The 57,451-nt window shown below is 45.0% G+C and overlaps 1 protein-coding gene across 1 annotated transcript; it reads right to left on the bottom strand.

Annotated features, from left to right (window-relative positions):
- Window positions 1-5,494: 5,494 nt before the first annotated feature.
- Window positions 5,495-56,997, bottom strand: TTC1 (tetratricopeptide repeat domain 1). Its single transcript, XM_040986713.1, has 8 exons — window positions 56,923-56,997; window positions 55,648-55,992; window positions 27,676-27,736; window positions 25,702-25,814; window positions 21,917-21,953; window positions 18,623-18,771; window positions 15,204-15,258; window positions 5,495-6,378 (listed from the first exon to the last, which is right to left on the bottom strand). Exons 2-8 carry the CDS (start codon window positions 55,957-55,959, stop codon window positions 6,245-6,247), a joined length of 861 nt encoding a protein of 286 aa, XP_040842647.1. The 5' UTR covers window positions 55,960-55,992; window positions 56,923-56,997; the 3' UTR covers window positions 5,495-6,244.
- Between the last annotated feature and the right edge of the window lie 454 nt (window positions 56,998-57,451).

Genomic DNA, 57,451 nt, shown 5'->3' on the forward strand with positions numbered 1-57,451 from the left:
AAGCAGCAACTTATCAGCTATGCCCAACATCCCTTGTACTTGCCATTTTAAAGGAGATCCAGGTGATGGAAGGAGTACAGAATAGCTTGGCTGAAGAGGATCAGGGTCTTCAAACAAGAGGACTTCCAGGAGATCCTACTGGGGCTGTGTGGGTGTGAAGTGCACAGCGTATAGATACAAGTATTAGAGGCTAAGAGTCCAGTACCTATAAAGGAAGGCAGTATGAACAGCAGGTGAAGGAGCTGACCCCAGAAAGTGACAAAAACAAAAAATCAGCCTGGGCTTGGGTTGGCAGCAGATGTGTGATGCAGTATCCAGATAAGGGTAGCTCCACTGAGCACGCACAGCTCTGGCCAGCTTAAGGGCACAGAAAGAAGGGGCAGGCCCCGGGCCAGTCCTTGGCATTCTATGCGCATCTCAGTTTCTACAGTGGTGGGGCGTAACTGGACTTTTAAGGAGACCAAGCCTGCTATTAACTCGCGTAGCTGTCACCACAGCACTCTCGCCTCCTAGCATAGCCTTCCTCTCGGGTTGTAAAAGGCAGGATTGGCAGGCCTGTTTTACTCTTTTGCTTAGAGAATGTTGAAAAATAGGAGTGCTCATCAGAAGCTGGATGGGAGGTGGGATTAAGTCATAAGTTTATTTTGGAGCAAAAATTCTGAAGTCATGCGTACGAGGGAACTTTTCATAATACATTTTATATGAACTTTTGGGTTTCAACCATTTTGTACACCAAAATAAACTCACCTTTCCATTCTATTTTCAACAACAAAATGTTTTTCAACAGAAGTCCCCTTGTACATGTTCCAGTCAGGTTTATACCTGACTGCAAGCTCTGCATCCTCTCTCTAGCCAGTAAAACCCTTCTAGAAAGTCTGGTCTGAATCTGTTGGGTTCTAGTGTGAAATGTCATGGTAGACTTGGAGGCCAGCTCTGGCCTTACAAAGCAACAGCAAGGATCACCAAAGCCAGCATCGTTTCTCAAAGCAGCCCTCCTTTGCTTCAGCTCTACAGAATGTGACAGGAACTAGAGCTCTTCATTTATGTTAAATACACAAGTTTTTGTCCTACCTGAGCAACAGGCATGGAGTGCAAACATTTCAGTGAAGCTCCGATGCAGGATCACGGTCACAGGGTCACAACATCCCTAAAGCTACTAACCACGGAGGCTCAGCCACTCCCCAACCTGCGAGTCCACACATGGTGTGATGGTCTCTACTCTGCATGGGCAGTTACTGGTAAAGTGAGAGGTGGCACTGTGGTCAAAGTGGAGTAAGGAGCAGAAGTCGGACACAATGTCAACACAAGCTCCCAAGCTGGGCGCAGTGCTCGCACTGGCAGAGAGGTGCATGTGGAAACTCAGAACAGTGACCAGAACGGCAGCGGGTCCATGGTATGCAAAGAATGAACTCATCCACTCTGCACAGAAATTGGCACGAGTATGGATGAGTTCATGTCATAGCCCCAGTTTCCTGTGGAAACCCCTCCCAGTGAGGCTGCAGTGTGGGGCATACATACCGCAGACGGGACTCCTGGAAATAGCAGCCAGACGAGGCATGGAGACTGCAACTGAAGGACAAGGTGGCGACTGCAGAGCTTCAAGCAGCCCTTGAACTGTCCTAAGAGGCAATCTCAAAAGGAGTCAGATGCTTACAGGCCAGGCTGAGTGCTCCGGATCTCCGAACACTGAGCCTGGCTGCACGGTGATCCCTTTAGAGCACCTCTGTGCTGCACGGGTACAGATCCAGAACTCGCTGTTGAGAAGCCCTGGCTGTGCCGGCCCAATTCACCAGCAGTGTACCATTCCCTGAATAAACACCACTGCAAAAAGCTTGAGCAACCAGGCTCATGGATCCCAGGTTGGTGGGACAATACACAGGGGACTCCCAGATGACCTCACTAACCTTAATCATGCAGATCCACTGCGTCTCATGCGTTTCAGGGACCATAATCATGAAAACCCTCTAGGCTAACATGAATTGCTTTCTGTGTCTTAAAAATTTCATTGAAATGATTAGTTTCTTAAATCTTAACGAGCTGGGGCCTAGCAGAGGAGGTATTTGAAAAAAACAGGCATTAAAGGGCACCAAAGCTGAAGACTGCATAGTGACTGGCAATGCTTCACACTAAAGCCCTTCACCCATGCCGGAATGCGTTTTTAGTGGAATGGTGGGTACTGATGCTATTAAAAGTATAGGTTACAGGCCTGGTGCAATGGTTCAATTGGCTAATCTTCCCCCTGCAAGCACTGGGGTCCCATGTGGGTGCTGGTTCATGTCCCAGTTGCTCCACTTCCCATCCAGCTCCCAGTTTGTGGCCTGGGAAAGCAGCAGATGGCCAGAAGCCTTGGGACCCTGCACCCACATGATGGACCTGGAGGAGGTTCCTGGTTTCTGGCTTCAGATCAACCTAGTTCCAGCAGTTGTGGCCATTTGGGGAAATGAACCAAATGGAAGATGGAAGATATTTCTGTCTCTCCTTCTCCCTCTGTAAATCTGCCTTTCTGATAGGAAAAAAAAAATTTTTCAAATAAGAGTATAGGCACAGTTACTTGAAAAAAAGTTCATGGAGAATACACATTATTTAGGGAATTTTGATCTGCCTGTTCATTTCCCCAATGCCCCTAGTGTTTATAACTGTGCGGTTAAAGCTGAGCTCTGGAAATTTAATCCAGGTCTCCCAGACTCAATCACTTCAATCATTATTGCTGCTTCCTAGGATCTATACTCCTAGAGTTGGCACTGAACCAGGCCCTCTGATGTAGATATTTTAACAGGAAGACCAAATGCTGCCTCCTATATTATCATCACCATCAAGATTTATACCTTAGGGGCAAACATTGTGGCACAGGAGGTTAAGCTGCCACCTACAGTGCTTGTAAACCACATGGGCAATGTTTGGAATTCTGGCTGCTTCCAATCCAGCTCCCTGCTAATGCTGCTGGGAAAGCAGCGGCAGATGGCCTAAGGGCTCAGGCCCTTGCGTCCCTTGGGAGACCCTGATGCAGTTCCAAGCTCCTGGTGTTAGCCTGCCCAACCCTGGCTGTTGGAGGCATTTGTGAAGTGACCCAGCAGATGGAAGATCTGTCACTCTGCCTTCAATAAAGAAGCCTTTTTCAAAAGCAAAAAATGTTTGTCGGTCAAGGCAATTCTAACAAAAGACTGGCAATTATCTAAATACCCTTTAATGTTTGAATGTATGTAATGTGGGCAGGCATTCGGCATGCTGTTAAGACGTTACTTGGGGTGCCTGGGTTCAAGGGCAGAAGCTGCTCCTGACCCCAGCTTGCTGCTAATGAGCGCCTGGGGAGGCCGCGGGTGATGGATGGCTCAGGTGCTTGGCTTTCTGCCACCCACATGGGAGGCTTGGATTGAGTTCTTCAATCCTGGCTATTCATATTCTTTGAAAAGTAAACCAGTCATGGAAGTGCTCTTTTTTCCTGTCTTAAAAGTTTTTGAAGAATACATACAGTACAATTAACTTACAAGCAAACTATTATACTTTTGGGGGGTAGTGGTGATGGATTGCATGATAGAACCTTAAGTTGTACATTTTAGAAAAGGGGTGTGATAAAGCAGGATAAGCCACTGCTTGGGATGCCAGTATGCATACTGCAGTGCTGCTTACAGCTCGGTCTTCTGCTTACTGTCCGGCTTACTGTCCGCCCTCAGGGAGAAAGGCCACTCTCTTCACACACACGGCTCACTTTTGCAGCCTGTCAGGATTCTTCCTTTTTAATATTCAATTTAATTAGTTTAATATTTTTAAAGTTTTAATTCTTCCATGTGAAAGGCAGAGATCCAAACAGGGAAAAACATCTTCCATCTGCTGGTTCAGTATCTGAAATGTCTGCATCAACCAGGGCTGAGCCAGGCTCAAGCCAGGAACTCCACCTGCAGCTCTCTGGGTGGCAGGGACCCAAGTACCCGAGCCTGCCAAGGTGCGCAGCTCACAGGAAACTGAATCCAAAGTGGACTGAGGCGAGCCTTGGAGCAAACACTCCGTTATGGGAACCAGGTGCCCCAAGTGGTGCCTGAACTGCTGTGCCCAATGCTTACCCCCTTTCACGAACAGAATCTGTATTTTATTCCACAGTTTGGAACCAGAGAATTCACAATATTAGATAAAAACAACTTGGTTTGAGCAAACTCACGTGTGCAGAGGTCGCTTTTCTGTCCTTTCCAGATGCAAGGCTGCACTTGTTCGATATCCTGAAAGGTTAAGGAGGTGGTGGAGGACAGGGACAGAGACGACACGGGGGCAGGCGTAGTGGAAGAGGGATGTCCCAGCCCACAGTGGAGTGCCGAGGACTGAATCCCGCCCCTGCTCCTGCTCCGACCTCCTGCTATGACATGCCCTGGGACACAGCCACCCGAACTCTCCGATACTCATGAGGGGAACCAGGACAGAGGTCCTGGCTACTGGCTTCAGCAGATGTAACACCTGCTGCTCTTTCAAATGAACAAAACTAACTAAAAAAAAAAAAAGAGAGAGAAGTCTAAGAAGCAAAATCTCTACATCCTGTATCAATAGTAGGTTCTAGCACCTTTTATCTGTTGTAAGCAAAGACATTCATTTTCTGTTTGTTCCGTGAAGGCACCATGTAGTCCTTCAGGAGTCTCAACCACTGAGCTGTAATCTGATAACTAGCTCTCAACATGTAGGCCAGAGCTCCCCAAGGTTTCCAGACTCAGCTATCCGTGAGGCCCAAGCTGTTTTCACAGTGCCAGGCTCCCTGGCTAGTTTTCACTTTCACTTTGTTGTGAACTTTCCCACGCTGTAACATGCGAAGGACTGAGTCTCCAACAGAAGCCTGCTGTTTCCTATCAAAGCCACGCAGCCAGACTTTCACAAAAAGGTAAAATACTGCCGCTCTTGTGACCAAACTGTGTCTTTGCTTTGGGAAGATAATTTTTTCATTATGATATTAACATAAGATGTTTGCTATTTTAAAAGAGATTACCCATTTGAAACATTCCAGTGTTAATTTTCTAACATGGTAGATCCTGTGGAAGTGCCGTTTTTTCTAAGGGTCTTAGGCTCACGTCTGGACAGGTGCTGCTCGCGCGGGAAGCTGTCAGCAGAACACACCTACACACCATCAGCTTACACACAAGGTTCCTTACACAGCCAATGGGATTTTTCACATGCATTTTTGAGCAAACGGGACACCACATTCAATGCAAAGATAGCAAAAATTTGCCACCCTTCTTTTGCCCACGTGTTTCAGAATGGGAGTCCGGTTTAGCAAATTGTACAGTTGAACATTAGGCCTCATCCCCTTGCCGGCTCCATTCAGGATGCTGGGGAATGGATCGCAAGAGCAGCACCATTCTTGACACTGGAGTGTGACTGCTGCGTGCCACACAGAGCTCACTCCCCAAACACACCTTGCACATCACTTCAAGACGGAGCAGAATGACAGACAGCTTTCACTAGCATCAATCACTGAGGCTCTGAAACCCAGAGGCTCCTGCAGTCTAAAAGAAAACGGCTTCGCTCGGCGCTCGCATCCCGCCAGTCCTGAACACAGCTGATTGAAGGCTGGAGTTGAGACTGATGGTTGGTGAGCTACACTGATCTACCGATCGTCTGCACAAACCTGCAGGGGCCAAGGCAGCTCGTGGGGCGGAATTTCCAGACCTGAGTGCACAGGAAGGTGGCAACCTCAGGATGCCAGGTAAAACGCCGGGCTGGTCTGTGGAATCCAGTCACTAACTGCTAAAGACCAATACTGCTAACAGAGTCAGAGATGTCTTCAATCTTCAACATGATGGGGACAAAACTCACAACCCAGCCCAGACCAGCAGAGAAAGCTTTTATTACCACAGAGGAAATCGGGAGATGCTGGAGATTACACACGCAGAGCAGCTTTGATGACAGCGTGTGTGATGGGCAAGGGGCTGGCCAGGAGGGGCCTGTCAGCATGTCTGGGGAGTCTCCCACCTGTCAGGAAAGGGGTGTGTGTGGAGGGGTGAATGCAGACTTTCCTAGACAAAGGACAGCCAGTGCCAGGATCAACAGTCGCACACAGAACCTTAAAACCGAAATCAAATTAGGCTCACTAAATTAGGCAGTGCATTTACCTCGACGGCGACATGAGGAGGAGGGAGCACTAGGCTGCACTGTGTAGCCTTTCCTTCAGAGAAGAGGCTTTAAGTTAAATACTGGCAGGCCTCGCCCCCTGCTAACAGTAAGCAGCACACAATTTCCAAGGCAGCTCTTAACACTACTGGTATCTTTGTTATCTGTTATTATTTGGATTTTGAACAAAATTGATAGAGTAGGAGCCAGTGGAAGAATCCTGTTTGATCTGGAAATTTTCGGTGGAGAGCCCAAAAGGTCGGAGAACCAAGTTCCCAAGATCTTTAAGTTTACCTGCAATGTAAAAGCAAAAACTAAAATGAATACAAGAATAAGCAGAAGCCAAAAGACACCAACTGACCCTGCTTCAGGCTGACCATTCTGGAAGTCTCAGCTGAGCTGGGTGAATGAGTAGTTTCAATCATTTCTAAACCGTATTTTCTTTCTTCTTGCAGGATGGCTTCCAGTGGAGATCAGAATGAGGGTAGACAGACAGAGAACTCGCTAGCACATGGAGGGACAGATGCCGTCCCCCACCACGCCTGTTCGCAGCTTTTCTCCCTCGCACGCCTCTCACCTACAGTGAAGCTCAGCTCAAGAGAAAGAGGCATGCCCTTTAAACTTTTTAAAGGGGTCTCCCTCTTAAAGCGTGGGGAGAACTTGTGGTCTTGGTTTTAAGAACTAACCCCCAGACATGCACTGCGTTCAAAGAAAGGCTTGCTGTTCTTGGAGGAAACATTAACAGATGAAGGTTCCAGAACTTGGAATGACTGTTCTCCAGGCACTCCTCCCAAACCTCCCTGGCATCACTGTGCCCAGGGCACTGCTCGGGAAGGACAAGAGCAGAGTGTGGGCACCCAGCAACAGCAGAGGCTCGGACCCCAGCCCCAATGGATAGTCTAGGTGGGGGTCTCAATGAGCAAAGGCAACGCAGGACATCCTCAGGAAGACTGAGTGGTTGACTCTGACCTAGAACTTGGGCAGTGTGCCTCTGAGTTCAAGAAGAGCACAGGAAGGAAAAACCCATTTTACAGATGCCCACCTGTATGTCACTGCTGGGATACTCTTGGCTCTTGTGACGTGGAGTGGGGAGGCAGAGTCGGGGCAGCTGCCTGCTAGAGCAGCCTGTCCCAGGCTCCCCGCGCCCCTGGACAGAAGTAAGCCCAACCCAGAGAAGCACCTTGATGAACAAGCTACATCTTCACTTGGCATCAATTCTGGGAGGCACTGATAGCCAAGGAGAAAAAGTAGATGTCAGCCTTTGAAATTTCCACAGGATAGTGCGGACACAGCTGCAAGAGGCCAAATGAGGCCTCTTCTACCCTGCCCAGGCACCAGGCAGCCTTTCTCGGAGTGGTGACACCCTGCTCTGACCTGCAGACCAGCAGGCAGCCTGAGATGCAAGAGCCTTCTGTGACTTGAGGCCGCTCCGCAGTGTGTGAAGTCGTCTAGTATCAGATGACAGAGTGCAAAGGGGGGAAGTCCTCCTTCACAGACCCGCACCTTGCCTACTGCCTGAAGGACCTGTCTGCCATGTAAAGCCTTGAGGATTAACCCTACAAAACTGTATTTCTCCAAACTCAGGGGACAGAGCTGCTGCACCCTGGAGCCCATCAGCACATCAGTACTAACGCCACCAGCATCACCACAGCTGTCCCTACCCAAAGTCCTGGGCCAGGATTTCTCTGATGAGCAACCATGGCTCTGCACTGGCTCCCTAGCACGCACCACGCTACAGTGGACAACTACTGCTTCCCACCATCCCTTAGCCCCGCCACAGGGTTCAGAGTACTGGGCCAGTCCCAGGTTCCCTTGTAGCCATTTCTCCAATAAACAGCTGGTATTCTAATTCCATCTTGGCCCTCCTTTTCTCATAAAACCCAACCTAAAACACAGTATTTGTTTTTCTTTCTACTCCAGTAATTCTACCTTTATTCATCCCACAGTTGTACCAATTATTATTATTTTTTAAAAGATTTATTTATTTTTCAAAGATGGACTCCCAAAGAAACTTAACTATATCTCAACAATAGGATGTTGGACTCTTTGCCATTGTCCATTCCCACACTGATGGACATATGACTGTTTATGAAGAACTATACTATAGTAATAATACAGAGGAACTCAGTGGGAGGTGGGGGAACTTGGGGAGGGGATAAGGAAAATCCCAGGGCCTATGGAACTGTATCATAAAAAGATAATAACAATTTTAAAAAGTAAAAAAGAAAAAAATTAAAAAGATTTATTTAGTTTTATTGGGAAGGCAGCTATATAGACAGAAGCAGGCAGAGAGGAAGATTTACCATTCACTGGTTCACTTCCAAAGTGGCTGCAATGGTCGGAGCTGAGCCAATCCCAACCCAGAACCCAGGAACTTCTTCCAGGTCTTTCATGCAAGTGCAGGGTGCCAAGGCTTTGGGCCATCTTCTGCTGTTTTCCCAGGCCACCACATGGGATCCCAGGTGTGCAAGGTGAGGACTAGCCACTAGGCCACCATGCCAAGCCCAGTTTCACCAATTACTACTTTCAGAATAACAGAACATAAAATGGGAAACTGTACTCAGCGAAGCCACACTGGAGAGTGATTCAAAAAGTTTGTGGAAAGTGGGAATAACGATGTTTTTTCTGATGCAGAAACATTTTGAAAACCCAAGCTTATTTTTTTCATAATAGTTTTTAATGAAAATTTAAATCTCTTTGTATAGATTTCAAATTTCATTTATCTTTTAATTTCATTTTTATAAACTTTTGAAGTATGCCTGTACATATGGTACCTCCCAGGCAGCAGACACTAACAGGCCACGAGTAAAGAGTTCTCCACATCAGAGGAAACCTGAGATCACCTAATTCATCCATTATGTACTAGGGCCACACATGCGGACCGTTTGTGTGGTGGGAATAAAAATCTGTGACATGTTCTATACACAATTAAACTCTGACAGGAAGGGAACTCACAGAAAAAGCAGTTCCCATGCAGCTGACCTGTAACTCTAAAGAGGATCTATGAGAGGAAAATTCTTGCTGGTTCAGGCAGGAAGGAGACTTGGCCCAATCTGTATAAAGTTTGCATCCGAGGGGCAAGTGCTATGGCGTAGCAGCTCTGCTTTCACCTGCAGTGCTAGAGGGCCATACGCGTGCTGGTTCTAGTCCCAGCTGCTCAATTTCCAAGAGAGATCCCTGCTTATGTCCTGGGAAAGCAATGGAAGAGGGCTCAAGTGCTTCCTCTAACGCGGAAGCCCCGAAAGCAGCTTCTGGCTTCAGCCTGGCCCATCCCCTGGCCATTGCAGCCATCTGGGGAGTGAATCAGCTCAGAGTTAAGAAAACCTCTAAGGCCCCTGCATAGTGGCTCAGCGCCTAGATCTTCACCTTTCCATGCGCTATGATCCCATATGGGCGCCAGTTTGTCTTGGCTGCCCCACTTCCCATCCAGCTCCCTGCTTGTGACCTGGGAAAGCAGTAAGGGATGGCTCAAAACCTTTGGACTCTGCAAACTCACAGGAGACCAGGAAGAAGCTCCTGACTTCAGACAGACTCAGCTCCAGCCATCGTGGCCTTTTGGGGAGTGAACCTTCTCCCTGTATATCTGCCTTTCATTTCCAATAAAATAAATCTTGAGAAAAAAATCTCTTCCAAATAAGTGAAATCTTACACACACACACCCAACACACACACAAAAAAACAGTTTGCAACCAAACCACATAATGAAGGACTGTGATTAATCCAAGATGAATAAGGAGGTCCGTGCCGGCTAAACAAGCCTGAGCAAGTGTGCTGGGGAGGCCGGCAGGTATGCAGAGCCACGTGCCCAAGGTGCAGGCAAACACAACTCCTCCCACCAGGTTCTCCAAGCCAGGCCCCATAACCTCAGTTCATGTGCCCTAGGAGGACACTGGGGTCCTACAACTGAGCTTTGAGGGTTACTAATCCTGTGCTCAAGTAGGAAAGGAACCAGAAGGGAAGAGCCTACACGTGGTTTTGGCAGTTACAAAGTCAGTGCAGCTTTATGGGAAGCAGGCTATTCAGTCTCTGAACAAACATCTGAATAGCTATGGTGCTTGGTATAGTGGTTGAAACCAGAGGTTGGCCAGGGGGGAACAAAACGCAACAAAGCAAAACAATACGGTAGGACCAGCTTGTATTCTGACGCCTGAGTGTCACATTTTTTTTTTCAAAGATTTATTCAATTTTATAGGAAAGGTTTACAGAGAGGAGGAGAGATAGGAAGCTATTCCATCCACTGGTTCACTCCCCAAGTGGCCACAATGGCTGGAGTTTAGCCAATCTGAAGTCTGGAGTTTCTCCTGGGTTTCTCACATGGGTGCAGGGTCCCAAGGCTTTGGGCTGTCCTCCACTGGCAATGAGTTGGATGGGGAGTGGAACAGTCTGGACAGAAACTGGTGCCCATATGGGACCCCAGTGTTTGGAGGGGGAGAATTAGCTACCTGAGCCATCACGCTGGACCCTGTTTGCTGCTTGTTAATGGCAGCAGAGGGGTAACAGCATTTGGTGGAGACCACAACCTGAAATATACACAACCACACACTTGTGTCTGTCTGGAATCAAGCTGGTTGTGCAGACACGACAGAAGCCTCCCTGTACCAGAATAGGATCACTTGCTATGTGCTTGCCACACTTCCCACTGGCCACCTAATTCCATGCCTGCGCCATTTAAGTAGTTGTCAGTTAAGTCACCTTGATTCTACTTACAGCAAATCTAGTACCTTCGCTTAGTCTGAACAGGTGAACATGGTACTAACTGGTAGAATCTCCCTATCAGACCAGAACCCACGGCAGAGTTGAATCACAAAGTACCTGTATTCTTGAGGCTGGAGATTAATGGCTCCCATTAGATCTGGGGTTCTGATATTTACCTGCCTCCAGCATAATGATACTACAGCAACAGCTGGTTCACTGTGCATGTGTCCTTTGGGTGTACAATGCCTTCAGCCCTTAGGGTCACTGAGGCCTGGGTACAACGGAACAGCTCATTTGGGACTTTGCCCTCTGTTTAGAAGGAATGAATTGCATACAACTGAATCTTATTGTTGCATTTCCTCATTTGTGACAAGAAACCAAACCATGCAGCGAATCCGTGCTTTCCTCTGATCAAAAGGCAAATCAAGAGAGCCCAGCACAGAGAAGACAAAGTTCATACCCAATTCAAAAAAGCATACTCGCTTTTTGACTTGATGCTGAAATAACTTGCCAAACTCTGCAGAAGTAGTAGGAATTACTCTTCTGGGAAGAGAAGTGTAATTCACAATAGTTAAGACATGGAACCAACTCAGATGCTTATCAACTGATAACCAGATAAAGAACATGTGGTAGATAAACACTATGGAATACTATTCAGCCATAACAAGGAATGAAATTTGACTTTTGCAACAAAATGGTTCCAGCTGGAAACCATGAAGTTTAGTGGAACATGCTAGCCCTAAAATGACACATATCCTATGTTCTCTAACAATAAATAGAGTGCACGCACACACACACGTAATCTCTATCAGTGAGATTAGCATGCTGGAAATTAACTGCTGTTCACAGCCTCTGTCTATTCTCCCGAATAACACGATATTCACTTTTTTCTTTTTCTTCTATTTGCTGTCATGGTACCTTTACATACTGGAACATTAAGCCTATTACTGTGAAGCAAATGAATATGCCACTGTACTAACTTGGGGAATAAAAACAAGGGGGCTGAGAGACACGGAAAAGGAGGGGAGGAGTTGCAGGGGGACCCGGCGGCGTGGCCTAGTTGCTAAAGTCCTTGCCTTGAACATGCCAGGATCCCATATGGGCGCCGCTTCTAATCCTGGCAGCTCCACTTCCCATCCAGCTCCCTGCTTGTGGCCCGGGAAAGCAGTCGAGGACGGCCCAAAGCCTTGGGACCCTGTACCCACATGGGAGACCCAGAAGAAGTTCCTGGTTCCTGGCTTCGGATCGGCACAGCACCGGCCGTTGCGCTCACTTGGGGAGTGAATCATCGGACGGAAGATCTTCCCCTCTATCTCTCTCCTCTCTGTATATCTGACTTTGTAATAAAAATAAATAAATCTTAAAAAAAAAATCTATATCATGGAAAACATGAAATCTATAATTAAATATAAACAAACACATTTTATAAAGAGTATTATGATTCCTTATGAAGGACTACACCATTGTAGTAAAATGGGGAAAATCTGTCGGGGGTGGGAGTTTGGGGGGGAAATCCCAGTCTAAACAAAATTGTAGCACATAATTCAAAATTTCACTAAAAGAGATGAGGACACAGTATTAAGAAAAAAAGTTCATATATAAAAGCTATGTGAATATAGTATCTGCTTATATCTGAAACTTTCTACTTAAGATTTTCATACCGAGCTAAGTAAAACTGAGGAATACAAAACCACAGATAAGAGGGACTATTACGTTTCCATTCCTACTTGTGTAAAAATATCACTTTATGCCTATGTTGTTTTACATTTACGATTGTCTTAAAAAAAAAAACACTAAAGTAAAAAACCATTAGCTTCAGCAAACACAAATAACAGGGCCAGTATCGACAGCTGTTCCAAAAGGCTTCTAGTCAGCCTCCAGGGGTGCACTGCACAGGACATCTGCTGCCCCCGCACCACGGCCCTGACCATCCCCCCAGTCCTTTTAAGCTCATCTTCCCTGGTTACTGTGGCTGAGGGGGCCATCCCAGACACACAGGTGCTCACTGTCCTCGGAGGAGCACTGGAAGCTCTCATGGTCCTTTCTCTGGTTAGGGCTGCGCCACCATGGCCAATGTCTACCCTGGGTTTCCAGTCTAATCTTGCTACTCATAAATGACAAGCTAGGAAAGGAATAACAAATGTTATCCTGACTGTAATAACTGTTTCGGACATCACCCAGAAGGAGTGGGGCCCATAGCACCTACAGGAAAAAGGAAGTTGAGGCACAGCCCATCGAAAGGCAAAAGCAAGTCAATGAATACTGAACAATCTAAATAACCTCACAGTATTCTACACTAATGACACTCTGCAAATGCCAACTACACAGTGCTGCTTTTCATGTCTTACATCTTTAACTGCTAATACTTCAGCAGAAGCCATCGATTTCACAGCAACGAGTTAGCAGTAAAAGCCAGACAGTTCACTATAAAAAAGCCTGCCTCAGAAAGTAACAGCAATTTATGCTCAGCACGAGTGCCCACTAGAGATCTCTGTGCATGGGCCAGTTACCGCACCTGCAACAAGGAGGAAGACCAAAGTGCCCTTGGGAGGGGATGGGCTGAGACTTCTAGAGTTCGTTCCCCCTTCCTCATTATCTGTGGTGGGGCAACAGGCAGGGCACTTTTTTATTCATGATCCTTACAGTCATTAAGAAATAAAGAAGTCTAGTCACTTGAGCTAAATATACATTATTTAGCAAGCAACTGCAGCTGTCTGATGGGAGATGACTAGATTATAGAAGCGACTGAGGGAAACGACACAGCTGGAATACTGCAAATGAAGCGAAGGACAGAAGTAAAACCCAAAGCCATGCCAAATCATTAGAGCAACAAGGACGGAGGCTCTGATTTCATTTGGCATCACAACGGGCTTAAGACTTGGTCTGCACTAGTCCCTTCATGGTTTTGGACTGGCTCAAAACAAAAAATAAAAACAAGAACAAAAACAAAAACAAAAGACACACACCCAGAAACCAATTGCCCAAGAGAAGCCTCCTCAATCCACTAAGGACCATTTACATGCCATCTCTTTCAGCATGAAACTCAGCTCAGCTAAAACAAACCAGGCCCAGGATGATAGCCTTGTGGCTAAAGTGGTGACTTTGCACACGCTGGGATCCCATATGGGCACTGGTTCTAATCCTGACAGCCCTGCTTTCCATCCAGCTCCTTGCTTGCAGCTGGGGAAAGCAGTTGAGGACGGCCCAAAGCCTTGGGATCCTGCACCCATGTGGGAGACCCAGAAGAGGCTCCTGGCACCTAGCTTCAGACCAGCTCAGCTCCAACCCTTGCGGCCACTTGGGAAGTGACTCAGCAGATGGAAGGATCTTCCTCTCTGTCTCTCCAACTCTTCAAAAATAAATAAATAAATAAAAATTTTAAAAGGTAAAATTTCTTCTAATATTGTTAGTAGAATCAGGGAGAGAATGCTCTTTTTCCTTTGTCTTGGAACAAAGACGCTTCAGAGTAATTTTTTTGCTTTAATACACACAGCGTCAAGCTTAATTTATACACAAATTATTAGGGAAACGGCCTTGTTTAGAAAAACTAGGGAAAGCTCCAGAAATATCCTAAGCCTGAACGAAGCAGCTTTCCTTAGAGCCTGCTCTCCTCCACGGGGTCAAAAGGCCTTTGACAGTCCAGGTTCATGGTCTCCTCATTCAACTGCTACTGCCAAGATCCTCTGGGAAATTTCTCATTCTCTGCACACTGATGTCTGAAAGCCACAAACGGCCAGACCCAATTTATTTTTAACTATTCTCTTCGGAGCACACATGACTACAATATATCAAGTTCAAATAACAGATTTAGAAACTATTAGTGTAGAACACAGAGCAGATCTACAGCACGGAAGTGTCAGATTGGCCACCGACAGAATATTCTAGGTCTCTTACAACTGATCTTGTGATGTTCTCTGATTTCAAGTACAACAAAAAGTCACACATAAATCAAAACTTCCTCCCCCATTCTTCCTCCCCCTGTGCATTCTTAATTCCTTACCTTCTTGTGTTCTTGAACACCAAAGGGATCCTCAGTGCCATTTTCAAAACAGGTACGTCCTTGCTTCTGACACGACCTTGGCTATAGTGACTGCAACCTAATGAGCTGAGGGCCTTTTGGGTTGACTAGTAAGTGCAGTAACCCAACTGTTTGAAAGAAATTACTTTATGAAACAGGTCAGTGGCGGCCCACCTGACAGCTGATTCATGTTTGCGCCCTTGCAGTTTTGGTTTCTGAAAAACCCGACAGCATCTCTAACTATGCTGTTCCTTTTGGCTGGAAAGCCACTGGCCCCATACAGCCACTATCTGGAGCACAGCAGGGACCCCAAAGCTATTCCCAGCTCTGAATTCTCCTAGAGTGAATCACTCTCCAGCTCCAGCCTTCTACGTGTTTGTGGCCAAGAGAAGAGAAGCAAACTTACCCAACATCTCTGCTTTCAGTCTTTCATTACGTTCTTCAATTTGCTTAGGTAATCTCTGAAGGGAAAATAGGAAACTGGAGTTAGTGAAAAAAATCGTTAATTTGAGAAGTGTTCAAATTCTAACACGGTGCTCTGTTCAACAGCACAAACGCCATGCAACAAAAGACAAATGTGAACACAGGGTCATACATGCATGCTTTTCCTGATCTTATCAAATAAGGAAAAAGCTACTTATCTGTAGGTAAGTTATACAAAGAGGAATCTTGCTTGATTTGCTGGTGTGATTTTTTTGAGTACTCTCAATGCTGAGATCAAAGGAGGACCACAAAAGAGCTGGTAGAAAACCCCCCGACCTGTCTGAAAGGACACACACCAGATACTTGCTAGCAGAGCATTCCGCTGGTGGGATTGCAGATATGTATGATTTGAATTTCTTTTTCTTTTTTTTTCTGCTCATGATGTTTTCTAACTTGAAGTGCCTGGTTTATACAACCTGACTTACTGAGAATGGTCAGATCAACTTTGGATATTGTTCAATGATCAAGCTCAAGGTTCCCCAACCCTGAGACTGACACATGTGCCGTGTACCATAGGATGTTCAATGCCATCCTTCGTCTGTGTCCACCTGATGGCAGTTTTGATATCTGCAGATATGGCCAAATGGAACCCAAACCTACGCAGTGGAGAGGTGTGGACTGGGTGCTGGGATGCTGGTTTCAGTCTACTCCAAACTGACGGCTGCAGCCACTTGGGGAGGCAGCCAGCAGATGAAACATCTCTTACTTTCTTCAATTCCAACAAAATGAGAAATTATTAAAAAAAAAAAAAAACTTCAAAAATACAGTATGTCCAACATATTACATGCAGCATAAAGAGCTTCCTTTTATATAAAGGGCTTAAAACTGAGCCCAGCACTGTGGCATGCTGGGTAAAGCTGCTGCTTGCCTGCTTTAGCCTTGCTTATTGTGGCATTGGGGCGATGTGCCAGCAGAGGGAAGCTGTCTGTCACTCCCTCTCCTCTCTCTGCAACTTCGCCTTTCAAACACGTTTTTTTTTTGTTTGAAGATTTATTTTATTGTAAACTCAGGTTTACAGAAAGGAGACTGAGAGAAAGATCTTCGATCCACTGGTTCACTCTCCTAGTGGCCATAACGGCCAGATCTGAGCCAATCTGAACCCAGGAGCCAGGAACTTTTTCTAGGTCTCCTATGTAGGGAGGGGTAGGGTCCCAAGGCTTTGGGCCATTCTCTTCGGCTTTCCCAGACCAAGAACAGAGCTGGATGGGAAGTGGAGCATCCGGGAAACAAACCGGCACCCATGTGAGATTCTGGCAGATGCAAAGCAAGGATTTAGCCACTACGCCATTGCACCAGGCCCAAATAAAAAAAATTTTTCTTTAAATTGGAAAATTTGATTTACCGTGAGAAGACAAGACAAGAGAACACTAAGCCAGGAGCTTCTTCTGGGTTCCCCAGGTGGGTGTGGGTCTCAAGATTTTAAGAACCTTATTTCCTCTCTTCATGTCAAACTGAAATTAATCTTACCACCACTCAGGCTATGAATGCTGTATACATATATATACATTTTAATGATCTAAGCTAGTTTCTCATTACTTCATTTCCAGATAACATTTGTAATTAATTAATTCTTCTGAAGAGGTAAAAACAATCATATCAGATATTAATAAGAAGAGATCAGCCAACACGGCTCAGGTTTGCTTTGAGGGAAGCTAGTTCTGTGAAATGAGACCCTGTCAACAGGGATTCAAGCGCTCCCAGGAGCCAGACAGACAGGGAGTGAAGCTGAGTAAAGGAGTTGATGCAGGGCAACAGGGAGTGGTGAGGTCAGCGGTGCGACGGGGCAGCCTTAGAAGAATGTAATATATAGCTTCCAATTCTCAAGAGAAGCGAAACTTAGATTTTTAGATAACAAAATCCTTTTTTTTTTTAAATGTTGGCAAGTGGTCTCAATAAGCAAAGCGAAGCCTGGTTTAAATAAAGCCTGTCTGTAGCCCGCCCCCGCCGGCCGGCTGCTCTGAGTCTCTGCCGCACGCTGGGGGTTCACGATCCATCCGAAAGGCTTTCTGCAAAGTCTGGCAGCAAAGAAATCTGTTCATCTTGCCATCTGAACTCATCTGAACTTCCATAATCTTCTGGGCAATAACACACACATCCGGCTCTCCAGCATTTGAAGTCTGCCTCTATGGCCGACTCAGAGATCAGTAAAGAACCGAGATAAAGACAAAAGCATAAAATTTAAGATATTTTTATTTATCTGAAAGGCAGAGAGACAGAGAGACACAGAGAGAGAGAGAATATGAATCTTCCATTCACTGGCTTATTCCCCCAAAGCCTACAACAACTAGGGTTGGGTCAGACCAAAGCAGGAGCCAGTATCTCCAACCGGATCTCCCCCATGGACAGCAAGAACCCAGCCTGTGAGCTGCCTCCTGTACACTGGTAGCAGTGTAGGATATATAAGGTTATCTTGGGATATATTCAACTAGAAATGTGCTGGACATATAATAAAAAAAAAAATTTGGTAACCTAATTAAAAAAAAATTGGAAGAAAGCCACAAACTTGTAGGGCCAGTGCTGTGGTATAGGGTATAGCATGCTAAGCCTCCACGAGTCTTGGGCCCCAGAACCCACATGGGAGACTCAGAAGCAGCTCCTGGATCCTGGCTTCAGATCACTGAGCTCTGGCCATGGTAGCCATTTGGGGAGTTAACTAGTGGATGGAAGAGCTTTCTCTCTGTCTCTCCTTCTCTCTGTAAACATACCTTTCAGATAAAATCTAAAAATCCTGTTAAGTTTGTTATCTCTACTACACAAAGTCACTTGAGACTAAATTACACAACAGTGGACAAGATCTAACTAATGTAACAATACAGTGACAGTTCTTGACAAGTCTAGAGATTCAAAACTTACACATGCTCTTGTTATAACAAAGATGAAACAGTGCCTAGTCACTGGGAGTTTGCAGTCACCACCTCAAAGATTTTTTTTTTTTAACCTACCTATCTTTAAGAAAAGATATAAAGATTGATTTAGTTGAAAGGCAGAGTGATGGTGGCGGGGTGAGGGAGAGACAAAGAGACAGAGATCTATCCAACGGTTCCCTCCCTCCCCACATGGCTACCACGGCAGGGCTGGGCCAAGCAGAAGGCAGGGGCCGGGAGCTGCCTCAGCTGCCTGGCCTGGACGCATGCAGTGGTCAGGACCTGCCTCAGGTGTTCTGACATGGGATACGGGAATGCCAAGTGGCATGGAACCTGCTGAGCCACAAACACGTGCCTGCCCATCTATTTTGATAAGCTCTTCAAAAGCATTGCAACAGGATCTAGTTGAGCCCCAAAAGATTTAAGAGTCACTAAACAGAGAATACAAGAAAAAGTGTTTTTAGAAATGTCCATTTACCATACAAGCCTCTCTGGCTTGATGCACTGATGGGTCTTTCTCGAGTATAGATTTATAGTCCTCTAGGGCTTCATCTAATTTGTCCGTTTTTTCGTACAACTCTGCTCTCCTCAATATTGCTCTGATGTAGCTGGGGTTTAACTGAATTGCTGTAAGAATAAAAAAAGAGAGAACAAATCATTGTTATCACCAAGAAAAAGGGTGTAAAAACCTTTGATTTTAAATTCTTTCACCAAACATCCTTCCAGAGTATCAAACAAAGGGTCACTGCCAAGGTACCCGAGACCAGTGACCTTTTTCTGAAAAGGGCACAGCAGCCCAAGGTGAGGCTTTGTGGGAGAGACCATCTCTGCACGAGGACCCGGAACAGACACAAATAAACGGGGCCGTGCTCCAGTGAAATCATTTATGGACCCTGAGATCTGAATTTCAAATAACTTTTGCTTACCATGAAACAGATTTCTTTTGATTTGATTTGCACCCATTTAAAATGTAAAGATCATTGCTTAAAAACAAACTGCCTGTGAGCCCAGTACAGTAGCCTAGTGGCGAAAGAACCTCATCTTGCATTCCCCAGGATCCCATATGGACACCAGTTTGTATCCCGGCTGCTCCACTTCCCTTCTAGCTCTCTGTTTATGGCCTGGGAAATCCTTAGCACCCTATACCTATGTGGGAGACCCGGAGGAAGCTCCTGGCTCCTTGTTCCTGATCAGCTCAGCTTAGCCTTTTCTTTCTGTGAATCTATCCAATAAAATAAATAAATATTTTTTAAAAACTGCCTGTTTTATAGACCCTAGAAAAAAAGAATTTTCAGCAAAGAACAAATCTTTAAAACGTTCCTTTAATTTTAGAATTCATTACTGTGGCATAGCTTAGAATGTCAGCTCTGTTTAAGGAACAGAATTGACAACTAAGCAAGGAAATATAATTTATATTATAAAATTCTTGTTTTTAAAAAATTCCTTAAACAGCAAGAAGAAATTCTTAGCTTGCAGGTTGTATATGCACAGAAGGCATGTTGTGTAGGTTTAGGGGGTACAGACTGCTCAACATGGACTACACTGCAAGGCCAGCATCTGCCCGCTTGTCCTCTACCCAGTCTGGAATAGTCCAGAACATAAAGGTCAAGTGCACAGTGAATAAGCAAGAGAAAATCTGAAGGTACAAATTCAAGAGTTGAGGGCTGCCTTCTCGTTAGAGTCCATCATTCTCATTTCCCCAGGCTTTACCTTATGACAGTATGCTCCTAGCTAAATCCCGACTGATCCTTCAACTACCACTCGTGCTTCTGCACTGTGAGGTCACTGGTCTACGCTGCCCTTTCCTTTATCCAGCCCCTAGTAACCCCCTGCCGTGTGCTGTCACAGTAAACTGTGTTTCTCCTACTGCGCTTTGGGCTGTTTATTTTTCCACTAGAAAACATGTTATGTAGCACCTACTGTTTTATATGTTTTATATATACATATATATCTTATGGGTACTGTAGTAAAAAAGGCAGACAAGGTCTTGCTCTTATGAAGCTTAATGCTATTTTAGGCAAGCAAAGACATACACAGGTAAACTTTGAGGAAGGCCAAGGAAAGTATACCAGGAAGAGGGATGACCAAACACGAGGACAGTAAAGCAAGAATAACGTAGGCATGTTGGAGATGAGAAGAGAGTAGGCTGAAGGTACAGGCAAGGACTGAACCACAGAGACCCTCCGTGGCCACGGAAAGGAGTGTGTGATGAGATCTTCAAGTAAGTTTAAAACAGGATCTGTTTCACATTTTTCAAGACCTGCTCTGGCTGCAGTGGGCGGGGCAAGACCAAAAGCAGTGAGATCAGTTGGGAGGTTGCTGCCACGGCAGACAACAGGTGATGCTGGCTGCGACTCAGGTGCAACAGTGGAGGTAGGAGAAGGAAGTCAGATCAAGTGCACACCTTTGCATGTGACCCCATATGCACTGCCAATCAACCAGCCATGCGAAATACGAGAAAGAAAATAATTAGCAACGATTCCAAAGGTTTAAGTGAGTGAAGGAGTGGTAATGTCATTTATTAGAAAGTAAGAAACTGTGAATTATATGTATTTATGAGGTCTGGCCATGTTAAATCTGATATTCCTTTCCATATCTCCAAGAAAAAGTGACATCTGTGTAATGGGATACAGGACTCCAGACCACAGGTCAGAGCTGAAGATAGGACTGGAGCACACAGATATTTGTATTGCTATGAATACACTCCTTTTGTTTCCTTTAGTTTCGCTTAACATAATTTCTTGAGAAAAATAATAAATAAGCAAAGAATACTTATTTTCATTTCCTCTGAATCTGAAGGAAGAGAGAAAGATGAAGTCCTATTCACTGGCTAACTGCCCCAACGCCTGCAACACCTAGGGCTGGTCCAGGTAAAACCTCAAACTCAGAATTCAATCTCAGTCTCCCAAACAGGTTTAGGGACCCGAGCACTTGGGTTACCAAGAGCTGATTCTCGGGATGAGTGTTACAAAGTTGGAGCTGGAAGCAGAGGCAAGAACTGAACCCAGGCGTAATGATATGGAGCAGGACTCCCAAGTGACATCTTGACTGCTGGGTCAGATACTGCCGCAACATGGGTTAAGCTTCTGTCTGTGCAGCCGACATCCCAAGCAGGCGCTGGTTCTTCAGACCTGATTGCTTCACTTCAGATCCAGCTCCCTGCTCATGTACCTAGGAAAGCAGCTGAAAACAGCCCAAGGACATGGCCCCTGTCTACCACATGAGAAACCTGGAAGGGAAGGCAGGGACGGAAGCCTGACCCAGACTTGGACATTGCAGAACCAGTGGATGGTTCACTGCATTAAACCAGCAGGCAGATTTCTGTGTAACTGTCTTTCAAATAAATGAACGTATCTTATTGTATTTAATTATGGTATACCAAACAATAATTTGAAACACATACATACATACACACAGACACACAGACACACCCACACACACGCTGCATGCATGCGCATACACATGGCCCCAGAAGCAGGCAGGCAGACACACCCACACACCTGTCCCATCAACTGCCTCTTCCTCCAAATGTTGGTGCAGCAGCAGCCAGACTGGGATAGGTGGCAAGAATGTCATCCTGGTCTCCAGGGGGATGTCAGGGCCACAGTTACCAGAGCTATCACCTGCTGCCTCCCAGGCTGTGAACACACTGCTTCTTTATAAACCCCAGAGGAACAGTACCCAGGTACAAATGTTTATCTGACCAAAAGCCCTTGCATCCTTTTATCCAGCGGACGTATGCTAATATGCAGTAAGGGGAAAAAAATGGTACCTTTGGTGCAGTCACTGATGGCCAACTCTTTCTTGTCCTAGAAAGAAACATAACGTTAATGTTATCTCATTACTAATAACCGATTATGGAAACACAGAACACTTTTGAAAAAATCATATGAAAAAAATGTACTACTTCCAAAATGAAATTCAAAATACAGAAATGGTTCTGCTTGAAAACTTCCTGGTAATGGCATTAGCATTAGCATGCAGTTTCTTTTGAAAACTGTCTGACACTTAGAAAACTTCGTGCTCAATATAGCGCAATACCCAAAGTGACATCTCCCAGCAGCAGTACAGTTAGGTCATCTTGTCACGCTGCCTCAGTCATAAACCTTAATTTAGCCCTCGGTGAAACAAAAACAAAAACAACAGCAACAACAAAAAAGCACTTCAGCAAATAAGTATGTAACTAGCTTAACCTACTGAATCTAACAGTGTGACAGTGGGAAAGGATTGCTATCAGAACTGGCTTCTGGTCCCAGCCCTGACACGGCGCTGTCGTCTTACGATGGTCCTGCTACCTTCCTTCTCAAAGAATCAGTTGCTTATCTAAAAAATGAACGTGCTGGATGGAACGTTATGTAGGTGCCTTCTAGCTCTTTTTTTCCAATGAGAATTTTTTTTTTTGCAAAATTGCAGAAAACAGATACTTCAAATAAATAATGTTCTCATAAAGCCTACTCTAACAGAAGCTAAATATTTTGTAGAAATTAGGGCACTTTAAAAAGTTCATAAAAAATGTATATTAGGGAAAAACTATATAGCTTTCACAGTTTTTTTAAACATGAAAATGAACTTATTTCTGAATTCCATTTTTCTGAAAGCTTCTGGAAGTTTTCCCATATTTTAAAGCAATGTGCACGAAGCTGTGTTTCAAGACTTGTGATCCCAGACAGCTTCTGGATGGAGAGCGACTATTCCTGACTCAGGGGCACACCAGAGCTGGAAAAGCTAGTGGTGAGATGGTTGCATTAGCATTTAAAACTCCTTTAATGCCACTGACCTGAGTACTTTAAGAACAGTTTAAATGGTGAGTTTTATGCTATGTGCACATTTATTACAATAAACCAAACAAAAAATGTTCCACAGTCACCTGGGAAACACCAACTATAGTAGCTTACCAAATGGCCACACAGTCAATCCATGTATTCAAGTTTCAGGGGAGGATCAGCCTCGTGGCATAAATGGTTAAGCCAGTGCCCACTATGCTGGCATCCCACATGGGCACCAGCTTAAGTCCTAGCTACTGCATTTTTGATCCAGCTGCCTGCTAACAGGCCTGAGAAAGCAGCAGCAAAAGTCTGCAAAATTTGTACAAGTGTTGTGGCGGCACTGCTGTAACCACAGAAATTAGCACAACTTATCACTAATCGGTTCTTTCAATCAAGGAACTGTGCTGCCTCACTAAAGTAACCTTTCTTTAAGGTTCACCGCCAACTAACAACTACCACCTCAGGGCATCCAGCTGCTATCTGCTGTTTCAAGTGTTATTCCCCCAAGCAGCACGCTGTATTTAAAAAAAAAGTCAAAACTTAATTTAATTTTTACTTTTACATAGATACTTAAACCTCTAACAAATGTACAGAACATATAAGCAAAGACAGAAGTACATAATACTCTTGTAGGAAAAATCTGCTTATTCAAAACAAAGTATAAGGAGCCTGGCATGGTGGCAAAGCACGTTGATCTTTTGCCTGCAGAACCAGCATCCCATATGGCTACTGGTTCATGTTCCAGCTGCTCCACTTCCAATCCAGCTCCCTGCTTATGCCCTGAATTAAAGCAACAGAGGATGGCCCAACTCCCTGAACCACACATGGGAGAGCCACAGAGAAGCTCCTGACACCTGCCTTTGGCCATTGAGGCCATTTGGGGGGTGAACCAGTAGATACAAGACCTCTCTCTTTTATACCTGCCTTTCAAATGACAGTAAAAAGTATTTTAAAACAAACAAAACAAAATCCACATAGTACATAATATACTAGGACATTTGGTTTAAAACATTTAAAAGCCATTCCTTAGGGCTTTGTGGGTTTAGAATCAAGGCAGAAAGTCAGTCCTAACTCCCATTAGCTTTTTCTCTAGACACAAAACATTCGGTCAGGACATTCGGATGCCAATTTTGCAAACCTTTTAGAAATTTTTAAAGAGTTAACTTGTCATGTCCCTGGAAGTTCAGAAGAGGTTCATTGCACAAGCCTGCAAGCTCTCAAATCTCTTAAGTTCAGCAAACCAACTACTCACTGCACAGCACACGGTCGCCTGGCAACGCTCGGCCAGTTCTCCTGAACACGACCAAGACTGAGCAAGAACAGATAATCTCAATCCTCAAACCTGGAACTATCAATAACCTGGGCAAACGTGCAAATAACGCTACATCTCCAAAGCCACAGGTGGATGGTGCATTTTTTCTGACACGGAATTGTCAACTTGCTCCCATTTCGTGACAGTGAAGCCCAGAGTTTGAGAATGTGCCAAGATGGAGAAGGAAACACCAACTCACAACCTCCTGCTGTCAGCACTGCTGGCGGTGACTTCTGTTGGCTGTGAATACACCAACAAATACTGTTTTAAAAAACATAAAACTGCGTTCTTTTCTTTAAGATTTATTTATTTTTATTGGAATGAAGATTTTCCATCTGCTGGTTCACTCCCCAAGTGGCCGCAAAAGCCCGAGTTGAACTGATTTGAAGCCAGGAGCCAGGAGCTTCCTCTGGGTCTGCCACATGGGTGCAGGGTCCCAAGGCTTTGGGCCGTCCTCGACTGCTTCCCCAGGTCATAAGCAGGGAGCTGGATGGAACTGGGACTGCTGGGATTAGAACCAGCACCCATATGGGATTGCAGCGTGTGCAAGACAAGAACTTCAGCTACTAGGCTACCGCACCAGGCCCCCAAGCGGCTTTATTTTCTTGAATACAAAATGCTTGCTCACACTCTTTAAAATTATTTTTCTTCTACCAGTAAACACAAAAATTTCACTTTGGAGGGCTGGGCACAGTAGCCTAATGGCTGAACACCTGATCTAAACCAAACCAACCAACGAAACCTACTCTACTCCATATTGAGCCAGCTTTATGACTGCTTAGACTCAAACAACCTGCTCTGTACTCTAGATTAAGTATAATTAAACAAGAGGTATTTAAAAGCAAAACAAAGAACGCAAAAATCCAACACTTCAATCTAATGAGACTGTTGAGTAAGAAAATCAGACAAGCGAGCAACAAATCTAACCCTTAATAGCAATACAGTAAGGAAATGAATAAATTTGTACTCTCACCCACTGTACATTCTATACCACATTCTTAATCCTCTAGAAATACAAAATGCTGTGATTTCCTGACATCAGTTTCACATTAATGTGGTGCCGTTCATCACAGTGGCAATATTTAGCAGAAAAAAAATCAGAATGTTAAGTACAAACAACTGTAAGCCTACAGTTTCATCCAGCGCTTCCAGGTTCCGTGCATCTTTATCTAGAATTCTAGAAGCCTAAAACAAGCTGCTGCAAGCTGTTTCTAGGGCACGTACTACTTGGTCCTTGCTTCCCTAACCTGCCCCAGTTTTTCCTGCAACGCATTCAGAGACTTGAATGGGGAATATCAGCAGTAATTTTACTCAAGTTTTGTAGAACATTTTACTGTTCCGTCCATCAATATATTATCAGGAGGGTGGGAAGGTAGCAGTAGTATCTAAGTTTCAGTACTAGTTTTTGGAAAGTAACCACCCTTCTGAAACAACGCAAGCCCACGTGCTTCTTGAGAAGAAAAGGTCAAGCACCCATACCTGCTTCATCCTTGCGGCAGCTCGATTTGAAAACAGAATGGACCTGTCCTTCTGGAAGCAGGACGGGCACATCTGAAGGGCTTGACTGTAGGAACTTTCCGCTTCCATATAATCTGAGGAAGACAAGATAAAGGGTGAGTGCCCAATCTGCTCTTACTCCAGATCCACTATATCCCACAGGGTCTCAATGCACACAGCGTTTTGTTCACAGGATAAAGCTTTCAAACAAAAAGTGATTACAGCCTGTTGAGTGTCAGCAGTAGAAATCCCTTGCCCTTTTGCTCTTCCTTGAAAGAAACAGGGCTTGGCTGCCATCAATCTCATGAAGGTACTTTGTGAACCAACAGACATGCTGTCAATGAAGAGTCCTCAACACTTAGGTGTCCCTGCACATTCAAGACATTTTAGCTTGCATTTGGCTCAGCAATCTGGACAAGAGCTTTCCAAGGAAGCTAAGGAATTAAGCAGATGAAAAAGGCTGAAGTTTGGGATCTGCAATGGGCATTTAACCTAGCAACTGGGATGCACGCAGCTCCAGCCTCCTGCTAATGCAGACCCTGGCAGGCAATGGTGACGAGCCAAGTCGGCGTGCTTCCACCATGCATGGCGAAGACCTCGGCTCACTCCCAGCTGCCAGCTCTGACCGAGGCATCTGGACAGTGAACAAGCACACAGGAGGTCTGCACTTGTCACCTTGCCATTTTTACTCTGCTTCAAATTTGGGGAAAAACAAAAAGACTTGGATCCATGACCTGGGCAAATTCTATATATAATTTCATTAATTCTCATGCTTTCATATACTCATTTTGGCTGAAACAGTATCTGTGAAGTACCTGCAGAGACATTTTACAGACCTAAAAGCAGCAATGTAAAAACCAGTACTAAACTAAAAACACTCAAAGAGAAAATGCTGGTAAGGTTTTTGTATTCTTATCATACGCAGAATTATACTAAGAGAAAACACCTTGTTCATTTTTTCCCCCTCAGGTTTGAAAAACTTTCCATAGGTCTGAAATATTTAATACTAACACAAATATATATATTTTTCAAAACTAAAACTATACAGTTTCATTAGATTAAAAAGCAGTAATGACTGCTAAGCCATGATATAGCACAAGTAATTTAAAGCTTGCTTTGAAATTTAATTCATTTATTTGAAATGGAGAGGGAGAGGAAGGAAGAACAGGCTTCCATCTGCAGGTACACTCCGTAACACCTACAACCACTGGGCTGGGCCACGGGGAGTCGGGAGGCAGAAACTCAGATCCAAGTGTTGCACCCAATTGCTGGAGTCCCACCTCTCAGCTATCCCTTGCTGCCCGCAGCCATGCGCATTAGCAGGAGGCCGCCGGCAGGAGGGGAGCTGACACTGGAACCTACAAACTCCGCCGTGGAAGGAGGCATCCTAACTGCTCGCTAGATATCCCCCCCTCATTCCTATACCCTTTCTGAAATGTACATTCTGAGACGTGACAAATGGTTGCTAGACAATTAAATAGCTTCTCCTCAATTACTGTGATGAATCTGAATTCCTAAGCAGTTGTAGGAAATGCAGTAAGGATGAAAAAGATCTGTCTATTTAAGGCGCCCAAGGAAAAAGGCACGTTGAAGAGCAGAGAATGCATAAAGGACTTCGCTAGGCCTTGCTGTGCTCACGAGGCTGTCTTCACAGCACTGTGCCCAGTGAGGGAGGGGCACTCTGCTTTACAGCGGCAAGCAAATAGCAATAGCTTTAGAGTTCTACCCTTGATCTTTGTATTAATGGTGAATACAGAAAAGAAAAACCAATGCTGGCTGGAGTCAGCTGAGAACTACTCAGACATGGTAACCCAACTCCAAGCGGCTGGGAAGCAATACTGTGCCTCGAATATTCCAGGACTGCTAGTTGTTACCAAATGTTACTTAGTGTTTCTTGCTAGACTCTGTAACAGCAGGAGTCAAGGCAAGTGGTGTTGGTGCTAAAACGCATCTTACCTCCTTTCTTAAACTGTTCATTTCCTTCCTCCTTTAATTTAGTGCTTTCTTCTCTTCTTTTCTGAAAGAGATCGAGGAGTTAAAAGGTCAGCTTTCTTAACACACAGGTCTATTAAACAGCAAACTGACTTTTTTTTTTTAAAGTGTGTTTTCAGTGGCTGGCATTATGATGTAGCAGATAAAACCATGTCTTTTAACACTGCCACTCCAAATGGGTGCCTGTTTTAGTACTGGCTGCTCCACTTCCAATCCAATTCCTTGCTATTGCACCCGGGAAAACAGCAGACGATGGCTAAAATGCTTGGACCCCGTCACCCACAGGGCGGCCCAAGTGAAGTTCCTAGCTTCAGCCTGGTCCAGCACCAGCCAATGTAGCCATTTGGGGAGTGAGCCACTAGAGCAAAGCCTTTGAAATTAATACTTTTTTTCTTTAAACAAGGCTTACTTCCATTTATTCAAAAGGTGAGCAGCAGACGCATAGACAGATCTTTCACCCACTAGTTCAGGCCCCAAATACGGCCACCGCCACCGCCAGGGCTAGACCAGCAAGCTAGGACCAGTAACCAGGGGTCCAGAAGTCCATCTAGCTCTCCACCATGAGTGATGAGGTCCCAAGCACTGAAGGCATCATCTGCTGCCTACCGGGTGCCCAGAGTACGTACTGCATCATAGAGTAGCACCTAGGACTTGAACTGGAAGGCGAGCATCCCAACCGACAGCTTAGCCAACTGGGTCACAATGCCTACCCACAGACTGAATTTTGAAAACTGATGGCTACCACGGTAACCGGAGGAGGGCAGAGTTTGCCTCCAACCAAGCCAGGAAGGGTTGGTGGAATTCTGGCGGGCCCCTCAGGCTGTGAGACTACCGTTGTACCAATGAGTGGCACAGACCTATACCGCCCCCCACCAATAAGGGCCGAGGAAACCCCCATTTTGGCTTCCAAGTTAAGGAGAGTTTAAAAATCTCCATTCCCCGTCTATTTTGTGCTCTTCTTCCTCTGCAGCTCACTCCTCATGTCTGTCCTTTCTGCTGCACAGGAAAGGGAAGCCCGTGACCGCGGCTCCCTGAAATAAAGGCCATCTAAATGCTTTTCATATATTTGCACGAGTTATTCTTTCCCTGGTGGTCAGTGAATCTAACATTTTGGCAAGTGGCAAATCTAACAAAAACTGCATCAGTTTAACCTAAATTTTAGAATAGTAAGGGGGGGGAGCATTTTGGTTAATCACTAATTGCACTTTTTATGCTTCAGTCACAAAACTAAGTTTTCTTAGTCATTTCCTGATTCCCATCTGCTGGCTCACTTCTCCCAAATAAGCACCAACAGCTAAGGCTGGGCTGTTACTGGGAGCTGGGAACAGGTTTCCCGCGTGGGTGGAAGGACCAAACACCTGAGCCATCACTGTAACCTCCTGGGGTTTGCATGAGTAGGAAGACGGTCTCTGGAGACAGAGGTGGGTAAACTGATACGGCATGATCACGTCTTAGCCAGCATTCTATACACTATGCTCACTGCGCGGCCCTAGGAAGGCAGATTTCCCGGTGAGACCGGGGACTCTTAGGATCAAAGGGTGGTTTTAAAAACAGGCTAAGAAAACAAATATCAAGTCAAGACAGCTCTGCTAAGTCAAAAAGCAGAAAATCTAAGTATCTTTTTTTGAAAGTCGGGCTAGAATAGAGTTACAATGGTAGCACAAAAATTTATAATTATTCCCTTAATTTTTGCTTCATTTGATGTATATTCAATTTCATAATCAGAGCTATTCAATAATCTAAATATAGGCCACACACCTTAGCTGTCAAGAGCAGAGAGCTAGGGACACAGTTTATAGCCACTCAACAAAACTACCACACAAGAGAATTCCTCCAAATAAGAAGAGGGGCTGAACACTGGGAAGTCAAGAAAAGTCCATAACAAATCCAGTTTTAACATTGATAAAATATAAATCCTTTAAGAGTAATTAATCAAATTATTAGAATTTAATGTCTGTCCTTTGGCAACTTGTGGAATCCTCCAGGTTCACTCTCATTTCCAATCACTTGCTCACTGATAACTTTTTCCAAGCCAACTCCTCAGGAATGTTCTGGGAACACAAATAACATCACTCACTGTCAGATCAAGCTAATGTGAGGCATACGCGTGTGTGTTTTAGGAAACTAACCATTTCTGACTCAATTTTATCATCACGATCCCAATGGGCAAAGCCAAGGTATACCCAGAGAGGAGCAATGGACAAGGGCCAGCCTGAGAAAAGCTTATCATATTTTATATTTCAGTAACGAGGAGGACTAACACCTGAGCTTGCAAAGAGAAGGACTCCAACACATAATTCTGAGGTCAACTATAAATGCACTTAAAAGTTTAGGGAAAACTGAATTCAAAGATAAGGTTATGTTGGTGCCAAAAGAAAAAAGAAATTCATGTACAGCATTTTCTGTGACATACATTCCCAAGAATTTCTGAAGCAGCCTCACTTTTTAAATGAGATATTTTTGTTTGGCTATTAAACCACAACTGAGCTTCACACTAAGGAGTAAACGCTGCAAAAGAGGTACTGCTTCCCTCTCCACAGATCCTGTAGACTGAGAATTAATGCAATTATCAATATCATGGGGAACATCTCCTTGGAAACGTCTAAAAATAGCACTTTGAGGAGAAAGTTGAACTATCTCCCAGCTGTGCCGAGACTAACTCAATTCAGTACAAAGACGGGGTTTATTCTGCTACGGAAGCATACGCTCCCTGCAGACAGACAGGCATGCTGTGTAATGGCACAGGAACCCAAGGACAGCTGGGGTACAGTGCTCAGGTCTCGGCAGGTGTAGTGCCAGGCGTGTTTGCATAAGCAGGCTCTGGTGGCACAGACATCCTGTCGCACTCAGGCACAGATTTTTTTCTGGCTCCGTTCTATAAACAGAAGCTCCTAATGCGGTTAGGAGCCCCCTTGCACGCCTCCACAATGCCTCTCAACATATTCCAGAGGCCTCACAGGCAAACATTTGCTCTTGAATCATTCTCATGGAAACCAAAGAGCGTTTGTAAGGGTTCTTTACTTAGTACTTCTCCCTTTCTACCCATGGAAACTCAGGAGGAAATAATAATATTACGCTGTGTTAGAAATCATCACAGGTACTGCCAAGGAAAATTAGAAAATTAGAAAATGCCCTTAATGAAAGGAGTTTATTTTAAATTTATTTGAAAGGCAGAGAGACGGAGAGAGAGGGATGGGACCTTTCCCTAACAGGGCAAGGTGAAGCCAGGAGCCAAGCACTCAAACCAGCCGGCTGTAGCAACGCAGCCTCCTGGACGGCCATGGCTGCCCTCGGTGTACTACACATTCTCAGGAAGCCAGAGTTGGAAGTGAGGCCGAAACGGCTACTCATGCACTGGACAGAGGACACAGGTGTCCCACACAGCAGCACTGTCACTGTGCCAAATGGCAGCCCTTAGATTGGACGCTACTACAACCACCATAAACGTCTAAGCTTGCTATTCAAAATTCAGTAAAACCAGCACGAGCATACCACTTCACTGCCTGTCATCTGCTGTCACGTACATCCTCAGCTCATTCACCTTCCAAGACAATACCGGGCGGCACAGAGCTCTCCTCACAGGTGAAGAACCAGCACCGACCTGTGTGCTTCACACTACACATCACACTTCCGTTCCAACCTGCCCAACCCCGTCTCCCACGGCCACCCGACGCAAGTTCTCCCTTCAGGGCAGTCTGAGCTCATTCTTGTCTCAGGAAACCTAGTATGTTTTTTGCTTTACTCTTTTTCTTTGCTTATACATTCCTACTCTGGAATGCTCCTTCATGGAACAACTCTTCCCTAAATCAAGATCTCTTTAGAAGTGATCCTACACCAGGTACACAGCTCTTTCAGATTTCTCAACCAAGTTCCTCTAGGTTTTTTTGGATTTTTAAGATTTATTTGTTTTTATTGCAAAGTCAGATATACAGAGAGGAAAATCTTCCATCCACTGATTCACTCCCCCTAAGTGGCCACAACGGCTGGAGCTGCGTCAATCCGAAGCCAGGAGCCAAGAGCCTCTTCCGGATCTCCCATGTGGTTGGCAGGGTCCCAAGGCATTGGGCCATTCTCAACTGCTTTCCCAGGCCACAAGCAGGGAGCTGGATGGGAAGCAGGGCTGCCAGGATATGAACCGGGGCCTATCTGGAATCCTGGCGCATGCAAAGACCTTAACCACCAGGCTACAGCTCTGGGCCCAGTCCTTCTAGTTCTCTTCCTTCACCTGCCCTCCCGAGGGGGAGATCTTACTGCAGGTGTACGGAACATTCCAGGTGTCATATTTTGCTCTTTGACCACCTTAGACCTGGAATTAGCATTTTCCCAAGAAGTTCAGGACATTTCAGTGGAGAATCAGAATTAGAAACCAAGATCTATCTAGGTGCCAGTGGGCTGGTAGCAGGGCGTCATTCCTTTCAGACTTTCTCAGTGAATACAACCCAACAAACACATCTTCAAGTTAAACACAAACAACACGTGTTTGTGCAAACGCAAGTGAGACTCAACACCACAGGATTCTCTGCTCTTCCCCACGGTGAAAACTCTCATTCCCTCAACAGTAATACCAGAACGCCTAGGTTCAAATCCTTGCTCTGCTCCCAATTCCAGCTTCTTGCCAACACATGCCCTGCGAGGAGGCATGACCGTTCAAAGAGCTGGCTCCCGCTACCCACATGGATCCAAACGGAGTTTCTAGATCCTGGCTCTGGCTTAGCCTAGCCCCAGCTGTTGCGGACATCTGGAGAGCAAGCCAGCAGATGGTACACCTGTACATCTCTCTCTCTGCCTTCCCAAAAAACCACACACACACCAAAATACTAAAACAAGGAGAAAAATAATATGCAGGGAAAACAAATTATGAATTTTAAACAGAAAAAGACCAAGTGTACTGATGTATTTACAATGTTCAAAGGAAAAAAAAACATGATCAAGCAAGAAGAGTATATTTAGCAAAAGAAAGAGAGAATAAACACATTCACAAGTAAACAGTAACTAGCACCAAATCTCCTTTAGAAGACTCAATAAAGTCCTGCAGGTTGAGAGGACTCAATTCTAGACGGTAACATGAACCACAAAAGGTCACCAAAATGGCAAATACACAACAGGGTTTTCTCATTTCTCTTAACTTCTTTAAAGGATTATAAAAAGCATCAATTATGATAGTACACTGTAAGGTTTATAACACACATTGATAAATTCCATGACAAAGGCAGCAGTACAAAGCGAGGGAAGGCAATGGAGCAATATTATAGCAATGCTTCTACAGTTAGTGGTGCTAAGTGGCACTAGGTTATAATATGTATTTATGAAACCCAGGCAATAAATCAGAAAACAGTGAAAAAAGCAAATACTTCTTAAAAATAAAATCCAGTTTTATAACACTATATTAATATAATACTTTTTTAAAATGCAAAACTAAAAAAGCAAGTAAGGGGCAGATGTTCAGCAACAGGGTTAAGATGACACATCCCATATTGGGGTGTGTGGGTTCAGGTGACAGGCGTGCGTCCAATCCAGCGTCCTGTTAATGTATACACTGTGAGTCAGTAACGGCACAAGAACCTGGGTCCTTGCTACTGATGTGAGAGCAGTGACTGTGTTCCAGGCTCTTAGCTTCAACGTGGCCCAGCCCTTGGTGTCTGAGGGCTTGAACCAGCAAATGGAAGATCTCTTGTCTAATTGTTTCCCTACTTTTTAAGTAAACATTTTTTTAAAAGATTTATCTATTTTTATTGCAGTCACATTTTCAGAGAGAAGAGACAGAGACAAAGATCCTCCATTGGCTGGTTCTCTCCCCAAGCGGCTACAACAACTGGAGAAGAGCTGATCCGAGGCCTCCTGGAGCTTCCCCCAGGTCGTTCACGTGGGTGCAGGGTCCCAAGGCTTTAGACAGTCCTCAACTGCTTTCCTAGGTCTCAAGCAGGGAGTATGTGGCTGGGGGGCAGAGCATCCGGGATATGAACCAGTGGCCATATGAGATCCCAGTGCATGCAAAGTGAGGATTTTAGCCACCAGGCTACTGTGCCGAGCCCAAAACTTTTTTTTTTTAAAGATTTATTTATTTTTATTGGAAAGTCAGATATACAGAGAGGAAGAAAGAGAAGAAGATCTTCTGTCCAATGGTTCACTCCGCAAGTAGCTGCAATGGCTGGAGCTGAGCCAATCCGAAGCCAGGAGCCAGGAGCTCTTCCGGGTCTCCCACGCAAGTGCAGAGTCCCAAGGATTTGGGCCATCCTCAACTGCTTTCCCAGGCCACAAGCAGGGAGCTAGACGGGAAGCGTGGCTGCCAGGATTAGAACTGGCGCCCATATAGGATCCTGGCATGTTCAAGGTGAGGACTTTAACCACTACACTATCACACCTGGCCCGTAGACTGGAATTTTTTTTTTAAAGATTTATTTATTGTTACTGGAAAGGCAGTAACAATAAACTGTGGGAAGTAGAAACTGAGCAAGGCAGGCAGATTCTGTAAAGAGAGAAGTACAGTTTACACACACGTCCTGACCCTAAAGAAAGTCACTTCTAATTCCCTTAACTGTAAAGGACATGCCTGGAAAGAGATGACAATGACTTTTGCATAAGAAAACTGTACTTTCTTGAAGAATGCTGAGATAGTATGCTGTAAAAACATCCTTTTAAAAAAAAATTCTTTATTTTCTCCAGCTGTGGTCAACGGCCTAGGTCGCACTGTACCTAGCCAAGTGTTAACACTGCTGGGAGTAAAACAGCTAATAACTGGTGGGCATCCTGGGTCTGGTTAATGCAAATCTGTGTTGATCATACAGTGCACCAGCATAGTCATCCAGCCTGTTCTATTTTTCTTCCTCTTTCTTCTAAAGATACGGGGCGGGGGGCAGGCCTGCGAGCCTGGATCCTTAGGCCCACCTGTATGGTAGAGTGCTGGGTCCGTGAGCACAGAGGGCACGGGGGTCTGATGGGGGCCCAGGTCGCTTGGCCTGGGTGCTTTGGGCTCACAGCAGGTGCCAGGTCTACGAGCCCCCGGGGGTGGAGGGTCCAGCAGTGACCAGGTCAGACTGCACGGGATGCCAATGGTGCTGAGCAAAGCCCACTGGCCACCTGGCAGCAATCTGTAGGGGGCTTGGTATGTGAACTTGTAGGGGGTCTGGGGAATGGAAAAAGTAGGGATGTGTAAGGACATGAGGTTTCACGTCCAGGACAGCTGGCCTGACTGTAGAGTGTATGTGTCAGATGAAGGCCTCCTTGGTGGAAAAGACAAAGCAGTGGATAGCAGGCCCGGAAGGGATCCCGGCACATGCAAGGCGAAGACTTTAGCCACTAGGTTACTGCACTGGGCCCCAAGCTAGGTTTGAAATGATAAGCAAGCAGACAAGCAAGTAGAAGGAGAACATTTGGAGAAGCATGTAAATTTCACTTTAGTTGCTATTAAAATTTAGTTAGATCATTGAAATAAAGATGAACTTTTCAAAATGCTGCTGACAGAACTTGGTAGTCACTTGAAAAAAACAGAACTGGATCCCAAAGTCCCAGCTTATGCAAAAGTAAGCTCCCGTGCGTGGTGCAGCTATTAAAATCCTAGTTGAGGCTACCACGTCCAATGTAAGAGTGTCTAGCTGGGAGTCCTGGCATCACGTGTGATTCCAGCTTCCGACTAGAAGCACCCACGCAGGCAGCAGGTGCTAGCCGAGGCCTGTGGGCACCTGTCACCCACGGAGAGATCAGGATTCCAGGATTTGGTCTGGACTCGCCTTGAGTGTTGCAGGAATCAGAGAGTCAATCAGAGGATGCAAGAACTCTATTTTTCAAACAAATTCTAAAAACAAATGAAACTTAAAATACTAACTTTAATTAAAAAAATAAACTTGAAATGGTTTGGAAATCTAAATGTAAAAAAGCTAAAGCATACAAGCACTAGTAAAAAATAGAAACGACTTCCTGCTTAGCTCCAGCACAGGGCGTGGCTTTCTAGGATGGCTCAGAATTGAGAGGTAAAAGAACAAGAGGTTGATGTATCCAATTATTAAAATCTGAAATTCTGTCCAGGAAAATCCCTTATAAACAAAGTCAAGAGAGAACTGATCAAACAGATATTTGTACACAAATACTCCTAACACTAATGACACCAACAAGGTAGACACATCCAAATGGCCAAGGACAAAGGGATGGACAAACAACTTGCTTCAACATGGGTGAGCCTTGAGAACATAATGCTTAGTGAAATAAGGTGACACAAAGGGACAGTGTGACAGTGCTCAGATAAGGCACTTACGAGCAGTCACATTCACAGGGCTACAGCGCCTGCACTATGGCAGTCTCGCTGAGGTCTCAGGTAAGGAAAACCAGAGAGGTACTGTTTAAGAACTATAAAGTTTGAGAAGAAGAGAAGGTTCTGGAAGATATATAATGGTAATGATTGTTCAGATATGTAAGTCTGACGCCACTAAACTGCACATTTAAAAATACAATAAATTTTGCTAAGTATTTAAAATCACAATTAACAGGGAAAAGATAAGAACTGACAACCCACCCAAACTATATGTAAGTGTTGCTAAAATATATGAAAGCAAACCTTGAATTCACTACAATAAAATATAAACTAACAATGCTGAGATAATTTTTCTACCAGCTTTTTAGGTTTTACCTACCTCCAGTGAGAAGAGCCTACACACAGAAAGCAACAATCAATAACTGCTGGCAGGGATGTGGGGAGAAGGTACCGTAATCCTTTGTTGGTGGGAATGTCAACTAGCGCAACCACTATGGAAGTCCATGAGGAGAATCCTCACACAGCTGAGCGACACCTGACCCAGCCATCCCACACCTGGGAGCATTTCCAAACGGAATCTGTCAGCGCAAGAGAGACCTGCAATTCCACGGTTACAGCGGCACAACAGCTCAGACACGGAAACAACCCAGACGCTCAACAACAGATGAGTGGATAAAGAAACTGGTATATTTGCAATAAGCAATACTACTCCGCCATTGAAACAGAATGTAATTTTACCATCCACAACGAAAGGAACCCAGCAGGAAACCATTATGTTTAGTGAAATAAGCCAGGCCCAAGAAGACAAATACATGTTCTGATAAACAATGAATAATACACAGAACACATACGAATTAAAAAAAACTACTATAAACTCTACAAGGGAGACTAGCACACGAGAAAATAATGCAAGTATACAGCATGCATCTTACCCCCAAATAATAATAGGATTCCCAGGATTATTTGTTTTCCTTTATTGGAAAGTCAAGATATATAGAGGAAAGACAGAGAGAAACATCTTTCGTCCACTGATTCGCTCCCCAAGTGGCTGCAATGACTGGAGCTGAGCAAATCCAAAGTCAGGAACCTCTTTTGGGTCTCCTATGAGGGGGCAGGATCCCAAGGCTTTGGGCTGTCCTCCATTGCTTTCCCAGGCCACAAGGCAGGGGACTAGATGGGAAGCATAGGACACAAACCAGTGGCCATAGGTGCGTACAAAGTGAGGGCTTTAGCCACTAGGCTTCCGTGCTGGGCCCCCTCAGCATTATTTTAAGTTACTTTCAAATATACTTTAAAAAATTTTTTTAATTTATTTTTATTGGAGAGTCAGATATACAGAGAGGAGGAGAGACAGAGGAAGATCTTCTATCCGATGATTCATTCGCCAAGCAGTCACAATGCCTAGAGCTGCACCAATCTGAAGCCAGGAGCTTCTTCCAGGTCTCCAACTTGGGTGCAAGGTCCCAAGGCTTTGGGCCACCCTCAACTGCTTTCCCAGGTAGGGAGCTACAGGGGAAGCGGTGCCTTGGGATTAGAACTGGTGCCCATATGGGATCCCAGCGAGTTCAAGGCAAGGATTTTTGCTACTAGGCTATCACACCGGGCCCTAATTATACTTTTAATTTGCATTATTTTATTTTCTTATTTCTCCTCTACTTGCCATGTTGTGATGCATTTACATATCAGAAAGTTTAGCCCACAATGACAAAACCAATGATTATGTCATGGTTAATAACTTGGGCACAAAGAGGGGGATGTAGTGAGAGAGTAAGTGGAAGGATAGAGAGGAAGATCTCTTATGCATGCAAATCTACATTGAGGGAAAAAAATGTGTAAAAATTTAAAAAATTGAAAAGTATGACAATATGTGTTACTGGTGAGGCTGTGGGAACTCCCACCCGGCTGCTGGGAGTGTAAACTGACACTATTCTTCTGCAGGGGGATGTGACATCCCTAAGAAAACCATATGTGCATTGACCAAACAATCCCGCTTGTAGGATGCTATCCTGAAGACACACTTAGAAAACATGGATACACTGCACACGGCGAGGCTGCGCACTGCAGGGATGCTTGTAACGCACTGCATGTGATCTAAATGCGCATACGCAGAAGTGGCTGACTAAAGAACGGTATCTCCACATTACAGAGTATGATATCAACTGGTCAAAGAATGAAGAAGCTCTCTAGGAACCAAGAGGGTTATTCCCAAAACACACCAAAGTTAAAAAGTGCAACAAAACATTTTTAGCGTGTAATCCTTCACATTAAAAAAGAAATATAAGAAATACACATGCACCTGCTCTTTGTAGAAAAGAAATACCACAGAAGGATATGGCAGAAACTAAAGGGGCTGGTTACCTACAAGAGGTGGGTAGGAATGAGGTGATGGAGATGAAGGAATGACACGGCTCTGAATGTACCTTTTTGGATAGTTCTGACTAGGAAGGCCCAGATTATGTTTCACATGCTTCAAAACCAAATAAGCCAGGACACAAGGGGACTCTTAAGAGTAACAGATGAAACTACCCTTCTTATTAAATAAAGTGGTAAGAGGAATACAGGCACATGTGAGCCACGTTCGGGGACAGTGGCCCTGAGAACCAGAGCGAGCCCTCCTCAGCACGGGCTCTCACAGGGCGTGAAAGTGGCTGCGGACACCACACCGGCTCAGGTCCCACGTACGGAGACTAGCCATCCTGCACAGTGATGTGACGGGGAAAGGGGAATCTGACCTACAGAACTCTATCTCCCGCAAGACATCCATCACAGAGGGCAATTTACCATGAACTGACAGACAGTGAAGAGGGCGTCACCACCCTCCAGGACACACTTCAGGGGGTACACTGAGCAGGACACATGGTTATTTCCGGTGTACTCCTGTCAAATCACACACAAAACCACAGAATTCAACCTGAGAGACGGTAAAAAAAAAAAAAAAACCTAAAAATTTTAAGGGCATGAGACACAAGAAAAAACTGAAGCATTATTAATTAGAGGAAATAAAGGAGATATGAAAGTTAAACACTATGCGGGATATTGAACTAGATTCTGTAGCGCAAAGAAAAACGTTAACAGAAATGATGAAAGTTGAATATGGTCTCAAGTTTTCAGTATTGTGTCCATATTTATTTCCTGGTTTTGATGTCTAAGTCTGAAATAGTTTCAATGCATATGTTAAAACAGAGCTCCATTAAGAAACAATATCCATCTTTGAGCCTGGCGCAATAGCCTAGTGGTTAAATTCCTCGCTTTGCATGCACCGGGATCCCATATGGTCACTGGTTCTAATCCCGGCAGCTCCACTTCCCATCCAGCTCCCTGCTTGTGGTCTGGGAAAGTAGTCGAGGACGGCCCAAAGCCTTCGGACCCTGCACCCGCATGGGAGACCTGGAAGAGCTCCTGGCTTCAGACTGGCTCAGCTCCAGCCATTGGGGCCACTTGGGGAGTGAACCATTGGACGGAAGATCTTCCTCTCTGTCTTTCCTCCTCTCTGTATATCCGCCTTTCCAATAAAAATAAATGAATCTTTAAAAAAGAAAAATCCATCTTTCATGGGCTAAACAGAATGTCTTCAGCCATGAAACTTTCAATTCCTACAGCATTTTTTTTTTTTCTAACATGGTGATGCCCAGTGGTATCTGGCTGCTTTCTGCTGAAAATGAGAGGGCTTTGACTCCAGAAGTTCAACTGACAGAAATTTTCAGTGATGCAGCAAGGGACAGAGGTGAGACCTCTGACACGGGAGATAGGAGCTCCGAGGCACCAGCTGTGATCAGGTGAGATGAGCTCACGCTGGCAGGGACCAGCATCACATGGTGGGCTACAAAGGTGGCAGAAGCAGGTCACATCCCAGGACCCTGAGAAACCACACAATGCCTGACTTGGAAACATGACTTACTCTGACCCTGGGATCAAAGGAATGCCAAAGTGTGAGAAAGAACCTGGTGGGTCACTGCTGGCGAGGGGCACACCATTCCCCTGCAAGGCAAAAATAGCTGGCTTCTGAGAGCTGCCACTCAGCACTGATTCAAAATTAGGGGTTCTACCAAATGACGCCAAGTGGCTCACTGACTTTGAGTTGGAGCCGGTGGCCTGGGGGGAAAGGGAGTTCTGTACACGTCCCCACCCCATTTAACAGCTAAGGCAGAGCAACCAGAGGTAGAAACACAGCTCCTCTGCGCCGGCGAAGCCGACTCTACCACTGAACAGAGCTTTAGCACCCTGTGTCTGGGGGAGTCTTACCCACAAGGATGGTGGGAACTTACTGGGCAATAGCGCATGGAGGGTGGCAGGGTCAGGAGATCTATTGCGTGGTGCCTGTGCTAGAGTAGGGTGGGATTCTAGCCACCCGGTAAGAGAGTCAGATACTGATTTTACCAACACTAGAGAACATTGCCTCCCCTGTGCCAACAAAAGGGAAGATTCCCCTGGATCAACCAGGTCACCACCCTGGACTCTCAGCTCACACTTGGGCACAGACTACAACATGCCACCTGCACTCAGATTACATCACCAAGACAAAGCCACAGTTCAAAGTTTACCCACCAGATGAGAAATTTTAAAGAGAAATCAACCTGAAATATTAGAAATGAAGAACTCATTAAGCCAAGAACTATGTGATAGAATCAAATGATCAAACAGACATATCCTAGGAGTTCCCGAAGGTGTGGCCAGATGGCATTAGAGGCTTTTCCAGTGAAATAACCACTGAAGACTTCCCTAATACGGAGAGAGGGGTATCTGACTACAGAAAGCATACAGAACTCCGAACAGCTATGACCAGAAACGAGTTTTACCACAACACATTACAGTAAAGCTGTCCACAGTTACACACACAGATTTTAAAATGTACCCGTGAGAAAAAATGGTTCTGGGAGGATCTTCAGTTGGACTTAACAGCTAACTTTTTATCAGTGTAGGTAAGGAAAGAATGGAGAGACATAATCTACGTCATAAAACACACTGCCAACCCAAATTACAATAATCCCACAAAACTCTCGTTTTTATATGAGGGTGAAATAAACATCTTCCAAAACAAAGAAAAACTGAAAGGAATTTGCCATCACCTACCCAGGCTAACAAACAGCACTCAGAAAATAGCAATAAAAACTGCTAGAAAATGGCAATCACCATAAGCAAAGAAACTGAAGATAAACAAATATTTTAGTAAAGACAAGAAGGAAACTCAAAGCAAGCACTGAAGAGTGTTTATGGAAAAAAGGCAGGGCCAAGTCATCTTCCTTCAATAGCCCTTAATGCAAACGTCCTAAACTCTCCAATCAAAAGACACAGACTAGCTGAATGGATTAAAAAATAAGACCCATCAATCTGTTCAAAGTGAAAGGATGGAAAAATATTCCAAGCCCATGGAAAGGAAAAACAAGCAGATATAACACACAGAATAGACTTTAACACAAAAGCTACTAATAGAGATGAAGACGGTCACCATGTAGTAAGAGATCAGTTCAACAAGAAGTGACAACTGTGAATGCATATGCTTCCCAAGCTGGGGCACCTGGTGATTTAAGTCAATGTTAAGGGACCTAAAGGGAGGCACGCACTCTGTTACAATAATAATGGAGATTTCAATGCCTCACTTTTGTCAGATCATCCAGAAAGTAAATCAACAGACCTAATCAATATTGTGAGTCACATGGACCTAAGTGATACCTACAGAACCTTGCATCCCACACATGTAGAATACACATTCTTTTCATAAGAATCTATTTCATGGAATCTATTCTGTTATAGACCCCAAGCGAGGCCATTAAATAAGCCTCAAAAAAACCAAAAAGGAAAAAACAAATTGAAATTGTAACATTCATCTTGCCTGACCACAACGGAATTAAACCAGAATTCAACAATGCAAGAAATCTGACACATGCAACCCCTGGATACTGATAACTAACTTTTTAAGAACTACTAACTCCAAATCTTCTCAAACCAGATAAAGCAAGAGAAGGGAGAGGATCCTCCAGACTCTTACTACAGGGCCAGCATCACCTTAATTCCCAAACCAGAAGATACAATAGAGAAAAGAACTACAGATTGATATCACTGATGAATACTGATACAAAAATTCTCAATAAATACTAGCAAATTGAATCCAATAGCACATCAGAAAACATATCCTCCTGGGCCACATGGGATTTACTCCCGGCATGTAGGGATGATTCAACATATGCAAATCAATAAACACGATATACTACATTAACAAGCTGAACATTAAGATCCACATGATTATCCCAATAGACACAGAGAAAGCATTTAATAAAATAAAGCATTCTTTCATGAAAAAAAAAAGCCTTAAGCAAACTTGGCACAGAAGGAACATTCCTCAACACAATCAAGGCAATATATGAGAAACCCAGAGCCAGCATCACAAATGGTAGGCATTTCCACTAAGATCCAGAACCAGAAAAGGATACCACATTTCTCCATTCCTATTCAACGCAGTCCTGGGAATTCTAGCCAAATCTACTAGACAAGAAAAAGGAATCAAGGGGATACAACTGGAAAGGAATTAAGCTATTCATGTTTGCAGACGACATGTCTTCTATACAGAGGAACCAAAAGACTCTTAAAAACTATTGGACCTCATAGCAGAGTTTGGTAAAGTTGCAGAAAACAAAATCAACACACAGAACTAAACAGCCTTTGTAGACACAAACAACCCCACTGCTGAGAAAGAACCTCTAAATCAGTCCTACTCAAAATAGTTGCAAAAAACCTGAAATACCTTTGAAAATATTCAATCAAGCATATTGAGATCACTACGCCAAATTTATAAAAACATTAAAGAAAAATTTACAAACATTAAAGTAGAAGATATCAAAACATGGGAAAACCTGGTAGAACATCAAAATGTCTACACTGCCAAAAAGTAATTAGGTTTGATATAATTTCAATCAAAATTTCTATGACATCCTTCTCAAGCCTAGGGGGGAAAAATGTTAAAATTCATATGGAAACACAAACATCTAAAGCAATCTTAAACAACAAAAACAAAGCTGAAGGCATCAGAATAGCAGACTTCAAGATGTACTACAGGGCAGTTGTAATCAAAACAGCCTGATCCCAGCACATAAATAAACCTGAAGACCAACAAATAGAATAGAAACCTTACAAAAGAATCCAAACAGCAACAGTCAACTAATTTTTGACAAGTAATTCAAAACCAACTCAAGGGAGACAGTCCTTTCAAAAATCAATGCTGGGAAAATTGGATCTACACGTGCGGAATGAAACAAGACCCCTACTGTGCAGAAAAATCAGCTCTAAATGGATCAAGGATACAGATTTATGATCTGATATCAACAAATTACTCGATGAAAATATATCAGGGCCACTCTACAGGGTATAGCTGTCAGCAAAGACTTTTTGGAAAAAACTCCAAAAGCACAGGCAATCCAACAAAATTAAGTAAACAGGATTTCATCAAACTAAGAAGGCAACAAAACAGGATAAAACATTTGCAATTTCTAAGATGTTAAAAGACTGTTATCCAAGATACATAAAGAGCTCAACAAAACAAAACAAAACAAAGCAAACAACAGTTTAGTAAAGAAATGGGTGAAGGACATTAACAGGCATGGCTAGGACACATGAGACAATATTCACCTTCACCAGTCATCAGAGAAATGCAAATTAGAACCACAATAATGTTTCATCTTACTCCAGTTAGAATGGCTCTCATCTGAAAATCAGGTAAGATAAATGTGGGCAAGAATGTGGGGGAAAGGTACTCTAACCCAGCGCTGGTGATAATGTGAACAGTATGAAGAACAGGATTCCTAAAATAACCGAAAAAAGACCTGTCACAGGACGCAGCCATCCGACTCCTGGGAATTATCTACACAAAACGAAATCAGCATGAGGGAGTCATCTGTACCTCCGCGTTTACAGAAGCTCAATTCATGACAGCTAAGCTATGGGATCAACCCAGGAGTCCAGCAACAGGTGTGTAAAGAAAACACAGCACACACTGTGGAACACTGCTCTGCCGTAAAAAAGGATGAATTCTTGTATTTTTGCAACTAAATAAATCCAATTGGAAACTATCATGCTTAGTGAAATAAGTCAGTTCCCAAAAGATAAACATGTTTTCTGTAATCTCTGAGAATGAATTCATAAAGTTAAAAGAAAGTAATGTGTGAGAATGGCACTCTGGCACTCGATTAATGGGTACAGGTCTTTTTTTATGATTAATTTGTACAGGCTTTATTTATGCATCTAAAAAAAGATTTTTTAGTTTGTTTTAAAAATTTGTCTGCTTTTTTTTTTTAAAGTAGCCTTCTATAGGTTTACTGAATTTCTTCTTTGAATGTTCATTTATTTTTTTAATGGAAAGTCAGATTTACAAAGAAAGCTCTTCCATCTACTGGTTCACTCCCAAAAAGGCCGCATCAGCCAGAGCTGAGCTCATCCAAAGCCAGAAACTTCTTCCTCTAGGTCTCCCACATGGGTGCAGGGTCCTAAGGCTTTGGGCCATCCTCGACTGCTTTCCCAGGCCACAGGCAGGAAGCTGGATGGGAAGTGGAGCAGCCGGGATATGAACCAGCACCCATATGGGATCCTGATGCGTACAAGGTGAGTACTATAGCCACTAGGCTACCGCGCCAGGCTCTTTGTTATTACCACTTCCTACATGCCTTTAAAGGAGAGAGAGAGAGAGAAAGAAAGAAAAACCCAGCCTCAGTAATTATAGCTATCTGACATCTTTATAGCATATAATGTATGGACATAGTCCTAAATACTCAGGAATATGCAGAAACAAACAAACAAAAAACTACCTTGGGGCTGACTCCATGGTGTAGCAGGTAAGCCTCTGACTGCAGTGCCAGCATCTATTTAGGTACGGGTCAAGTCCTGGCCCCTCCACTTTAGATACAATCCCATAATAATGCATCTGGGAAACCAGTGGAGGATCGTTCAAGTGCTTGGACCCCTGCATTCACAAGAAGCTCCAGGATTCTGGCATCGGACGCACCCAGCCTTGGCCTCAGCCATTTGAGTGAACCAGCAGATGCAACAGCTCCCTATCTGTCTCTCCTTTTCTCTGTAAATCTGCCTTTCAAATAAAAATAGCGTCTTAAAACACAAACAAAAATATCACCTAAAGTAAAAACATCTAACCATGGCCACGTGTTTCCTAAGCTGAATCAGGACTCTGATGATGGAAACAATGTTCTTTCTACTGTTTTCTGAGACAGACAGGACTACCTGCCCCCAAAGCCCTCACATACCCCCCGCCCCCAGGAGCCAGGAGCCAGGAACTTCCTCCAGGTCTCCCACACGGGTGCAGCGTCCCAAGGCTTTGGGCTGTCCTCGACTGCTTTCCCAGGACACAAGCAGGGAGCTGGACGGGAAGTGAAGTTGCTGGGATTAGAACCGGCGCCCATATGGGATCCCGGGGCATTCAAGGCAAGGACTTTAGCTGCTAGGCCACGCTGCCGGGCCCCTTAAGTTCATACTTTCTAATAGAGCAATTCTACTTACTAAGATTAGATGTCATAGCATTCAGTGAATTCAAACTCATGAGAACCTTACTATCCATCAATTAAATCCTTACTATCAGATGGACATGAGCTTTCACCTTAGTACCTGCTGTAAAACGGCTAACACGTACAGAGTACTTACTGTGTGTCACACAGTTTGAGCTTTACATGCATCAATTCATTCATATAAAATGTTAAAAGAAGTTTGAATTATGCTTTTTTTTTTAAAAAGATTTATTTATTTATTGGAAAGTCAGATATACAGAGAGGAGGAGAGACAGAGAGGAAGATCTTCCATCCGATGGTTCACTCCTCAAGTGAGCGCAAGGGCCGATGCTATGCCGATCCGAAGCCAGGAGCCAGGAACAACTTCTGGGTATCCCACATGGGTGCAGAGTCCCAAGGCTTTGGGCCATCCTTGACTGCTTTCCCAGGCCACAAGCAGGGAGCTAGATGAAAAGTGGAGCTGCCAGGATTAGAACTGGCACCCATATGGGATCCTGGCACGTTCAAGGCAAGGACTTTAGCCGCTAGGCCATGCCGCCGGGCCCTGAATTATGCTTTTTAAAATTTTATTTAGCTTTAAATTTTTACTTTATTTAAAAGGAACAGACAGAAAAGAGATGTTCCATCTACTGATTTATACCCCAAATGCCCACAACAGCAAGGGTTAGATTGGGCTGCAGTCTAGAGACAGGAACTCAATAGCAGCAGGAAGCCGTAAAGAATAGAGCCAGGACTCAAAGTTACATACTTAAAAAAAATTTAATTATAGAACCCCCCTGTTAAGACACAGTTGAGGCTGAAGGCAGTCCAAGCCAGCCTGAAATACAATACCCATCAGTATATATTTGGGTCAGGTCTGAGGTTGAGACGGGCTGGGCATCTGCAACACCCGCTGGCAGGTGTGAAGAATCAAGATGGGTATTGGCTAGGCCAGGTTGTCCCAACACATGACAGTTTACATCAGGGCTGGAACTGGGGGCTGCCTGAAGCAGCAGGGTCCCCCAGCAAGAGCTGGGACTGGGTACAGGCCAGGCGGAATGAAGCTGCAGCATCCACCAGTGAATGCCAAGATGAGCTGGGCCATGCCAGACTGGGCTGCATTATCCACCAGCACACTCAAGACCCCAGGTTGGGAGACAGTCTATTGAGAGGGCTACTGGGAGCTCTCCTGTTGGGCCACTGATCTCACTGGGGAATGTGAGAGCTAGGGCTGGGATGGTCCAGGTTGGGCAGGGCTACTATAACCATCAGCCTAAATGCAGGCTGCATTTGGGGTAGGATCAGGATAGTTCAGGCTACTGTGCCTGTTGGCACATGCAAGGGTCAGACAAGGGTTGACTAGCCAGGCTTTGACATAGCATCTGCTAGCAAGTACTGGGACAGCCTTCAAGCCATGTCAGACTGGACCATAGTAACCCCTGGGCCTTGTAGGGAAACTGTGGGCATTCCCCTGCTGGGTTATAACTGTCATTGTAGCACATGAAAGCCAGTGCTGGAGGTGGTGCAGGCTGGAAAGACAGCGGCACCTGTCAGCATATCTGGGGACTGGGTCATGGAGTGGGTAGGCTGAGTCAAGCTGTGATATCCTAGGTGTATACAAGAGCCCTATTGGGATGTGGCATGGACTGGACTAGTCTGCTGCACATACTGGCATGCACTAGATTGGGGCTGGGGCAGGCCTTGTGGGTGTTATATGGGGTCACTCCAACTAGGGTGCAGTCCTATTGGTGTGTGTGTAAGGGCCATGTCTGTGGCAGGCTAGATTGGGCTGGGCCATAGCACCCATCAGTTTGAATAAGACTCAGGATTGGGGGACAGAACTAACCAGGCAACTACAATCACCAGTGTGTGCCTAGGCTAACATGGGTGATGGACTGAACTGGACCCTCTATTGGATGGCACATGCAAGAATCAAGTTTGGGGTCAACCCAGGTGAGGTTTCTTGGGGACTCCCCAACTGGACCACTGGACTCAAAACTCCAGCCACAGGAAGATCATAGGATTTGTGGTCCGACTTTGGACTACACGCATGTGTTGGGATTGGGCTACCTCAATTGCTGATGCCTGTGCAATGGACAACACACCTACGTGCATATGGGAGACAAGATGGCCAGCAGAGGATGTGGAGTGCCATGTCACAAGATGGAGCACAGAACAGGTTGGACAACTCTCCTGGCTGAGCTTTGGCAGCAAGTGTATGGGTGAGCAGATATACTGGGGTGGACTCCAGCCAATGGACCTTGGAAGGAATTTCTCAGTCTGGAGCAGTGACACCGACAGCTTCTCAGAACTACCAAAATCATTTAACCAATACTCTTGGAAACATTTTTTTCCATATCAGGGTTTCTAAGATAACCCCCGCCCCATTTCCCCCCACACCCCAGATACAGGAGAAAAGGGAAAAAAGAAAATTTGAAGCTTTGGTCCCACCATCCTCTACCATTCCCACTCTAATCAATGGTACTCTTGAGCATGCACCCTTGTCAACTATGTAAACATCAAAAATAAAATTATTGAAAACAACAAAAAATAATCATAGGGCTGGTGTGATGCCACAGTTAGCTAATAAGCCACCTGCAGTCCTGGCATCCAATATGGGCACCAGTTTGTGTCTTAGTCCATTTCCAATCTAACTCTCTGTTTATGGCCTGGGAAATCAGCAGAGAATGGCAAAAGTGCCTGGGTTCTGCACCCAAATGGCAGACCCAGGAGCTCCTGGTTCTTGGCTCCTGGCTTTGGATCAGCTCAGCCCTGCTCACTATAGCCATTTGGGGAATGAACCAGCAGATTGATGCAAGACCTCTCTCTATCAATCTACTTCCTTCTCTCTGCAAAATCTGCCTTTCAAGTAAAAATAATAAAAATAATTTTTAAAATATTGAGAACAGATTTCACATATTAAAGCCAGGCATTTTGATATGGTATAGGACATTCTAATTGTAGGCCAAATGCCCATTCTTCATTTTCTTTTAAATCTTGGTGCAATGGGCACAGCATGATGACTGTGACTAAAATCCTCACCTTGCAAGCACCGGGATCCCATATGGGCACTGGTTCGTGTCCCAGCTGCTCCACTTCCCATCCAGCTCCCTGCTTGTGGTTTGGGAAAGCAGTAGAGGATGGCCCAACGCTTTGGGACCCTGCATCTGTGTGGGAGACCCAGAGGAAGTTTCTGATTCCTGGCTTTGGATTGGCTTAGTTCCAGCCATGAAGGCCACTTGGGAAGCAAACCAGTAGATGTAAGATCTTTGTCTCTCTTTTTCTCTGTAATTCTGCTCTTTACAGTAAAATAAAATAAATCTCTAAATCTTGGTGCAAGCTGGTAAATACAAACAGATTCTTCCTTTCCTTTATTAATCATACAACCCCTCTCTTATTATCAAATAAAAATCTGCATTGCATATATTTAAAAATATTGTGTAAATTAAGTAACCCTATAGTGAACATCTGCTTAACAGAGAGAACCAGGAGCAATTTCACTTATAGATCAGCAGCTCTCTGCTTCCCTCTGCAGCTTTATGAAGTAATTGCCACACAAGAAAGCAGCACAGACTGGAAGTCAAGCGCAGTACCGAGAGATCAGCCACGTCTGGATAAAAGGCAGAATAAAAGAAGGAAGCTAGCCACTCACAGACATGCATTGAAATGGAGGCACACCAAGCACAAGCTCCTGATTCAGTCCTGTCTAGGCGACGAGAAAGCTACCTTGGAGCACCAACACCGAAAGGGCCAGCAACACAGTCTTCCACATTATTTGGAAGCAACTTCTCTATCGTAGAAGAGAAACAAACCTTCAGTTTAATTTTCTTTGAAATCAGACATCATTTACTATACACATGCAAACGCATCAGTTCTTTCCACAGGCACCCGTGGAGAGCACAGAAATGGCTCTAAGCCATGGTTAGAAATACACTGATTAAATTCTATTCATCCCTCTGAGGAAAAAAAAATCTTCTAAATACTTTTTTCTTTAAAGAAATGCTTACTTGAAAGGCACAGTGAGAGTTGGAGTGATAATGACAGAGAGAGACAGAGGGAAAGAGAAATAATCTTTCATCAGCTGTTTGATTCTTCAAGCAGCTGTAACAGCTGGGCCTGGCTAGGCCAAAGCCAAAAGCCTCAAGTTCTATCCAGGTCTCCCACATGTGTACCTGGTCATCCTCCACTGAACTCCTAGCTCATGAGCAGGGAGCTGGACTGGAAGTGGCGCAGCTGGGACTCAAACCGGCACCCTGATATGGGAAGTTGGTGTCACAGTCAGTGGTCCAACCTGCTATGTCAAAACACTGTTCCCTTCTTTCCCAAGATTATCTGTTTCAAAATACAATTCAGTAGAAATAAATTTCCTATTTTGCTACTGCTTAAATTCTGTCCCAGCAAGCACTTACTATATCTTGAGCACAGATACAAGAAAATCTAGTATTCCGTAAGCCATTCTCCTCCTTTACTAAATTTGTTTTGTCTTCACTTTATTTGAAACACACACACAGAGGGGAACCTTCCATATTCTCGTTCACTCCCCAGATGCTTTCGTTATCCAGGCTGTCTGGCCAAAGCCAGGAGACCAGAATTCAGCTGGGTCTCCCTCTTGGCTGGCAGGGACCAAAGCACTTGAGCCCCTGCCTGCTGCCTCCGAGGAAATGCATCAAAAGGAGACAGGGTGGCAAGCTGACTAAGGGGGCATCTCATTAAATCCAGTGCCAAATTCCACCCCCTAATCCATTCTGATGTTGGATGCAGTAAGTATGCTGGTCTAAGTCCAGTACTTCTGTCTCCCCGAGGATGACTGCAGCTCTCCCTAGAGCAAAATTATCTGGGGGTGCTTGTCAGCAACAAAGCCGATACCTGTTTGGCATCTCACGCTTCTCAGGGCTTTGTGTGGTTAATAAGTTTCCTGTGATTCTTACATACATGATACAAGTAATCCTTAATAATAAAGGAAATATTGAATGCTGCTATAATTTTTCTATCAGAAAACAATGTAAACACATCCTACTAATGTACAAATGTTTTAGAACAAGCAACTCTTAGCTTTTCTGCTTTACACTTAGAACGAAATAGTTCCTTCTGCCCCTTACAAGCCAGGATTTGATTTAATCACAGCAGTGCCCATGAAAGCCAACAGTGGTCATTCTAAGGCATTAATTAAAATAGCAACTATGGTCCCAAAGGATGGTCCATCACATATGAAAGAAAAAGAAAACAATACCAAAAAAAGGGTTGGGGCGGCCTTGTAGCTCAGCACATTAAGTTGCCACATGCAAAAGCCACACCCCATACAGGCACTGGTTGGGGTCCCAGCTGTTGTACCTCTTCTTTTATAAAATATTTATTATTTTTTATTGGAAGGTCAGATATACAGAGAGAAGGAGAGACAGAGAGGAAGATCTTCCACCTGTTAATTCACTCCCCAAGTTGCCACAATGGCTGGTGCTGAGCGAATCAGAAGTCGGAAGCCAGGAGCCTCCTCTGGGTCTCCCACACAGATGCGAGGTCCCAAGGCTTTGGGCCGTCCTTGACTGCTTTCCCAGACCACAAGCAGGGAGCTGGATGGGAAGCTGAACCACCAGGATATGAACCAGTGCCAATATGGAACCCTGGTGCGTGCAAGGTATGGACTTTAGCCACTAGGCCACTGCGCTGGGCCCTGTTCTACTTCCTACGCATTCACTTGCTAATGTGCCTGCACAAGCAGTGGAAGGTCACCCAAGGGCCTGGGTCTCTGCCAGCCATGTGGGAGATCTGGGTGGAGATGTAGAATCCTGGCTTCCGTATGACCCAGTCCTAGCTTAGCTAGGAAAATCAATCAGCAGATGCAAGCTTGCTCTCTCTCCTTCCCTGTATCTGCAACTCAGTCTTCTTTTTTTTTTTTTAAGAAAGGGTTTGCTTACTATGTTGATAAGAATACACAGACCATGAAGAAAGCAGTTACTGAAAACTTTCTGGAAACAATAGACAGTATTCCCTGTAAAGATGCCCAGTTAGAACACAGCTAAGATTATGAAAAGGATACAATGATGTGGTGGAGATACGTAAAACAAAGGGTCACGAACTGGCATGGTGACATAGCAGGCTATTATTCCAACTACTTCACCTCCAGGTCCAGTTCCCTGCTTGTGGCCTGGAAAAGCAGTGGAAGATGACCCAAAGCCTTGGGACCCTGCTCCCAGGCGGGGACCTGGAGGAAGCTCCTGGTTCCTGGCTTTGGCCTGGCTGAGCTCTGGCTGTCTGGGGAATGAGCCAGCAGACTGACATTGACCCCTCTCTAACTACAACTTTCCAATTAAATAAATAAATCTTACTTTAAAAACTTATTAAAAGAATTAAGTAATGTAGAATTGAGGGAAAATTAGTGTGAGAGAAACAGCACTGACATATAACTTCCGTTCAAAACTAATGCTTCGATCATTACCCCTGCTCCAAAAAAAGCAGTTTGTTTTTTTTTAAATACTACTTTAAATGTTCAGAGCCCAGCAAAAATGCTTTAAAGTGCTGGGTCATGGGGCCAGCACTGTGGTACAGTAAGTCAAGTTGCTGCCTGTGATGCTGGCATTCCTTATGGGGGCTGGTTGGAGTGCTTGGCCCGTCAACTTCCAATCCAGCTCTTTTTTAATGTGCCTGGAAAGTCAGCAAAACACAGCCCAAGTATTTGGGCCTCTGCTACCCACATGGGAGATCCAGATGTTGTTCTGGGTTCCTGGGTTTGATTGGCTCAAAGGTGCTTTTCTTACAGGACTACCTATACTATATGCTATCAGACCCAATATTTTAAACATCAGCTATTGCCCGAACGTTTTCCTCCAAATAACACATTGAAACCTAATATCCAACCAGGTGGTATTAAGGGGCGGGTCTCTGAGGGAAGAGGCTGCCATGTAAGGGCTCTGCTCTCCTGAAAGCTGTCAGTACCCTTACGGAGGCTGAAAGCAGCTGTCCTGCCCTTCTGCCCAGCGACCTATTAAAACCAACCTAGGTAAGTTGGTTGCAGTGAAGACATGTCTTCATTTGTTTTGTTCCTTGGTGATCATTTCACACAGGTATTTATCAACACAGCACAAAACAGCTTAATAGAGTACCACAATCAGCTAGAGACAGCCTATACTCTGATAGGTGGCAAACTGCCATTGTAGTAGCTTACTGCTAGGCTATTTTCTTATAGATTTTCCAGTTACACTATGAGAACATAAAATAGAAAACATTAGTATTTTTAAAAGTGAAGAGCACTGTTTAAAAAAGTCTAAACAACAACAACAAAAGCACACTGTTGGATAGTTCTGAAACAGCAGCTCCCTAGGATAGGCGAGGAGAGAATACCTAAAACGTGCACAGGGGACCTTCTGACATGATGCAAATGTTCTATATCTCAACAAAGATGTGAGTCAAACAGGTGTGAAGGGTTGCTGAAATTCTATGAATGTATACATCAGAACTGCTGCACCAGATGCAAATTGCAGCTCAGTCTTTAAAAGCAGGGAAAACTGTTCTTTAGAACATTACTTCCATCAGCAACAAAAATCATCTTCAAAATATTTATGGATTTTAGAAGGCGATTTGCTAGCCTAAAAGGCCAAAATGCAAAGTTCTATCAAACTTGGGGAAAAGAGGAGTAGATGACACTTTGCAACAAACTGCTCAACCTTTGAAACCAGACGGTACTAGAAACTTCCAATTATATTTTTTGAGGTATCAGAAAAGCACTAATATTTTTAACAGACATTTAATCAATTCCATTAAAAAAACAAAACAAGGGCCTGGCGGCGTGGCCTAGCAGCTAAAGTCCTCACCTTGAATGCCCCGGGATCCCATATGGGCACCGGTTCTTATCCCAGCAGCTCCACTTCCCATCCAGCTCCCTGCCTGTGGCCTGGGAAAGCAGTCGAAGACGGCCCAAAGCTTTGGCACCCTGCACCCGTGTGGGAGACCCGGAAGAAGTTCCTGGCTCCTGGCTTCGGATCGGCATAGCATCAGCCGTTGTGCTCACTGGGGGAGTGAGTCATCAGACAGAAGATCTTCCTGTCTGTCTTTCCTCCTCTCTATATATCTGACTTTCCAATAAATAAATAAATCTTAAAACAAAACAAAACAAAAACTCAAAAACTCACTTGAGAGGCAGAGAAACAGGGTTCCTATCTCCTGGTTCACGCCCACAGCGCCCAAGGCTGAAGCTGCAAACCAGGCAGGGAGTCCAGGTCTCCCACATGGGGAGCCAGAATCCCTCCACCTGAGTCACCCATCGCCTCCCAGGCTCAGCATTACCAGGCAATTGGAGCTGGGAGTGGAACTGGGCCTCTTTATTTGTCTGAAAAAGTCACAGAGGGAGGGACAGACAGGACAGGCATCTTCGGGTCACTCCCAGGGCGTCAGAACGGCCAGGGCTGGTTCAAACTCCAGTCAGAAGTTTCTTTCAAGTCTCCCGCACGTGTAGACAGTCTAAGCACTTGGGCCTTCTGCTGCTGTTTTGCCTAGGGAGCCGAGCAGCAGGGAGCTGAATGGGAGGTGAGCATCTGGGGCTCAAACTGGCACCCCAACATTGGCCCCATTCAGGTACTCTGACAGAGGATGTAGGTATCTGACTGTTAGGCCAATCACTCACACACAAACAAAAAAAAATTTTTTTTAAAGCTCGAATTAATTATTTGAAAGCTAAATCCAAACTCGCTATTTCTCTAATGCTATGGAAAAAACATCTGATCTTCTGCCCACAACACCTAGGCTTTGGGTCAAGCTGAATCAGGAGCTCCATTTGGGTCTCGCATGGGAATGGCAGACACACAAACACCTGAGCCAGCACCTGCTGCCTCCAAAGGGCGTGCACAGCAGAGAGCTGGACCAGAAGCACATGCAGGGCTTGATCCCAGACACTCGGAGACGGAACAGAGGATCCCAAGCAGTGGCTTAAGCCACAGTGTAGGATTGCCTGTCCTGGAAATCCAATTGCTGAGGCTAGTTTTATGAATTTGTTTCCTTTTTCTCTTCTCCTGGTGGCACACACTGGCACAAAAGTTACCACACGTGCATTAAAACTAAGTGGGGGCAATATTTTGTATGGCTGTTAAGAAACCTTTTGGGGTGGAGGCAGGCCTGATGCAATGGCTCAATTGGTTAATCCTCCACCTGCAAGTGCTGGGATCCCATTTAGGTCCGGTTTGTGTCCCAGCTGTTCCATTTTCCATCTAACTCCTTGCTTAAGGCCCGGGAAAGCAGTGGAGGTCGGCCCAAAGCCTTGAGACCCTGCACCTGCGTGGAGACCTGGAAGAAACTCCTGGCTTCTGATGGGCTCAGCTCTAGTTGTTGCAGCCTTATAGGGAGTGAATCAGCGGATGGAAGATTTCTCTGTCTGTAAATCAACCATTCCAAAAAAATGGAAAAAAAAAAAAAAAAAAGGAAGCTGACGTTTAGGAAGTCTGCATCCCATACTGGATGACCTGGATTAAAATCCACCGTTAGGTAGAACGTAATGGTGTCAGTTCTTGGGTTCCTGACACTCATGTGGAAACCTGAACTCAGTTCCAGGTTCTTGGTTCCTGCCCAGCCCCAGGTATGGGCATTTGGAGAATAAACTAGCAGAGGGAAGAGCTGACTCTCTGCCTTTTGACTAAAATAATAGCATGCCAACTGATAATAAAAAGAACTGAAGGGAGATAAAGAGTGGGTACTCCTCCTAAGAGTGCAGGCTCCTGGCTCCCCCGGGCTGCGCCCAGCCATCCTGGCCATCTGGGAAGTGAACCAGAGGACAGATCTTCCACTATCTTTCCTTTTCTGTGACTCTTTGAAACAAAGCAAGTCTTCAAAAAAGTCTACTTTGAAACATAAAACACCTGAAATCCATACATACAGCTAAAAATACGTACATTTTTACTGCACTTTTGTGAAGACCCCATTTATGCACAGATTTTTTTTTTGCACCAAAATAAAGTGACCAACCTGTCATGTGAGAATACGCTACAGGTTCCTGAAGTTCAAGATGAACAAACAAATTTAAATTCACAGAAAACAAACAAGAGGCAATTTCTCGGCTGAGCAAACACAAGCAACGATTCCCTATGATGGTCGCGATTCCTTCACACCCACCAGAACCAAAGCAACAGCAACACAACGGGGCAGCCGGGCAGTCCGTCATACAGCACCAACTGTACACGCTCACTTTAGCAGAGGCTTAAGGTGTTGACTGTAAACAAAACTGCTTACCTGCTTCTCTTCGTCTGGCATGTTCTTTTCCAGTTCTATGAGGTATTCTTCATCCAGCTCGGGGGGAGCCTCGTCGGCGGGCTTGTCCTCCATCCTCACCCCTCCCAGCTCCCCGTCTTCGAAGGAGGCACTGCAGTCATGGAAGCACTCCTCCTCCTGCTCCTCGCCTTCCAGCAGCCGCTGGCTGTTCGCACTCTCCCCTCTGGGAGCAGGAGCTGGAGGGCCGGCACACTCCACTTCCTGGGGGTCTGTGACCTTCAACCCCCTGAGCAGATCTGCGGGTCCTTCACAGCCCTCGGACTTCTCCCCCATGCTGTGGTCAGGGCGGGAGGCGGAGCTGAAGGCCTAGGAAAGGAAAAGGCATCTGCTGTCCCGTGATACTGACACCGAGAGAAATACTGCGTTTCACGCTCTGAACAAACCTCTGCATTAGAGCCCCAAACGTATAAATTCCTTTCGTGGAAAGTCGGCATATTCACATAGGGTTGCACAGCCCTACCAATAATATCAAACCACTTCTTAACTGCTGACTCCTTTCCTGGTTACATGAGGTAACCAAACTTAACCCTTCCACGTTTTTCACTGGCTCACGTTTCGTCAGGGTAGCAGCACCCAGGCACAAGCTCAGCAAGCAGAAAAACGCAGCAGTTCTCCATCTTTCATCACAAATCATGAACGAAATCACAAACCACGGGCCGCCTTACTAACACCGTCCTCCAGGAAGCCCTAAAATAAGCTTCTGGTGCGACCAAAACCGTGGTCATTATCTGCAATCCCAACGAGCGTGGCCCGCGCAGCCCGGAGGAGGAAAGGCAGCCAGGTGACCCTAATGGAGGCAGGCGAGGGTGGCCCTCCCGCCGCAGGTGCACAGCACGGGGCACACCTGGGGACGCTCTGATTTACGGGGCCGGCGCCCCAAGTCCTGCCCTTTCCTTTCAGTTTCTGAAGTATCCCAGGCGACTCTAACATGCAGCCCACTGGGAAGCACCACTCTAGAAGCCGAGTCAGCTCGTCCGCAAGCCTGCCTTTCTGGTCACAGCGAAATCAAGCCCACGACCCTTGGGGAAGAAGGTCGTTCTAAGACCACTCGCAAAGAGGACCGTAACGCGAGGATTTCGCTTCCACAACAATGTCTACTTTCCCTCCCAAGTCTAGAAGGCAAATGAGGGACCCGAGAACCCACGGTGAGGGAAGAGCCCCCTCGCGCTTCCCCGCTGACCGTCCCCTGGCTGCGCCCCACACCCGCCCAGCCTGCAAGCCCACGGCCGCACTCACAAGCCCGCAGCTGCTCCGCTCTCCACCTTCCTACCCTCCGAGACCTTCTGCTTCCGCTCAGGTGGTGCACTTCCGTAGGCTCCGACCAATGGCGTCACTGTCGGCAAAGCACCCTGGGAAATGTAGTGCCCCCTCTCAGGCACTAGACGTCGCTGTGTGACGTCTTTGTACGGACTAGCTTGTTGAAGCCGGCGGCCATCTTGAGTTACGGCAAGATCCAGCGTTACCCTAAATAAAACCAAAAACAAAGGAAAAAGCCTGTTCTCATCGCCTTCATTTGACTGTTTAACCTTAACAATTTTCGTGCTAGTGATGTATAGGGAAATCCAGAAGCATAAACTCCTGAAGTTTCCCCTTAGCGACTCTCGAAGGATGCCTTCAAGAGGTCCACTGAGAGCTCAAACTATTTTATAATAATACTAGGTTATTTGCCTTTTCCACATTCATTCTTTTTTTTTTTTAAGATTTATTTATTTATTTTTACTGGAAAGGCAGATATACAGGAAGGAGGAGAGACAGAGAGGAAGAT

The sequence above is a fragment of the Ochotona curzoniae genome, unplaced genomic scaffold, assembly GCF_017591425.1.
Source record: "Ochotona curzoniae isolate NIBS_2020 unplaced genomic scaffold, NIBS_Ocur_1.0 contig_1, whole genome shotgun sequence".
Lineage (NCBI taxonomy): Eukaryota > Metazoa > Chordata > Mammalia > Lagomorpha > Ochotonidae > Ochotona > Ochotona curzoniae.

Excerpts from the sequence above, each read along its gene's own strand:
- TTC1 (XM_040986713.1), bottom strand. The coding sequence starts at position 55,959 with ATGGGGGAGAAGTCCGAGGGCTGTGAAGGACCCGCAGATCTGCTCAGG. Across the intron at positions 25,815-27,675 it reads TGAACAGTTTAAGAAAGGAG|ATTATATGGAAGCGGAAAGT; the intron begins GTAAGATGCGTT and ends TGTCTTCCTCAG. Across the intron at positions 18,772-21,916 it reads CATCAGTGACTGCACCAAAG|CAATTCAGTTAAACCCCAGC; the intron begins GTACCATTTTTT and ends TTATTCTTACAG.